Source organism: Taudactylus pleione, unplaced genomic scaffold (genome assembly GCF_031769625.1).
Source record: "Taudactylus pleione unplaced genomic scaffold, aTauple2 ptg000268l, whole genome shotgun sequence".
Classification (NCBI taxonomy): Eukaryota; Metazoa; Chordata; class Amphibia; order Anura; family Myobatrachidae; genus Taudactylus; species Taudactylus pleione.
The window spans coordinates 610,876-682,964 of record NW_028284670.1 but is presented as its reverse complement, the minus strand read 5'-3'; the positions used below and the strand labels follow the sequence as shown (position 1 = coordinate 682,964).

Below are 72,089 nucleotides of genomic sequence, written 5' to 3'. Positions count from 1 at the left end.
TGCCCCGTGTCCCCTCCAGCCTCCTGCCCCATGTTCCTACCAGCTTCCACCCCTCTGTGTCCCCTCCAGTCCCCTGTCATTCCAGCCTCCAGTCCTCTGTGTACCCTCCAGCCCCCCATCATTCCAGCCTCCAACTGCTTGTCATTCCAGCCTTCAGCCCTGTGTCCCCTCCAGCCTCCTGTCCCCTCCAGCCCCTCATCATTCCAGCCTTCAGCCCTCTGTGTCTTGTCCAGCCACATGTCATTCCAGCCTCAAGTCCTGTGTGTACCCTCCAGCCCCCCATCATTCCTGTCTCCAACCACTTGTCTTTCCAACTTTCAGCCCTGTGTCCCCTCCAGCTTCCTGTCCCCTACAGCCCCTCATCATTCCAGCCTTCAGCCCTCTGTGTCCCCTCCAGGCTCCTGTCCCCTCCAGCCCCTCATCATTCCAGCCTTCAACCCTCTGTGTCCCCTCCAGGCACCTATCATTCCAGCTTCCTGTCCCCTCATCATTCCAGCCTTCAGTCCTCTGTGTCCCCTCCAGCCCCCTGTCATTCAGCTTTCAGCCCTCTGTGTCCCCTAGAGCCACCTGTCATTCAGCTTTCAGCCCTCTGTGTCCCCTCCAGCCACCTGTCATTCCAGCCTCCAGCCCCGTGTCCCTTCCAGCCCCACAACATTCAGGCCTCGTGTCTCCCCTCCAGGCCCTGTCATCCTGTCTCCCTTCCAGGCTCCTGTCATTCCAGCCTCCAGCCCCATGTCCCTTCCAGCCCCACAACATTCTGGCCTCCTGTCTCCCCTCCAGGCCCTGTCATCCTGTCTCCCCTCCAGGCCCTGTCATCCTGTCTCCCCTCCAAGCTTCTGTTATTCCAGCCTCCAGCCCTGTGTCCCTTCCAGCCTCACAACATTCCGGCCTCCTGTCTCCCCTCCAGGCCCAGTCATCCTGTCTCCCTTCCAGGCTCCTGTCATTCGAGCCTCCAGCCCCATGTCCCTTCCAGCCCCACAACATTCCGGCCTCCTGTGTCCCCTTCAGGCCCTGTCATCCTGTCTCCCCTCCAGGCCCTGTCATCGTGTCTCCCCTCCAGTCTCCTGTCATTCCAGCCTCCAGCCCTGTGTCCCTTCCAGCCCCACAACAATCCGGACTCCTGTCTCCCCTCCAGGCCCAGTCATCTTGTCTCCCCTCCAGGTACTGTCATCCTGTCTCCCCTCCAGGGTCCTGTCATTCCATCTTCCAGCCCCGTGTCCCTTCCAGCCCCACAACATTCCGGCCTCCTGTCTCCCCTCCAGGCCCTGTCATCCTGTCTCCCCTCCAGGGTCTTGTCATTCCAGCCTCCAGCCCCGAGTAACCTCAACAACCAACCAGCTCCCCGGCCCTCTCCAACTTACCTTCATTTCAGCAGCTGGTCTGCTCCTTTTTCTTTGAGTTCAGCATCCTGCTGCTCCAACCACGGCAGCCAGTGTGCTCTGCCTGCTCCTCAGGCTCTTCCTCTTCCTGAGCACTTCTCCCTGTAGAGAGCCGTCTGGATATAGGGGGCCTGGGGTGCCCTGGAGGGGGTTCCCTTTTATTGTGGGGGTCCCTAGCTCCCCAGGAAACCCTGGCCTGGGCTGACTAGCAGCCAAGGATGATGCTTTGGCTGGGGGGGCTTGGTATAAGGGCTTCCCTGGCTGTGGCATTACCCGCACCCATACAGAGGGTCTGGTACTGATTCTGGTAAATTCAGGGAGACTCTATGTTTTTGACTCACCTATGACTCACTGGAAAATACCCCCCCCCCACTCCCAGATGATAATTCTAATGATTGCCTCAAGCTTAACTATGATGTAAAAAATTAATGGTTTGAAACTCAATTACAAGGTATGAATGCACTCCATCTACACTATACAAGTATATATATATGTATATATATTAGGGGTGTGCACCGGCCACTTTTCGTGTTTTGTGTTTTGGTTTTGGATCTGGATCTTTCTTCGTGTTTTGGATCTGGATTGGTTTTGCCAAAACCACCCTTCCGTGTTTTGGGTTCTCGGTTTTGTGTTTTGGATCTGGATTTTTTTTTAAAAGGCTTAAAAACAGCTAAAATCACAGAATTTGAGGGTTTTTCTGCTCCTTTGCTATTATTAACCTCAATAACCTTAATTTCCACTCATTTCCAGTCTATTCTGAACACTGAACACCTCACAATAGTGTTTTTATGTCCAAAAGGTTGCACCGAGGTAGCCGGATGACTATGCAAAGCGACACGAGTGGGCGGCACAAACACGTGACCCATCTAGGAGTGACACTGCAGTGGCAGACAGGATGGCAGTTTGAAAAACTAGGCCCCAAACTGTACATAATGCAAAGAAAAAAAAGAGGTGCAAGATGGAATTGTCCTTGGGCCCTCCCACCCACCGTGCAAGATGGAATTGTCCTTGGGCCCTCCCACCCACCCTTATGTTGTATAAACAGGACATGCACACTTTAACAAACCAATCATTTCAGCACCAGGGTCTGCCACACGACTGTGGCTGAAATGATTGGTTCGTTTGGGCCCCCACAAAACAAGCTTGCAATTAATCTGTCCCTGCACAAACTGGCTCTACGGAGGCAAGATGTCGTCCTCATCCTCCTCATCCACCGATTCCTCACCCTCTTCAGTGTTGTGTACATCCTCATCCTCACAGAGTATTAACTCGTCCCCACTGGAATCCACCACCACAGGTCCCTCTGTATGTTCTGGAGGCTGGTCTCCCTGGAAGAGTTGATAATTCATTTTGATGAACATCATCTTCTCCACATTTTGTGGAAGCAACCTCCTACGCCTTTCACTGACAAGGTTCCCGGCTGCACTAAACACTCTTTCGGAGTACACACTGGAGGGGGGGCAACTCAGGTAAAATAGAGCCAGTTTGTACAGGGGCCTCTAAATTGCCTCTTTTTCCTGCCAGTACAGGTATGGACTGTCTGACATGCCTACTTGGATGCTGTCACCGATGTAATCCTCCACCATTCTGTCAATGGTGACAGTATCATATGCAGTGACAGTAGACATGTCAGAACTTGTTGCCAGGTCCTTCAGTCCGGACCAGATGTCCAAACTTGGTCCTGCCTGCCCTGCATCACCACCAGCGGGTTGCTTAGGATACCTAAGTTTTTTCCTGGCAGCCCCAGTTGCCGGAGAAAATGAAGAAGGAGCTGTTGACATGTCACATTCCGCTTCAGCTGACAGTGTTTTCACCAGCAGGTCTTTGCACCTCTGCAGGCTTGTGTCGGCCGGAAAGAGAGACACCACATAGGCTTTAAACCTAGGATCAAGCACGGTGGCCAAAATGTAGTGGTCTGATTTCAACAGATTGACCACCCTGGAATCCTGGCAAAGCAAATGAAGGGCTTCACATGCCGAGCGGAATCGCTCCATCTTAGCTCCTCCTTCACTTTCTCCAGCTGCTTCTGCAAAAGCCTGATGAGGGGAATGACCTGACTCAAGCTGGCAGTGTCTGAACTGACTTCACGTGTGGCAAGTTCGAAGGGCTGGAGAACCTTGCACAACACGGAAATCATTCTCCACTGCGCTTGAGTCAGGTGCATACCCCCTCCTTTGCCTATGTCATAGGTGGATGTATAGGCTTGAATGGCCTTTTGCTGCTCCTCCATCCTCTGAAGCATATAGAGGGTTGAGTTCCACCGCGTCACAACCCCTTGCTTCAAGTTATGGCGGGGCAGGTTCAAGAGTCTTTGCTGGCGCTCCAGTCTTCGGCACGCAGTCGCTGAATGGCAAAAGTGGCTAGATTTTTTTGGGCCACCCAAAGCGTCTCCTGCACACCCATGTCACTTTTCAGAAAATTCTGCACCACCAAGTTTATTGTGTGAGCAAAACAAGGGACGTGCTGGAATTTGCCCAGATGTAATGCCCGCACAATATTGGTGGTGTTGTCAGATATCACAAATCCCCAGGAGAGTCTAAGTGGGGTAAGCCACTGGGCGATGATTTCCCTCAGTTTCTCTAAGAGGTTGTCGGCGGTGTGCCTCTTACTGAAACCGGAGATACACAGGGTAGCCTGCCTTGGAACGAGCTGGCATTTCTGAGATGCTGCTACTGGTGATGCTGCTGCTGTTGCTGCATAAGGTGATACATCTACCCAGTGGGCTGTCACAGTCATATAGTCCTTAGTCTGCTCTGTTCCACTTGTCCACATGTCCGTGGTTAAGTGGACATTGGGTACAATGGCATTTTTCAGGACACTGAGGACACTTTTTCTGACGTTTCTGTACAGTCTCGGTATCGCCTGCCTAGTGAAGTGGAATCTAGATGGGATTTGGAACCGGGGACACACTACCTCCATCAATTGTCTAAATCCCACTGCACTAATGGTGGATACCGGACGCGTGTCTAACACCAACATAGCAGTCAAGGCCTCAGTTATACGTTTTGCTTCAGGATGACTGCTGTCGTACTTCATCCTCCTCGCTAAGGACTGTTGGAGGGTCAATTGTTTAGTAAAAGTAGTGGTGTTCCTACTTCCTCTCTGAGATGATGAACGACTCCAAGCAGCAGCAACAGCAGCAGCGGCAGCAGGAGGCGTAGCAATGCAGGATCCTCCAAAGGAATCCCGGATAGGAGAGTCAGTCATGCCAGTGACATGGCCTGCAGTACTACTTCCGATCCTGACTAAGGAGGAAATTGACGAGGAGGGAGTTGACGGTGTGGTTTGCAGGCGCTTGGTTACAACAGGACAACGGGATTTAGGTGTCCCTGGACTGCTTACGGTCTTAGCCAAAATTTCTGAACTTGACAGTAACTTTTTATGATTGCGCTGCAGGTGCCGTATAAGGGAGGATGTTCCTAGGTGGTTAACGTCCCTACCCCTACTTATTTCATCTTTACATATGGTACATATGGCAAGACAGTTGTTGTCCGGATTTGGATAGAAATATTGCCAGACCAAAGAGGTGGAATGTTTGGTCTTCTGCCCAGGCATGACCGTGATGGGCTTTTTCATCCCACAGACAACAACTGTCTCCCCTGGAGCCTAATTTAAACAAACCACATCACCATCGGAATCCTCCTCGCCAACTTCCTCCTCAGCGCCAGCTACACCAGTATCCTCATCCTGTTGTACTTCAACAGTGACATCTTCAATTTGCATATCAGCAAGTGGACTGCGGGTGCTCCTTTCAGCACTTGCAGGGGGCGTGCAAATGGTGGAAAGAGCCACCTCTTCCCATCCAGTGCTGGGAAGGTCAGGCATCGCAACCACCACCACACTTGGACTCTCCTTGGGTATTTGTGATAACTTCTTAGAACACACAGTTCTTCACTGTGCTTTTGCCAGCTTAACTCATTTGATTTTTTTAGTGGGAGGAGGGCTTCCATCGTAATGTGAAGCTGAACCACTAGTCATGAACATAGGGAAAGACCTTAGCCATTCCTTGCCACTCCGTGTCGTAAATGGCATATTGGCAAGTTTACGTTTCTCTTCAGATGATTTAAATGTTTTTTTCAAGGTCATTTTCCTGAACTTTGTCATTTGGGATTGTATGTGCCCTCTACTATGACATTGGGTATCGGCCTTGGCAGATGATGTTGATGGCATATTATCTTCTATGTCATAACTAGTGGCAGCAGCTTCAGCACTAGGAGGAAGTGGTTCTTGATCTTTCCCTATTTTATTTTTATCGGATAAAGTTTGGTCCTCCATTTATGTTATATTGATATATACGTGCGGCTAAGGTGCACACAAACACAGAAAATATTTTTTTATTTTTGTTGGAGACTAGTGCACTTTGTGGGTTTCACCACCCTTTAAGAAATGAGCCCGCCGGCCCTTTACTTATGGGACACAGGGGCACACTTGGCGCTGCTCCTTTGTTGATGCACGTGCAGCTACAGCCCACACAATTCACAAACACAGAAAATATTTTTTTATTTTGTTTGGAGTGCCCTTTGGGGGTTACAGCAACCTTTAACGGTCAATCCAGCCAGCCCTTTTTTATGGGACACAGGCGCAAGCTTGGCACTACTTTGTTGATGCACGTACGGCTACTGCGCACACAATTCACAAACACAAAAAATATATATTTTTATTTTGTTTGGAGTGCCCTTTGGGGGTTACAGCACCCTTTAGCAGTCAATCCAGCCGGCACTTTATTTATGGGACACAGGCGCACGCTTGGAACTACTTTGTTGATGCACGTGCGGCTACTGCGCACACAATTCACAAACACAAAAAAATATATTTTTTTATTTTTTTTGGAGTGCCCTTTGGGGTTTACAGCACCCTTTAATGGACAAGCCAGCCAGCCTTTTACTTATGGGACACAGGAGCACGCTTGGCGCTGCTCCTTTGTTGATGCACGTGCAGCCACAGTGCACACAATTCACAAACACAGAAAAAAAATTTTTATTTTGTTTGGAGTGCCCTTTGGGGGTTACAGCACCCTTTAGTGGTCAATCCAGGTGGCCCTTTATTTATGGGACACAGGCGCACGCTTGGCACTACTTTATTGATGCACATGCGGCTACTGCGCACACAATTCACAAACACAAAAAAATAAATATTTTTATTTTAGTTTGGAGTGCCATTTGGGGGTTACAGCACCCTTTAATGGACAAGTCAGCCAGCCTTTTACTTATAGGACACAGGCGCACGCTTGGCGCTGCTCCTTTGTTGATGCACGTGCAGCCACAGTGCACACAATTCACAATCACAGAAAAACATTTTTTATTCTGTTTGGAGTGCCCTTTGGGGGTTACAGCACCCTTTAGCGGTCAATCCAGCCGGCCCTTTATTTATGGGACACAGGCGCACGCTTGGCACTACTTTGTTGATGCACGTGCGGCTACTGCGCACACAATTCACAAACACAAAAAAATATTTTTTTTTATTTTGTTTGGAGTGCCCTTTGGGGGTTACAGCACCCTTTAACGGCCAAGCCAGCGAGCCTTTTACTTATGGGACACAGGCGCACGCTTGGCGCTGCTCCTTTGTTGATGCACGTGCAGCCACAGTGCACACAATTCATAAACACAGAAAACATTTTTTTTTTTGCACTTGGGGGGAGCACCCCTGATGGACAGGGCACCCCCTGGACAACACTACAACACCCGTTTAGGACTGGGACACTGCACAGGACTTTGGAGTGGACACAGCCCCTATGGACAACTGACTGCACAACACAGTCCAGCCAGCCCCTATGGACTTTGAAGTAGTGGACACAGCCCCTATGGACAACAGCAGCACAGCACAGCACAGCACAACACTACTCTGCACTACACTACACTACACAGCCCAGCCAGCCCTAACTCCCACCCTCCCTCTTCACTGTCCACAGCCGAGTGAGAAAATGGCGCCGACGCGGGTACCTTATATAGGATCCAAAACCCACAAGACCCAGAAGGCGGGATGATGACGTTTTGCCTAGATTTCAGATCCGAGTCAGGCGGGAAAAGTCGAGCCTGACTCGGATCGGCCTCGGATTGGAAATCCTAACCCGCTCACCCCTAATATATATATTATATATATATATATATATTATACATAGGAGGAGGGGCCCTAGATTGCACACCCTAAGCACAATGTGAGGTTCTACCTGCTGAGACTTGTAGTGCTGCAAGCAGGAAGAGGAAAATGCAAGTGCACACTCTAACTATGCTAAACCTAATAATAATACTGCAAAAATGCATCAAAGAGGTTCTTAGCATAATAATGGCCATAATTATGGGCCTGCCCACCGCATCCGGGTGACCTCTATCAGGCAGGTTCCTAACACTCCTATGGGACCAATACAGGGCATGGGACCCCCCAGGCCAACCCAGCAGAACTGCCCCATGGCATCACATTAGTGCGAGATTACAAGTGATAGTTAAGGAGACTCCTATGTGGTAAATCTTACATATTTAAATATTACAAAATAGATAAATTGGAAATATTCATATTGATATATCTATCTAGATACACATATAAATATATATATATATATATATATATATATATGTATATATATAGAAAGCAATATAATAACTGGCACTCCACTATAAGGGTAGAGAGCTTGCCTCTGTGCCCTCCTGGGGGTGATGTACACCGTTGTAATAGAAAGCATGAAGGGCGGCACTTGCAGGACTTCCAAGCAATGAATAAAGGAACACTTAGACCTTCATATAGCCAACGTTTCAATCTCCTTTATTAGAGATTTTCCTCAGGGAGGAGATTGAAACGTCGGCTATATGAAGGTCTAAGTGTTCCTCTATTCATTGCTTGGAAGTCCTGCGAGTGCTGCCCTTCAAGCTTTCTATTACAACGGTGTACATCACCCCCGGGAGGGCACCGAGGCAAGCTCTCTACCCTTATAGTGGAGTGCCAGTTATTATATTGTTTTATAAATATATATATATATAGTTGTCGATTTGGCACTCCAAATATAGAAGTATAAGTCACTGCGTGCCCTTGTCAAATAAGGTATGTATAGTCACTAGAATCACACTGAAGCGGTGAGACAGTACACGGCACTGCAGCTTGATGAAAAAAGACAATCCTTTACTTCAACGTTTCGGGGCTTCCCCGCCCCGTCGTCCAGCAGAGGTGCTCCCCCCAAGTGCAAAAAAAATTTTTTTTTCTCTGTTTGTGTGCATGTTAGCCGCACGTGCATCAACAAAGTAGCAGCGACAAGCGTGCACCTGTGTCAGAAGACAAGGGCCGGCTGGTCTGTTGAAGGGTGGTGTAACACCCAAAGTGCCCCAAAATATTAAAACATTTTAAAAGTGTTTATTTTTATGTGGTTAAACATTAATGTGTTGGACAGGAAGGTCAATCCCAGGGCTTATTTTCAATCCCGGGATTCCCGGGATACCTAGGATTGGGTTGGTTTAAAAAAAATGCCCTACAGTGACTTACCGGTGGGGACAGGGGCTTTCAATGGCGGTGGCGTTCTGTAGAGAGGTGGGTGGCCGATCCAGCCGGCATTGGGCTGTGCAGCGTGACCAGTGTTCTCAAGTCATGCAGTGCAGTGTGCCCAGCCAGGGGAAGTGGAAGTCATGCAGCGTCTGATCACTCTGCTGGAGATGATCAGCACTCCCTGGCATCTAAAAAATAAACATTTATGGCCAATCCCAGGATCGAGATTGGAAGCTTCCAATCTATGGATTCAATCCCGACCATTTTTAGGCTGATATCCCGGGTTCCCGATTCCGACCTTGGGAATGGCCTCCCTAGTGTTGGAGGTAATAAGGGTAAAACGTGGAAGGAGCTGGGAAATCTTTATGGTAATATAACTAATGTACTGTAGCAAAAATGTGTCAACATGAAATCCCACTAAACTGATAAATAAGAACACATATCTTTGACTTTTTAACAGACTTTCATAGTGGCTAAATTCTCCTGTAGAAGTTCCAAATACGTTGACACCAGGTGGGCCACAGCCGGTAGCTCGGAATTTTGTCGCAGTGTTTGGGGCTTGTCACGGCCAGGGTTTCTCGGCATGGTGGTCACCGGGTATTACCTGTGAGGTCATTGTGGCGGGGGGTATCTGGCAGCGGTGCTGGTATTTGGCGAAGGGCATTGGCTGTGCGTGGTTCTGTGTGGGCACATTGTCACTAGGCCTGGTGAGGTCTGGCTGTGCTTCCGTTCCATTTGGCATGTGCGCCGCCATCTTGCTTGCAGCCATGTGATTCAAGCTGTCCAATACTGGAGGGTCATGTGTTATTTCCAGCCAGTCACAGCGTGGCACTGAGTATTTAGGAAGGTACAGAGCCTTCCTTCATTTGCCAGTGCAACGTGTTTCTCAGCTGCGGCTGAGAGTACCTGTGCCTTACCTGTCTCTTTGGAAGCGCTACTAGCCTGAACCTTGCCTGCTCCAACCTGCTGGACTTACCCTGCACCCTCCATATACCTTCTTACCTGCCTGAGTACCTGAACCTGCTGTTTCCCTGCACTTTGCCTCCACTCACACCCAGCTGGACTTCATTACCTCTGCCTGCATTCTGTTACAGCTCACCATACCTGCATACTGGACTGTTCCTGCCTGTCACTATCTGAACATTCTCCCATTTACCTCACTACAGCTATCAAGTGCACTTTAGTGCTATACCTGGACTATTTTCATTTGCCATTCCCATGTCTTCTAAGTCACTTATTAAAAACCCCATCTCTTCATTTATATCTGCTTCTGTGTCTGCTCCTATCACCACCCCAGGTCCACAACAAAATCAGAACCTCACAGTTTGCACTAGCCTCATGGATCCGGCCACAGAACAGGAGTCGTCTGGAGTGGATTTATTTTGCTGTATTGCTGGCTGTTTAGAAAACCTGGAAGCTATGCAGCATCAAATGGCTCAGTTCCTACAGGAGATGTCTAAACAACAAGATAATCTGCAAACCTCGTTAATCACCCCTGGGGTATCAGCAACTACACCTCCTCCTGTGCCTGGTAATACAGGGACCAGGGTATCCCCTCATCTACATCTTCCTATGCCAAGCAAATTTGACGGCAATCCTAAGATCTGTCGTGGTTTCTTAAATCAGTGTGATATACACTTTACATTACAGCCTGATAACTTTCCCACCGCTAGAACTAAAGTGGCATACATTGTGTCTTTGTTGACTGGCTCAGCTTTGGATTGGTACTCCCCAATCTGGGAGCATTCAGACTCACTGCTGGTTAAATATACAGACTTTGTATCATCATTCAGGAGGATTTTCGATGAACCTGGACGCACAGTGTCAGCATCGTCCAGCATCATGACCATGAGACAAGGAACCCATCCTGTCAGCCAATATGCCGTACAGTTTAAAATCTTGGCATCAGACCTTAAGTGGAATGAGGAGGCCCTCACCTCAGCCTTTTGGCTTGGCCTTCCTGACTGACTAAAAGATGATCTGATCACCCGTGAGCTTCCCACTAAAATAAATGATATGATCTCACTCAGCAACAAAATTGACCTACGCTTCAGAGAACGTCTGGCTGAAAAACACAGAACTGACTGGCAAAGGTCATTTACACCTCCCTTGCCTACCCGTCCACCCCATCCTCCTCTAGATGAGGAGTCTATGTAGGAGAACCAAACCCATCTCTCCAAAGAGGAACGTCAGAGAAGGATGCTAAAAAACCTCTGTCTATACTGCAGAAATTCGGGTCACCTGGTGGCCTCCTGCTCCCGTAAATCGGGACGCCCGTTCCTAACTGACCCTGGGGACATCAAGTTAGGAGTTATGAGCCCGTCCCCAAATACTAAAGATTTCAAAATTTCCATAGCTTTGGATCTCAAGCCTGACCCTGCCTTCGTCTCTGCTCTATTAGACTCTGGAGCAGCCGGAAACTTCATGACTTCCAGCCTAGTTGATAAACTACAGATTCCTTGTTCATCTCTCAACCACGCAATTTCCCTGACTTCTGTAGATGGACGGCCTCTAGCTAAAGGAGTGGTCACCAAGGAAACTCAACCAGTATTAGTTTGTGTTGGGGCACTTCACGCCGAGTCTTTAAAGTTCTTAGTGATACCTGAGGCTTCCCAAGAAATCATTTTAGGACTACCCTGGTTATGCCAGCATAATCCCAGGATAGACTGGTGTTTAATGTAGATTCTTTCATGGGGAACTGACTGTCAGAAATCCTGTCTTCCCAAGATGCGACCTGGAAGAAAGACAGGTTTGGTAATATCTCCAGCTATTCCCAAGTAGTACCAGATGTTCTCTGATGTTTTTTTCCAAACAACAGGTGAATGTTTTACCTCCCCACAGAGAATGGGACTGTCCAATCGAGCTGCTGCCACCTCATGGTCGTACCTATCCTCTATCCATGCCTGAGACTCAAGCCATGTCTGAATACATCCAGGACAACCTAGTGAAAGGGTTTATTCATCCTTCCACCTCTCCTGCCGAAGCTGGCTTTTTTTTCATTGGCAAGAAAGACGGTGGCCTAAGACCTTGTATAGATTACCAGGGCCTTAATGATATAACAATTAAGAATCGATATCCTCTTCCCCTGATCACAGAGTTGTTTGACAGAGTTAAGGGGTCCATCATATTCTCAAAATTGGATCTGAGAGGGGCTTATAATCTCATCCGTATTCACGCTGGTGATGAATGGAAGACCGCCTTTAATACTAGAGATGGACACTTTGAATACCTTGTGATTCTCTTTGGGTTGTGCAATGCCCCTGCCGTGTTTCAGGGCTTTGTTAATGAGATTTTCCGGGACTTGTTGTACGTCTCGGTTGTTGTTTACCTGGATGATATGTTTATTTTTTTCGTCTTCTGTAGCAAAACATCATGAACATGTGAAAGAAGTATTGTCCCATCTGAGAAAGAACCACCTTTACTGCAAACTGGAGAAATGTGTCTTTGGGGTACCCAGTGTGCCATTCCTTGGTTATGTCATCTCTGGCTCCAGTCTAGAAATGGACCCCAAGAAGGTGCAGGCGATTTTGGATTGGTCCCGTCCTCAAACTTTGAAATCCATCCAGAGATTGCTTGGGTTCGCCAACTACTATAGACGTTTTATTAAAGGATTTTCATCATTATTGGCTCCCATTACCGCGCTGACCCGAAAAGACACTAATCCTGCCTTATGGTCACCCGAGGCAGAGACTGCCTTCCAGGTTTTAAAACAGGCGTTTATTTCTGCTCCAGTCTTACAACAACCAGATCTGGATAGGCCATTTCTATTGGAAGTGGATGCGTCATCAGAGGCCGTGGGTGCAGTTCTTTCTCGGCATTATGAGGATAATCGAATTCATCCCTGTGGGTTTTTCTCCAAGAAATTTTCTCCTCCCGAAAGAAATGATGCTATTGGTGAACAAGAACTTTTGGCAGTGAAGTTGGCATTAAAAGAATGGAGATACCTGCTGGAAGGGGCCAAGTTTCCTTTCACTGTCTTCACGGACCATAGAAATCTCCTCTTCCTCAAGAATCTTCAGTGCGTGAGTCCTCGTTTGGCCCAATGGGCAATATTTTTTCCTCAGTTCCAGTTCACCCTGACCTTCCAGTTTGGAGCCCTTAATCAAAAGGCAGATTCTCTGTCCAGATCTCTCCTCTGTGATGACAAATTAGAGAATCAACAAAATACCCCTGTTTTGGAGTCAAGAGTGTTCACCACCTTACAGTTACAGCCCCCTACTGGGAAGTCATTTGTGGCCCCAGAGTTAAGGAAGCAGCTCCTCACCTGTGCTCAATCCTCTCGCTTTGCAGGTAACTCAGGTACCTGGTAGACCTTGGAATTTTTAAAGAGAGGCTATTGGTGGCCATCCATGAAAGCAGATGTGTCGGAGTTCATCTCTTCATGTTCCACTATCTATTCCATCACGTCCATGGACGCATCTCTCCATGGACTTCGTCACAGATCTGCCAAATTCTCAAGGGTTCACTACCATCTGGGTCGTAGTAGACCGATTCTCTAAAATAGTCCATTACATACCACTAAAGAAATTGCCTCCTGCGCCTGACTTGGCTCACTTGTTCATTCAACATATTTTCCGTCTCCATGGTGTCACAGCTGGATGATTGGCTGAGACAGAATCTGTTTACAATCGGAATCTGCAAGACGCCATTTTGTGACTGATCACCCAGCGCCATTTTAAGTTACAACTCATGAGCTAAGTACATATGGCAATGTGTTAATAATCCTTTCAGTAACCATACCCTGATGTATACAAGCCCATTCTAAGGACAACCTTGCATAAAAAATACCATAACAAACACAGCATTAATAAAACAGCTTCCACATGTGGACAGGTGTAGCTGTGGCAATTGAAATATGGCCCAGACACTTATCGCAATTGAATTTGTCTGAATGAACAATGGTAAGAAATCTGCTTGAAAAGAACTGACACAGGTATCCTAAATAGGCAGAAGATAACTTTTGAATTCACTGTCAGACAGGATGGCACCAGCAGACAGCTGGGGGTCTCCACCCTGTTTGAGAATGAAACTCACTGATCATAACCCTTGCATAGTAGTTTTAAAATAAACATGTGTTGGAAGGGTATGGTATGTGTATATATGTATATATACATATATATATATATATATATACATATATATACTGTATATATATATATATATATATATATATATGTTATCCATCATAGATAGACTTACACACTGCACACTCACATAAAAGGTTCCATAGCTTCAAAGTATAATATTCAAGGTTTAATCATTTATTACTAATGTTGTGAAATAAACACTATTTGATATCTAAGGTTTAGTAGATGATAGGCAAACCATGTTTGGTGTTGTACTGATCTACTCTGTCTCAACAGCTTTCCGGTGTCATCAGTGAGAAGATCACAACATGCGTTCGCAACTTATGGACTGCAGAGAGTTAAAACACTAAAATGTACTTTGTAATGTTAGCAGCTTAGATTTGCATGCAGCGGGAAATAGGAGACAAAAGGCTGTCAGAGGCTGACCTGTGTCCATTTGAATCGACCTGTTAAATGTCCTGTAACAGAAGCACCGTGACGGAGAACCAATGGAATTATGCCAAACTTGCCTATTGTATTGCCTATCCCTGTAAGCAAATATATGTCCTCTCAGAACCCATTCGGGAGTCTTCTTGCTGATGCTGATGACGGAGGTTTCTTGTTGATGCCGGTAACTGGTCCCAGAGCACGAGCGTATGTAATAACTGTACCTTGAGTCTGTATGATTTCTTTGTGCTAAATTTTCTTTAGATCACAGCGTGTAACCTACTGTTTTTATGTTGAATAATAACCTTTGTCCATTGGAAACACATATCAAAATCTGAAGGCATTTATTTACTGTATGACTGCGTACGCAAATAGCGACAATTCTAGAAGGTATAGGCAGGATTTAGAAGGTATAGGCAGGATTGTACCAAAGTTTAATTACGTTATAACAATGGTCGTCCTGCTGAGATAGTCTCTGACCGTGGTGTTCAGTTCACAGTGAAACTTTGGAGAGCCTTATGTTCTGTATTGCAAGTGAAGCTAAATTTTTCTACGACTTATCACCCACAAAGCAATGGTTCCACTGAGAGGGTTAATCAAGACTTTGAGAAATTCCTGAGGATTTTTATGACATCTTCCCAAGACAATTGGTCTGTATTGCTGCCATGGGCAGAATTTGCACATAATGCCTCCTACCACTCTTCCACGAACCAAACTCCATTCCAAGTGGTCTACGGACTTCATCCTCGGGTCCCTGAATTTCAAAGTCTGCCCGTCTTTGATGTTCCAACTGTAGAAGACACTGTATGGAAATTTGCATCAATTTGGTCTCAAGTTCGTACTGACCTGGAGAAGGCGTCCTCCCGTTACAAATTTCAAGCTGATAAGAAGCGTAGGAAAGTATTACGTATGCAAGTTGGAGACCAAGTCTGGTTGTCCATCCGGAACCTACGGCTTAGAGTACCATCTATGAAATTTGCTCCATGCTTCATCGGGCCCTTCTCCATCATAGAAATCATTAACCCTGTGACTTATCGCCTTCTGTTATCCCCTTATCTGAAAATTCCCAATTCCTTTGATGTCTTCCTGCTTAAACTCCTGGTGCTGAACAAATTCCACAGAGTCCTGCCTGCTTCTCCCCATGTCCAGACTGAAAGGGGAGTGGAGTTTGAGGTCTCCCACGTCTTGGATTCTCATCTCCACAGAGGACATTTGCAGTACCTGTTGGATTGGAGGGGCTACGGCCCAGAGGAACGTTGTTGGACCAATGCCCAACATATCCATGCTCCTGCACTCATCAAGAGGTTCCATGCTGCCCATCCAGAGAAGCCTGGTGAGTGTCCTGAGGTCACCCATAAGGGAGGGGTATTGTCACGGCCAGGGTTTCTCAGCATGGTGGTCACCAGGTATTACCTGTGAGGTCATTGTGGCGGGGGGTGTCTGGCAGCAGTGCTGGTGTATGGCAAGGGGCATTGGCTGCACGTGGTTCTGTGCAGGCACATTGTCACTAGGCCTGGTGAGGTCTGGTGGTGCTTCCATTCTGTTTGGCATGGGCACTGCCATCTTGCTTGCGGCCATGTGATTCAAGCTGTCCAATCCTGGTGGCTCATGTGTTCTTTCCAGCCAGTCACAGCACGGCACTGAGTATTTAGGAAGTTCCAGAGCCTTCCTTCCTTTGCCAGTGCAATGTGTTTCTCAGCTGCGGCTGAGAGAGAGTACCTGTGCCTTACCTGCCTCCTTGGAAGTGCTACTAGCCTGAACCTTGCCTGCTCCAACCTGCTTGACTTACCCTGCACCCTTTATTTACCTTTTCACCTGCCTGAGTCCCTGAACCTGCTGTTTCTCTGCACTTTGCCTCCACTCACACCCAGCTGGACTTCATTACCTCTGCCTGCATTCTGTTACAGCTCACCATACCTGTATACTGGACTGTTCCTGCCTGGCACTATCTGGACATTCTCCAATTTACCTCACTTCAGTTATCAAGTGCACTTTAGTGCTATACCTGGACTTTTTTCATTTGCCATTCCCACGTCTTCTAAGTCACTTATTAAAAACCCCACCTTTTCATTTAAATCTGCTTCTGTGTCTGCTCCTATCACCACCCCAGGTCCACAACAAAATCAGAACCTCACAGGGCTCTGGTGGTGACAGTTTCAGAGGTTGGGGTTTTAGTGAAGGGACTGGGGAAGGGGGAATTTTGGAGGCAGGAACTATGGACGTGGGCACTTTGGAGATGTAGGCTTTGTTGGTGGTGGAGGGTAGTGTTTTGGGGGAACCCCGTCAAGTGTGTCTGAAGCATTACTGCCCTGCTAACGGAGCCTTGTGCTGGTTCTAAAAATACTTTGTGACCCCTACTCATTTTGTTCCCAGTATTTTTAGAACCAGCACTGATCCAAGAGCCCAGTGCTGGTTCATTAAATAAAGGGGAACCCTACAAATTGTATCCTCTGTATTTCTTGAACCAGTGTCAGCACAATGAGCCTGGGGCAGCTTATACTTTTCTGGGGATACCACACCAACACTTTTATTTTTTTTTACATTTGCACACAGAAGCTTGCATGGTTCTTGCTGAAACTTGCATTACAAGGTGCAAGTTTACCCAGCGTTTAACTTGCATGCCAGTCAAACTCGCACTTGCAAACTCGCACCCTATTACATCTAGCCCTAGGAGTCTCAAGTAAACACCGACACTTAGACTACTCAGATGACACAGCTTAGCATCCGCTGCCTTCATGGTACTTTCTAACTCTTGGTGTCATCACCAGCTTCTCTCTCCATCTAAACATAGGAGCCTCCTCCTCATATCTCAGACACACATTACTATTGGCAATCCCAGTCTCAGGATTACTTGCTAACGGTACAGCCATCAAAACTCAGCCCGTCGTTTAATCTCTTCCTTCTGAGTCAAGTGCAGTTGAGTACTAGTTTTTTTTTTACCCCCAGGTCCCCAGATCACACTTTCCAAAAATTCAAGTGACATGAACACTCACCCCCTGATCCTCAAGGCAGCACCCATGCTCACACGTCACAAGGGTAATAACAGTCACTGACCATCACAGCAGGGAGCATTTCATTTCATTTTGAGTATAAATTACTTCTGAATCCAGAACTTTGTAGCCATTGATAGGAAGAGGCTATTAGAGCCTAAGGTGGGTTAACCAAGAACTGACACTTATTATTTCAGCTTAAGTTTATTATTCATTTGGTATAACAATAAGTGTTGCTGATAGCTTTGCTGTATCTTAAGGCAGCTTTAGAATATGATATGAACTCTATTAACAAAGTGATTCTCCAAAATGCGTAGAATAAAATAGAATACATGGTACCAAACTTATAGCAAATCAATTAATATATAAACAATTATTACGCTGACACAAGTATTTTTTCAACCTAAAGTCACTGCTTGTGCAATTTACAGCAACACAAAACCACAGATGTGTATACATACAGCTATACTCCGTGCGCTACAAGTCACGTTAAACATAACGCATGAGCACAGTGTGACTTGGTAGTACCAAGCTTCTTTTTGTGCAACTTTTTACCTTCAAATGCATCTTATGCGATGCAAATAGGACACACAAGCAGCTTCTGCTGAATAAAATGATATGCGGCATGCCTATATTCTGTGTGCCACTGCGGGTGTATCTGCATGCCAAATGTTACATTACAGTGCCAGCAGCTGTGACACCGTAACATAGCGTTTAGCATGCAGACACACCTGCAGTGTTACACAGAATATAGGCATGCCGCATATAATTTTATTCAGCAGAAGCTGCTTGTGCATATTATTCACATCAATTTGTGAATAAGATGCAATTGAAGGTAAAACGTCACACAAAAAGACTCTCACAATGCTACCTAGAATGGCGCATGCATTCCCCTGACTGTATGCAGAGATGATGTTGCATACACAGTCGCTGACATTAGAGCAGGTGGCACAAAACCATGGGCATTCGTGGGTGGTGACTGGGAGGTGGAACGCATAAAAAGCTGCCATATGGGCGTGATATGGGAGTGTCAGGCAGGGCCGGCTCCTGGGTTCGGAGCACCCTGTGCCGGCCCTTGAGAAGGCGCCCTAACATCGTGACCAAATTTGGGGGCATGGCCTAATTACCATAGACCACGCCCCCCTGTGTAACGTCATTTTGAGGCGTGCCCGCATGGCACGCCACCAAATAACGTCAGGCTGGGGGTAAAGCCCAGCACTCCATCACTGGCTGGGCTTCCCCCAGCCCTCTCCCGTCACTGAATGGTTGCAGCACGCAACTCCGGGGTTCCGGCACCCCCACACAGCTGCCCGATTTAACCACCCATGGGCCACTTCGGCCCAAGGGTGGAACAGCAGGACAGAACTGTCCCGCTGAAATCGGGATGCTGGGGAGGGGTGCCGCCCCTCTATGGGTGGCGCCCCTGTGCGACCGCACTGGTCAAACACCCCTAGAGCCAGCCCTGGTGCAGGGGACTTGGCTGCGTTCCTAAACACAGGGGAAATAAGGGGAGGGCTGAAATTAGCATTTGCATATTATCGCCACTATGACTCCACCAAAAAGTCACAACCGTGGATGCAATAACGCTCACCTCTGTATCTATATCAGATGTCTCTGCCCTTATTACATGCTCATGAGGGCAATGACCCATAAACTGGACCCCTGCAAACATAACGATGGGTCCTCTATAATAAGCTGGACTCCTCTGAGGCACAATCCTGTGTAAGTACAGTGTATGGTGTGTTACAGTGTGACAGTCTGGCAGCAACAAGTTACACTTATATTAGGCAATACTGGCACTTAGAACCAAAATCTAGCAGTCGCGCTTACACCGAGAAATACCAGGATCCGGTGTCACATCATCAACCCTCTGAGCTCATGTCACAAGTCCTCTCCTGTCATAGAAACAATAGCTGCAAATTACATCATGGTGTCCGGTGTTTATGTAAACAGCTTGGAGAATAGTCCACAAATACTGCAGTCCAAGAATACATTCCCAGGGTAACATGAATTTTGGGGAGTCTGTGAGCAACTTCCCGCACCCCACCCACCTCCTTAGTGAAATTGGCGGGGTCAGGGCATGATGACAAAGATGGCGTAGCCCCCCCAGTCCTTTTTACTCAGAAATTAGGCAAGTAGGATTCCAATCCAAGTAAAGAGGTGAAGGTCGTCAACACATAGTACAAGAGAGGTGCAAAGTTATTTCATTGAGTCAAAAAAGGCGTCATCCACAGCCCACAAATTTATTTTATGTAATGTTTATAGAGTATTTATATCATTTATATAATATTTATAGAGTATTTATATCATTTAGATAATATTTATAGAGTATTTATATCAATTACATAACTTTTATAGTCTTGAGAACATCTGTTGCTAATCTCACTAGTTAACAGGAACCACCCACAGTTTAGGAATAATACCAGATATTAATCACCGCCCCCACCACCATCCCCACCACCATCCCCACCACAACCTCCTCCGCAGTCCCCACCACCATCTCCTCCACAGTCCCCACCTCCGCCATCAGTACCCCAATCACCACCCCCACTACCAAACATCATACCACCGGCAGAAGCCCATCCAGTATCATCAGTGTAAGAACTGCTGCTGCTGGTCAGTTGGGTCACTCGGTAAGTCTGGATTACAAAAATAGAAAGAACACTAGCTGGTTAAAATTCCTCTTTTTTTACAGTATTAACTGAAATACAGAAGCTAATATCTATAAAGGTTGCAAGGTGTGTGGTGCTAGCAGGCACATGAGTCAAGGGGGGCAATGCTTTGTACCCTGCAGCCAAAGCATAATATGGCTTCCAGAATAATTTTTGTTATCCCCTGACAAAGATCCATGCACCAGGATGCCATCACTGCATAGACTTGCTTTGTGGCCCCACCCATGTTGCACTAATGGTTTAGGCTCAAAATGACCATCCATGGTGAGGAATGGGAGCCACCTCTCTATTACTGCAGGAGCCAGGAGAAGGGGGCTTCCCCTGAAGTCTGGATTAAAAAAAAACACTAGCTGGTTAAAATTCCTCCTTTTTTCAATATTAACAATGGAGTTGGGGATTTGGTCAGGATAAATGGTGTCCTCAATGCTGAGAAATACAGACAGGTACTTATCCATCATGCAATACCATCAGCGAGGCATCTCCAAATGTATTCTGCAGCAGGACAATGTAGTGCATACTTGTAACCCAGACATTTATACTTCTATACTTTCCTGGTGTAACCCAGGCACATATACTACTGTTCTCTCCTGGTGTAACCCAGACATTTATACTTCTATTCTTTCTTAGTGTAACCCAGGCACATATACTACTGTTCTCTCTTGGTGTAACCCAGGCCCATATACTACTGTTCTCTCCTGGTGTAACCCAGGCCCATATACTACTGTTCTCTCCTGGTGTAACCCAGGCACATATACTACTGTTCTTTCCTGGTGTAACCCAGACATTTATACTTCTATTCTTTCCTGGTGTAACCCAGGCACATATACTACTGTTCTCTCCTGGTGTAACCCAGGCACATATACTACTGCTCTCTCCTGGTGTAACCCAGGCACATATACTACTGTTCTCTCCTGGTGTAACCCAGGCACATATACTTCTGTTCTCTCCTGGTGTAACCCAGGCACATAAATTACCATTCTCTCCTGGTTAATTATTTTATTAAAAAACTTGCAATATACAATAAATAAATAAAAATATATATATAGAACATAAAACCAGGCCAAACACAATTATGGCCGAAAATAACATATCATAACATAAATCATAGCATAAACCAACAGAATATTACATATATTTTTCATGACTTAATTTGTTAATCCTAACAGCCTACACTAAACAATACATAACTATATACAACATACTTACAAATATAAACATAGCACTATAAAACACCTACATTAATTACAAGTAAAGAGAAAATGAAGGACTTTTAGCCACATGTAAACCGTTCTATACAAAAATGATAAACCAAGTCCAGAATCTACAGGGAGTGAGAAAAATGGACAGCCAAAAGTAGGAAGAAGTCTGCCATCCACTCAAGGGTGCTTCAGGTGGTGCAAAGCTTGGACCCCCCCTATACATATCCATTAGCCTCTTAACCTATTGTAGAATGCTTTCCAACACTTTTGTGCAGGGAAAATCTTTTTGTCTAAGTTAAACTTTACATTGTGCTCCCAAAGTGTGATATCTAACAGCTAAGCTAACTATAAAATAGTGGTCAAATCAAATCTCCTATACCCTTTAAACACCCCATAATCCCACTCAGGGTAACTAAGCTCTGAAAGGTACGGGATGTGTAAGGCTCTTGAAACTCCCCTATAAACTTTTTCATTGAAGGGACACTCAAGAAAAAGCATGGTCTAATGTCTCCTCCTCCCCTGGAGGTTCCTCACATGGACAACCACAATCATTGGCACTTTTAAACTTGAGATTACCCTTCATGTAAAGCTTCCCATGAAAAAAAGTTTCTTATTTGGCCTCTATCAAACCAAAGCTCAAGGAAGGGATGCACCCAAGTGCAAAAGCTCTCTACTCATCGAGGGGGAGCATCTAAAAATAAAATTCCAAGGTTATGTTTTATAAAAGTAGTAGCAAAAAAACACCACAGGGTTAACCATGCTTAGGCCATCCTGTTCCCTCAAAATGTAGGAAAACTCCCTTTTCATTGGATCCATTCTATTCCCCCATAATGATAATGATAGGAAGAATAAATAATTAATCATGTCCACAAAGACTCTAGCAAGAAGCACACATAACTGACATAAAGAAACAAAGGAATGAGGTCAGGTTTGCTCAAGTCAACCTTTTGTCTGTAAGAAAGCTGCCACTTTCTCCAAGACTGTACCTTCTTGGTAGCATCTTCCAGTTTTTTTTCCCAGTTTTTAGTGGCATAATCACCACGGCCAAATATTGTAGCTAGAATTTTGATTTCAAGGCTGGTCTGGGGGAGGTCATTCTGGAGGGCAAACTCATCACCTACCTCCCCATCCAGAAAGCTTCACACTTGTCCTGGTTGTGCATGAAGCCTCAGAGTACTTGCAGATAAGATGTTTTATGCCACGTTCCACTGCCACAGATGACAGTACAATCATGATGTCATCTGCAAAGGCCACCACCCTCAATGGAGAATTAGGGCCCAGCTGCACCCCCTCTACAGTACCACTCTTAATCCTCCTTACTTAGGGTAAGGCTATTGTGAACACATATAGAAAGAGTCTTAAGGGGCATCACTGCTGCACACCCCGAGTTGACCATGAAAGCAGGGTCTACCCCGCCATTGACTAGTTGAAGCTCTTGGCCTGACAATGAATGACTCAAAGACAATCTATCACCTCCACAGGAAGACCATACCTTTCTAGCACCACCCACAAATACTGATGATTCACTTGATCAAAAGCTTTTGACTGATCTAATGACAGCAAATACTTCCCCCTCTTTTCAGCATGACATCATTCCATAGCCTTCCAGATGCCAAGGACAGCGCTAAAGGTGCTGCGGCCCTTCACGGTGCAATGCTAAGGCAGCAAAAGCATCGGCCCAGATATTTCCATCAGCCAATTGAAAAGTACCTTTGCCAGAATCTTTCTGTCTGTAATGAGAAACGGACCCCAATTCTCAATACAAACTGGATCCTTACCTTTTGACAATATTATCAGGGCAGGGGTTCTCATAGAGGGAGGGATCAACCCCTCTCCCAGGCTTTAATTAAAAACCTCTACGAGATGAGAAGCCAAGAGGTCAGAAAACAGTTTAAAGGATTCAGATGTTAATCCATCTGGGCCTGTAGACTTCTTCATAGACAAGCTGTCTATGGCTTTCTTGACTTTCTCCATTGTTACATAATTACCTAAAGAATGAAAAGAGGGATCAAGTCCCTCAAGCTCAGGTGTCTCCCTGAGGAAACACTCCATTCTCTCTCCGATAAGTAGCTGCTTTGAAAACAGGTCAGATTAGTAGGACTCAATGACTCCCATGATACCCTCCTTATCCTCACGAAGAGTACCCCGGTCATCATATAGGTCCTGTACCTCCCTTAGATTGACTGATCTTACTCAACTCTGGTAGGGATCAGGTGAGTATTATTTCTCATAATCCCTCTCAAGAATCAAAGAAGACAGATGACTGCACTGGTATTCCTTCATCGGCTAACCTTTAGTAACCTTGCGGTTCTCACCATTGACTTCAATGGTGAGAGCCGTTGATTGGCTGACCTCTCTCAGCCAATGAACGCTCAGCCCCGGCACTTCTAAGGGAAATGCCGTGGCTAAGCCCATCATTTGGGAGGTACCATCCTTCGAGGGTCGGGACCTTTCGATTTTTATTTTCAGAAGACCGAGGATGCCCACATGGAGAAGAGGACTGGTCCAGGTATTATAGGTGAGTATATGTGAGTGTTTGTGTGTGTAATAAACTTATACTGTCCCGGTGTGTGTCTTGTCTTTATTTTAACATTTCTTTACAGGTGAACTACAGGTACCAGCGGGACCTTAGTGCCCTGCATGCTGGTACTTGTGGTTCTCCAACTACCAGCATGTGGGGGAGGCTTGCTGGGACCTGAAGTTCTACTGGTAAAGACAATGTTTTAACTTATATTTTAACACACATTTTACACAATCAACCCGGCACTCACCGCCCAGGAGTGCCGGGGATAGCCCCAGGCTATCAGCCTAGACCTGGAGTGCCCTGGAAAAGGGGACTTCTTTATTGGTGGAGTCTCCAACTTCCCAGGGATCCCCAGCCTGGGCTGACAAGCAGTTTCCCTGGCTATGGCATTACCCCCCTGCTAGAAAGGGTCTGGCGCCGGTTATGGAAATTACAGGGGAACACTATGCATTTTTTCCCATGTAATTCCAGAACCAGGACCAGCTCAGAGCCTTGTGCTGGTTGTGCTAAGTACAGGGGAACCCTACGCGTTTTTCCCCCTGTGTTTACAGAACCAGGACTGGCTATGAAAAGTCTGGGGCTGGTTGTGCTTTTAAGGGGGATTCCACATAAATTTTTTATTTTAATGAACACTTAATAAACATTTTACACTAAGATACATCAGATGCATCTCACTGATGTATACATGGATCTTTGTCAATCAGACCTGCTCATGCTAAAAATGAAAGCATGAAGCAGGTCTGTTCATTGAGGATTTGAAGTTCAATTTGGAGTGGGATTTGGTGTTTGATTTGTACATGAACATGCAAAATCAAACATCAAATCCCTTCTTTAAATTTTAACAAAATCGAATTTGATTTGAAAATCAAAATAGAATATTAGTAAATTTGAGATTTGCTAAGGGATTTTGCAGTTCAATTTCAATTCGATTTCAGTTGATTTAAGAGAGTCATAAAAATGAATCACAAATTGAACATTAGTAAATTTACCCCCAGATGTTAGACAGTCAATAGGTAGACTGGGGAAAAATATCGACAGGGACAAAATGTCGACACACTGAATGTCAACATGTAAGATGGTCGACAGGGTCAAAAGTTCAACATGGTCCAGGGTGAGCTGGTTTGACATTTTTGTATGACCAGGACTTGAAGAGGACCGACCTGCGCTGTGAAGTAGGTGAGTATTTTTTTTTTAGGGTTAATAATATAGAGTGTAAGCTCCACTGGGGCAGGGAAGGATGTGAATGGACGAATATTCTCTGTACAGCGCTGCAGAATATGTGTGTGCTATATAAATAACTGGTAATAAATAAATAATTGAATAGCCCTAGGAGTCTCAAGTAAACACTGATACTTACACTACTCTGATGACACAGCTTAGCGTCCGCTGCCTTCACGGTACTTTTTAACTCTTGATGTCATCACCGGCTTCTATCTCCATCTACACATAGGAGCCTCCTCCTCATATCTCAGAGACACATGACTATTGGCAATCCCAGTCTCAGGATTACTTGAGTTGAGTTCTAATTTTTTTACCCCCAGGTCCCCAGATCACACTTTCTAAAAATTCAAGTGACATGAACACTCACCCCCTGATCCTCAAGGCAGCACCCATGCTCACACGTCACAAGGGTAATAACAGTCACTGACCATCACAGCAGGGAGCATTTCATTTTGAGAATAAATTACTTCTGAATCCAGAACTTTGTAGCCATTGATAGGAAGAGGCTATTAGCGCCTAAGGTGGGTTAACCAAGAACTGACACTTATTATTTCAGCTTAATTTTATTATTCATTTGGTATAACAATAGGTGTTGCTGATAGCTTTGCTGTATCTTAAGGCAGCTTTAGAATATGATATGAACTCTATTAACAAAGTGATTCTCCAAAATACATAGAATAAAATAGAATACATGGTACCAAACTTATAGCAAACCAATTAATATATAAACATTTATTACGCTGACACAAGTATTTTCTCAACCTAAAGTCACTGCTTGTGCAATTTACAGCAACACAAAACCACAGATGTGTATACATACAGCTACACAGAGCTACAGATGTGTATACATACAGCTATACTCCGTGCGCTACAAGACGCGTTACACATAACGCATGAGCACAGTGTGACTTGGTAGCGCTGAGCTTCTTTTTGTGCAACTTTTTACCTTCAAATGCATCTTATGCGATGCAAATAGGACACACAAGCAGCTTCTGCTGATTAAAATGATATGCGGCATGCCTATATTCTGTGTGCCACTGCGGGTGTATCTGCATGGCAAATGTTACGTTACAGTGCCAGCAGCTGTGACACCGTAACACAGCGTTTAGCATGTAGACACACCCGCAGAGGCACACAGAATATAGGCATGCCGCATATCATTTTAATCAGCAGAAGCTGCTTGTGCATAATATTCACATCGCTTTGTGAATAAGATGCAATTGAAGCTAAAACGTCACATGAAAAGACTCACGGCGCTACCTAGAATGGCGCACGCATTCCCCTGATTGTACGCAGAGATGCTGTAGTATACACAGTCGCTGGCATTAGAACTGGCGGCACAAAACCATGGCCGTTCCTGGGTGGTGACTAGGAGGTGGAACGCATAATAAAGCCGCCATATGGGCGTGATATGGGAGTGTCAGGGGACATGGCTGCGCTCCTAAACACAGGGGAAGCAAGGGGAGGGCTGAAATTAGCATTTGCATATTATCGCCACTACGACTCAGCCAAAAAGTCACAACCGCGGATGCAATAGCGCTCACCTCTGTATCTATATCAGATGTCGATGCCCTTATTACATGCTCATGAGGACAATGACCCATAAACTGGACCCCAGCAAACATAACGATGGGTCCTCTATAATAAGCTGGACTCCTCTGAGACACAAGCCTGTGTAAGTACAGTGTATGGTGTGTTACAGTGTGACAGTCTGGCAGCAACAAGTTACACTTATATTAGGCAATACTGTCTACATATTAAAATTAAAATACTTATTACATTCATCAATATATTGTAAAACTGGCTGCAAGACACAAAGTCTGCCACTTACAGCCAAAATCTAGCAGTCACGCTTACACCGAGAAATACCAGGATCCGGTGTCACATCGTCAGCCCTCTGAGCTCATGTCACAAGTTCTCTCCTGTCATAGAATCAATAGCTGCAAATGACATCATGGTGTCCTGTGTTTATGTAAACAGCTTGGAGAATAGTCCACGAATACTGCAGTCCAAGAATACTTTCCCAGGGTATCATGAATTTTGGGGAGTCCGTGAGCAACTTCCCGCACCCCACCCACCTTCTTAGTGAAATTGGCAGGGCCAGGGCATGATGACACAGATGACGTAGACCCCCCCCCCAGTCCTTGTTACTCGTACATCCCATCTGGATCTCCTGGAGGGCTGTTCCAAAAATTAGGCAAGTAGGATTCCAAGCCAAGTAAAGAGGCTCAGGACATCAACATGTAGTACAAGAGAGGTGCAAAGTCGAAGAGGGGGTGACATCCACAGCCCACAAATTTAGGTGGAGAACTTATTTTATATAATATTTATAGAGTATTTATATATTTTATAGAATATTTATAGTCTTGAGAACATCTGTTGCTAATCATACTGGATAACAGGAACCATGCACGTTTTAGGAATAATACCAGATATTAATCACAGCCACCACCTCCGCAGTCCCCACCACCACCACCTCCGCCATCCCCACCACCACCACCTCCGCAATCCCCACCACCACCACCTCCGCAGTCCCCACCACCACCTCCCCAGTCCCCACCTCCACCTCCCCAGTCCCCATCTCCACCTATATCAGTACCAAAGGCCATACCACCGGCAGTGGCCCATCCAATATCATCAGTGGTAGAACTGCTGCTGCTGGTCAGTTGGGTCACTCGGTAAGTCTGGATTACAAAAATAGAAAGAACACTAGCTGGTTAAAATTCCTCATTTTTTACAGTATTAACTGAAATACAGAAGCTAATATCTATAAAGGTTGCAAGGTGTGTGGTGCTAGCAGGCACATGAGTCAAGGGGGGCAATGCTTTGTACCCTGCAGCCAAAGCATAATATGGCTTCCAGAATAATTTTTGTTATCCCCTGACAAAGATCCATGCACCAGGATGCCATCACTGCATAGACTTGCTTTGTGGCCCCAACCATGTTGCACTAATGGTTTAGGCTCAAAATGACCATCCATGGTGAGGAATGGGAGCCACCTCTCTATTACTGCAGGAGCCAGGAGAAGGGGGCTTCCCCTGAGGCTGCTCTTCTCATCCTGGCCCCTGCAATGACTGAGCAGGGCAACAACATGAGCAATAATCAGAAAAAAAGTAGGATATACACTGCTGCTCCTACCCAAATTATACCCAATGGTATGATAAATAGCAAAGAATTAGGAAACGCATTAGGCACTACTATACACCAAACCAAATATAATACATTTGTTCAATAAATAATGTGCAAATACGTGGCGTTCTCTTGTTCACATGGGGATAATCTAGATGTGAGATGAACAACTCCTCCACAGGTGTCCATGACCAGTAAAGGAAAAAATACATTTATAGTGCAGTAAATCCAAGACCGTGTAGACCTATAATATATATTTATGCTCTGGATAATAACCTCAAATAGACAGAGGGACCATAAGGGCGGCAATAGAATTTAATAGCAATCTAAAGGCAATACAGTATATAAATCTTCAATATATGATTAAACAAAAACAATTAAACAACTGTATGTAGTAAGAATGGAACCATACAGTTGCCACTCCCGTGGAGAAGCTTCTATATAAATCACAATTGGAGCCTCCTTTCTTGCTCCTAACCCAATCACAGGGGCAGATAGTGGTAAGGCCTCTTCCAGGAATTCCAATACAAGTAACTGGTAAGTACTAATGCTACAACTGTGTTTTGAGTACTCAGACTCTTCCTCAGGGCTACTACATAAATTTGAAGATAATTATATTATATTGCCTTTTTATTGCTATTAAATTCATCGAGAGATAACCACACTGCCCATCCATTGATGAAAACTCTCTGGGTGGACTCTCTGAAAGAGGAATTAGTACAGTCTGATGCACAGTGACCTTGGTGATTTAGGATACTGGAGAACACTTGCAGTTGTTGGCCCAGGACTCTCATTGCTCTGACCTAGAACCGGCCTGGAGTACACAACTCACCATGTACAGGAATGCTCCCAGGATTACAGCTTTCAGTGTAGCTGCCAAGTTCATGGGGAACTGGAAGATGACTTGGGAAGACTTGTGCTCTTTCTCTTTCCGTATTGTGGCCACAGGGTGATTCCCACTTACACTGAGTATCTGAGGATCAGAGGACGAGAGAAGCAGTTTCATCAGTGGAACATATAAGAAGGACGTTTTCTTTTCTTTTCTTTTTTTCAATATTTTATTGAAAGTTCTTCATATCTACAACAAAAACAGTACAGTATAGATGAGGACTTTGCATATATATATATATATATATATATATACATATATATATATATATTTATTTATTTATTTATTTTCAGATACAGTAATAAGAAACATACAAATGAACTGTAACAAATCATTACGTATGAAAATATATATATATATATATATATATATATAAAATCTGAAAGAAAAAAAAAAATATATATATATATATATTTTTTTTTTTTTCAGATACAGTAATAAGAAACATACAAAGGAACTGTAACAAATCATTACGTATGAAGATAGTGAACAACATGAAATGCACAATATAAGAAGCCAGATATGAAGAATCTGATAGTATAGACAAATAGAGGGAGACGAGGATCTGAATAGAGGTGGGGAGGGGGTGAGCCAGTCAATGTAAAACGAAATTATTCCATAAAATAAATTAAAATCGGGAATAAAATTAAATGGTTGTCAGTGGTGGTTCGGCTTGAAAATGAGAGGTCCAAGAAGACCAAACTTTAATAAAGTGATAATAGGGTATCATGTATGGTAGAGGATATGCATTCAATCCTGACCAAATATCATTAATGGTAGTAATCAGAGAGGGAGGCGCAGTCAATTTCCAATGAGCTGCTGTCATACATTTAGCCGTATTCAAAATGTGTTTAACTTTTGTTGAGAACGTTTAGAATTCGGGATAGGGCGAGAAAAAATGGTGAATAGAGGAGTGTTTGGAATTTGAATACCAACTACATCCCTGATCAATTTGTGAACATCTAACCAGTACATTTGAACATGAGGGCACGACCACCAGATATGCAACAGGGTTCTCAATCATCCGCACAGTCTCCAACAAAATTCAGAGGAGGTAGGATATATTGAATGTAAATGAGTGGGAACTAAGTACCACCAATAATACAATTTGTAAGAATTTTATTTTATTCGTACTGAGATGGAACTTTTTGCAATTTTGGTTGAAATATCAGACCACTCCTCGGTGGGTCAGAGTCTCACCTACATCACTCTCCCAAGCCACCTCATGGGCCTCTTTCTGGTTATAGGAGAGAAGTATCTGATATATAGACCTCTAGTGGAAGGGTGATGCTGACAGAGCGATTCTATGGGTTTCTTGTCAGTAACTGAAGATGATTTTTTAAGAGCATGATAAAAATGATGGATTTCAAGGAATTGATAAAATACCTTATGAGGAAAGGAAATTGAGATTGAATATCAGTAAATTCTGGGAAAGAGTGCAGGGGGCTACATCTAATGGAAAAAGGATATTAGACTTAGGCGCTGATTCAGAGTCGGACGCTCTGACCAGAGCGCTCGCTCTGAATCAGGGCCCACCTCCATAATTATGGAGCATCCTCCTGGACGCTCGTATAGCTGTGGGTCACCACCCACAGCCTATACGAGCGTGCAGGTTGATGGTCGCGATGGTCTTGACCATCGCGACCATCGCCACTGCGAGCCGGAGCCTGCGGTTGAGTTTCTCAACCGCAAGGCCCGGAGTGATTTTGGCTCTATCAGAGCCAAAATCACTCCCACTGACATCACTAGTGATGTCAGTGGGCTGGCTTCTGATGGTAGGCTTTCCCTTGGGAACGCCCCCGTCTGGGAGGCACGCCCCCGGCATGCCCACCAAAGGGGGTGTGCTGTCAATCAACATCGACAGCACGCCCCCTTTGATCAGACACAACGAGCGAAGGAAAGTCCTTCACTCGTCGCTTCTCGCGCATGCACACGATGGAGCTCCCTCCGTCATGCGCATGCTCAGTGCACACCATCGACCCACTTGCGAGCGGACAGCCGCTCGCGAGTGGGTCTGAATCAGGCCCTTAGTCCACTAGTGAAATGAACGATGCTTCAAACCAGGAGCAAACTCTGGTTTAATCCACAATGGGGCTAAGAGCGAATGGAAAGGGCATAGATTGTATAATCGGGAGCAAAGGTCCCATATACAGAGCGTAAAGTGTACTGTAGGTTGTATTATGATAGTAGATGGGCGATTATGGGGAGAACACCAGAGGAAACTATAGGTGGAGTATATCGAGAGGGCATGAGCTTCAATAGCTGTCCATATTCTTTGGTCTGGTCTGCCATAGAACACAAGGAGTCCGCTGAGTCGCCCTATAATACTTGACTAGGTTGGGGGGCTCCCAAGCTTCCAGAGGTGCAATGCTTCTGCAATAATTGCATCTTTACCCACGGCCATATACCTGCCCAGATAAAATGTAAAACCTCAATTTGGAATTGTAATAGGTATATGAATCAGGGGTGTCTGCCATAAGTATAACAGTTGAGGTAATATAGACGTTTTGATTGCGGCCATGCGACCTGTCCAAGAGATAAAGAGTTTATTCCAGGAGGGAAGATCAGATTTAATGGAGGCAAATAATCTAGGAAAATTGGCTCTGTAAAGGGTAGAATTGGTTTTGGTGAGATAAACTCCCTGGTATTTCAACTTTTTAGTTTGCCGTCGAAAAGGGAACGCGGATTGTAATAAGCAAAGACCAGCAGGGGGAACCTGGAGGTCTAAAATTTCTGTTTTATCCAGATTGATTTTATAAATAGATAACTGAATATAGGTATCAATTTCAGAAAGTAAGTTCGGAAGGAAGGAATGGGGGTCAGTCAGGGTCAAAATCACATAATCTACATATAAAGCAATTTTATGCTCTAAGTCACCAACAGAGATACCAGAAATACTGTAGTTAAGTCTAATCTTGGCGGCTAGGGGTTCCATCACCAACGTGAATAGCAATGGGGAGAGGGGCCACCCCTGGTGGGTACCAGGCCATTAACAAGGACAGAAGCTGAGGGATTACAATAAGGCATGGACAAGCCATCATAATAAGCACCTTTAAATCCCATATTGTTGAGGGTTTGCTGAATGAATGGCCATGCCACTCTGTCGAGAGCCTTTTCCACATTGAGGGCCACCACCAGGGTTGACATGGATCTGCATTTTGCAAGATGAATAAGGTTTATGAATCGTCTCGTGTTATCCGATGCCTGTCTATTGGGAATGAACCCCACTTGATCCGGATGTACCACATGAGGTAAATAGGAGCTAATCTGTTGGCCAGTATTTTAGCGAATAATTTCAAATCTACATTTAAAAGAGAAATTGGTCTACATTTTTTCGTCTCCAAGGGATCATGAGCAGTTTGAGCATCGGGACATGAGGCTCTGTCATTTTTTTATAATAAAAGGCGGAGAATCCGTGTGGGCCAGGAGCAGCTGATCTGTGAAGTTGTTTTACAGCTGTTGTGATTTCTTCATCAGAAATGGAGGCATGGAGTGAGAGAACATGTGACACAGTTATCTTAGGTAGAGAACAGGACGCTAAATATCTATGGATCTCAGCTAAATCCTGGGGAGTATTTGTGGTAGTAGAAGAAAGGTTATATAATGATGTATAGTAATCACGCAACTGATTGGCCATCACCTGAGGATCATGGGTCAGTGAGCCATCCGAACACTTCAAAGAGAATATATACGATTGTGAGTACGCTTTGCTCGGAGTTGTTGGGCCAATAATGTATCAGCTTTGTTAGATTTTTCATAACATTTTTGAGGAGTCCATAGTAGAGCGTTAGCAGCTATTTTAGAGAGTTTGTGAAAGTTGACCCTTAACTGCTAGAATTTTCAAATAGGTGCGTTTTTCAGGGTAACAGTGGTGAAGCTGAGTTAGAGAGGACAGTGTAGACTCTGAGATGCATTTGGTCTCTGCTTTCCTTTGAGCTGAGGTGAGACTGATAAGTAAGCCACATAAGGTGGACTTATGGGCTTCCCATAGAATAGAGGAAGAAATATCAGGGGTGGAGTTATTCCCATAATAATCTTTCAAGGCTGATGTGATTTCGGTAATGTGGGCTATTTTAAGGAGAAGTTATTAATTTAAATGCCATATTCGGGTCGGGGGAGTAGAGCAAGGGATGGAGAGTTCCAACTCTATAGCAAGATGATCCAACCAAGGGATAGGGAGAGTCTGAGCCCCATGGAGCTTTTGAGTAAAGATTTGGTCAACTATAAAATAATCAATATGGGTATGAAGATCATGAGGTGAAGAATTGTGTGTATAGCCTCTAGCTGTAGGATACAATGTTCTCCAGGCATCGTATAGGTCATTGAGTGACATGTGTGATTGGAGGAGTTTGGAGAGTTTAGTGTGGTTAGAACTAGTTGTGCTCTGGTGTGATCTATCTAGTTTGTGATCTAAAGTAGTATTAAAATCACCTCCAATAATAGTAAGACCTTTCGGTAACTGAGAAATGTGGTTAAAACAGGTGGCGAACAAGGAACCCTGCTGCATAGAGGGCGCATAAACTGAGGCAAGTATAATCGGGGCATGGTTATAGGAACTTGATAATATGAGATACCGACCGTGATCATCAACAATTCTATTCTGTATAGTGATTGTGAAGTCTCGTTGGACCACGATTGCAGTGCCTCAACGTTTAGCTGACATATTTGAATAATAGACTTGGGGGTATAATTTACATGCTATGGGAGGGTGAGAGGCTTTTTAAATGCATATCTTGTAGCATAATAATGTCAGGTTCATGGTGATTAAAATACTGGATAGCCACAGCCCTTTAAGTGGGGGAATTCGACCCGTTGGTCTTACCTGGCAAGTGAGAGAGGGAGAGAATAAAGAGATAGAATTAGAAAAGATAGGTTTGCAAACTACAGGGGTAGTAGTGGGAGAGAGACCTTGACCTATGTAAGGGGCAGGTCTAAACAGGAAAGGAAGAATGTCGTATCGACCTTCCTTTCGGCGGGGGGTGTATTGTAGCAATAAGGTTATATTGAGTAGGAGTGTGAGAAACATTCAGAGTAAGTAGGATAGGAGGTTGTGGCCATATGATTAGGGAGCATAACAAATTGTTATGAACTTGTGAAGGCACAGAACCTAGAAAAAAAAAGGACAAAAACTCAAGTGTGATATCTAACAGTCAACATGAACGGGTATATCAGGGTATCTAGCAATATAGCATCCAGGTAAACATCCCTGTAGTAGAGTGGGCAAAATTAGAAGCCTGAGATATCCTGAGAGTGAAAAGAGCCAAAGCTCTAAAATATTTAAAGTCTAAAATTGAAACATAGAATAAACATCACAGGTAGATATACAAAAATATTCAGCAATAATCTTTAAAACAGTATAATCATAAGCACGATGTCATAGATCGGAATGGGATATCAGTCAGGCTTTGAACCACTCAGAAACTGGAGCAGCAGGGCTTTGATATGGAGTGGTGATCTGTTTTTGAATGGCCTCAGGGAGGTCATCGATGATTCCAAAGGTTTTAAGCAGTTTGTAGCCTTATGCAGGGGTTTTAACCATGTAAGATCCACCATTTCTTGTGACTTGGAGTTGGAAAGGAAAACCCCATTTATACCTGATAGAGTGATTGCGTAAAGTCTTAGGCCCTGATTCATAGAGAATAGAGAGAGATATCTCTCTCAACTGATCATCTTGGTGAAACCATAATGCACTGCAGGTGGGGCAGTGCAACATTGTCCAGGTACACAGTTAAGTGCTATCTCTCTCTCTATTCCCAACTCTGAGTCAGGCCCTTAGTAATGTTAAGGAGGTCATGGCATTTAAGAGTGGAAGGAGCAAGGTCCTGAAACGTTTGTAGCCGAGAGCCTGTATACGAGACTGTAGGGATCCCTCGAACTGCCAGCATAATCTGTTCCTTCTCTTTGTAGTAGTGAAAACCTAATATAAAATCATGCGGTGGTTGACTTGTGAAGGGTTCCAGGGGCAACACTCTGTGCACTCTGTCTAGATGAAGCAAGTCTTTGGGTATATCCAGAACCAGGTGAAGGAATAGTCTCCAAGAACTCAGGGAGAGATTCTGTAGAGACACTCTCGGGTATATTCCGGATGCAGATATTGTTCCGATGATTCCAGTTTTCAAGATCCTCAAGGTGATCTCTATATGTCTCAAACTCTGTGTGAAGATCAGCAATTTCCTGTTCCACTACACTTTGATAGTGACAGATCTCATCCATATTTTGCTCCAGGGTGTCTGTACGAGAGCAAATATCAATGAGTTCAGATTTAAATTCCATCAGAAATGATCTTATCTCTAATTGAATAGTCTTAGTTACAATTGCAAAAATATCTTTGGTAGATAGGGTGGTATCTGTAGTAGAGTTATCTTCCAAGTCCGAAACAGATCTGCAATTGGAGAGTGGCATGTGAGAGAGCCTGATTTCTCCCATGCCCGAAGAATACTAGGCTTAGGGGCTGCAGAGTTTTTGCAATTTCTTTGCAACATAGTGAGTCAGTAGATAGTAAATTGGAAACACCTTGTAGGAGAGGTGGTCTTGTATCACCATCACAAATATATAATTGAAGATACTAAATTAGCAAAGTAGAGTTAATAATAGCTAAGCCCAGAGAGTAAGTAGGATCTCTGAATCACATGTGGGTCACAGCTTGGTTTAGTGGTAGGTGACCATTCCAGATGATGAAATTAGGCAGGCATGGAGCTGAATTACAATTAGAAATATTTTTCAGAGGTAGCAGTTCATGGAATGACCACAAGATGGGGCTCAAACCCAGGGCCACTTAAAGTAATACATTAAATCTTTAAGGAAACGTAAAAGAGCTCAAGTTAGGGATAATTAAGTATTTTTGTTGAAAACAGGTAGGCACCCTTAGGGAGGTGAGTGGCAAATCAGGAGTTCTGAGACTGCTTAAAAGCACCAAGGGAACTGTGCAGTGGTTCCCTGTAAACAGATATACAGAGGTAATGTAGCAAAGATGGCCACCGGCCCCTACTCAGCTTTAATGTCTCCAATGGACAAAGCCTTGTTGTGCTGCTTATTGGTGCTCCAGGAGGCAGGAGTGCTTGGTCCCAGATCCCTGCAGACAAGGAAATGAGTTGGTGGGTCTGGACAGGCTAGTCTGTGGCCGAGAATGGGAATCGTGGCACTTGGTGATACGCAGCTGAGGGGCCGACCAGCAGTAGAGCCCACGGCTTCAGGGGGCATGCTAGGCTGCTAGCACAAGGTCCAGCCAGGAATGCCACAGCGTTGGGTCTCAGCAAGCACCAGAGGACGTAACTAGCAGGGGGATGTCCAGTAGTACTGCAGCAGGACCCCAAAACTGCCACTAAAAGGGGTCAGTTGCAAGAGAGCAGGAAGGACACATCTGCTCCCATTGTCAGGCAGGCCATGCCCCTACAAGAAGGACATTTTCTATCTGTAACAGCCTATATGCCAAGATTAGAGAGAGAGAAGCAACACTGAGTATAATTACAGAGCAGGTGTCAGTGTGTAGGCATTGGCTGCTAAGCTGGGTACACACCATACAATATATTGTAAGATATTTTGTCCCAACACCGTTTGGAACAATATACCTTACACATTGTATAGTGTGTACGTCCAATTCACCATTCCTGCCGATCATTCATTGAATTGTCCTAACGGCTATGCTGCACACCAATTGGGACGATTCAGTGAATGACACAGTGTAGTTACATGTAGCATGTAACGTTATATCATGCCGTTGTACTGCAGATCATGCAAGGTGTACGGCATGCACAATGAAACATGATATTACTTGCTGCATTGCTGGGTCGCACCTTTGTAAGGTGTGTACCCTGCTTAAGAGAGAAAAATGGTCTCTAATGTACAGTTTATAGGAAACATGGGTTAGTTATCCAAAAATTACAGAACAAGAACAAGTGAATTAGAGTGGCTTTTGTTAAGCTGTAGGAGAGTGTCAGCTCCTGGGACAGGTGAAGCCAATGTACTGTATTCATCTATTTTACAATTTATTCACAAATTTAATTAACAAACAATAGGGACCGCCATGGAAACCAGGCTTACCCCAAGTTTCGCTAACTTTTAGATGTGGCTCTTTGAGAAGGAGCACATATGGGGTAGGCAGATTCAGGGCATAGCTGGTTCTCTATGGTAGATTATATGATAGATTGGTAGATTAAATGATGATTTGTTTATTATTTGAGTTGGGGATCTTTACTTTGTCACTGATTTCATTAGATCTCTTAAACACAATTCAGGTTATTTGATTTAGAGCACATTAATTACATGTTGCACTATCGGTTAGTGGATGGGTCTTTGGTCATTGAACTTATGTGAAGGAGGTGGACCGAAACCATTATCTAAATTATTATAGTAGTCATCTCAATCCATGGCTTTATAATATACCCAAATAAAAATTTTCTTGGATTAAAACATTGATAACATTAAGAGTTCCATGTGCTAAAAATCTTCTTATCGTGGAGAGAATGCAGATCCAGCTTCCAATCAGCTTCTGGCATTTTTCAAACACAACCTGTACAGTGACAGTTAGGAGCTGACTGGTTAGAACATTTGTTCCCCATCATCTTAATGACACAAAATAATTGAATAATGTTTTGGGGATTTGCAGCCCCCCACACACCTTTTTTTTAATAAGGATCAGCTCTTTTTCCTGTCTTATAAATATATAATTATATGCCTTGAGTCTCTATATTAGATGCTTGTGACTGACTTACATGTATTGGCTTGCAAGCTGCAATGTTGCTATTGCTAATACTAACAACATGGAGGAATGATGGATATGAGAACATCTGCCGGGTGGGACACAAGCTTCATTAAATGCTGCAGTGTATAGAACAGCTCATAGTGGAGGACGACCAATCTACCTCCCTTTTTATTTACTGGTTGTGCTTTGACAATTACAACTGACAACTTGCGACTGAAGGTTGAGGCTTGTCCCGCCTACTGGGTGTCTATCTGCCAGTGCAGCCGCCATAATTAATATTTGGACTTGCGCCAGCCCCATGCTAGGTGCATTAGATCCATCAGATACAGATGTCCTATCTCCGTCCACATGCTAAGATCAACGCATGGAAATTGGATCACCGACCCACAGTGCTGCCACTAAATGCGGCTGTTCCTTGCGATCACAAAGTATCCGCTGCCCAGTTACCACCCAGAAATGCCCATTTCATGTAAAAAAGGTGGTCCATCAGCAGACGGATCAATCTGTTCACAAGAGTGCTCTCCATTAGTTAGTGCAAGTCTGACGTGGTGCGTGCAGTTGGCATTATATTTATTTTTACGCATTATGCTGAAAACTAGACTTTTTGATGCCCTGGGCCATAAAGAGCCTTGCGTCGTCATCCACAATTTTTGAAATAGGGACATGAGGCTCCTACCTGAAAAAGGGGCATGGCCTCATGGGGATGGGGCATGATAAATATGATTTGTCCTGTTCAATGATGCTGGGGTGCTGATCCCTTTGTACTGTAACACAGTCAGGATAGGGGTCCCTCTCCGGGGGTAGATGGACTCCCTCTTTACACACAGCAGCCATAGAAACAGGAGACAAGTCTGGGTATCTCGTGCAAACTGGTTGGCGCCAGTCTTTATTGTGCCACACACAAAAATATAAACAAAAGTCCTAGCCCGGCTGGGCACTAACTATACAGCAGATTCCCCTGCTATAACAATGGTAGGGCCTATTGCCCTCAACATCAACAAAACACGTGCACAGTACTTACAGGGTTTTAACCAAGTGTCTCTGAACAGGCTAGACTGCCAGCTCCCCCAGGTATGAGACACTGCACCAAGAGATTACACAGCTCTTATGAGCCACTTCCAGGTGAAACCACTAATTGGGCTGTTCGCAGGCTAAAAGGCCCAAAACCTGGAGTGGCCTGTGGATGGAGCCCTCCCTCTCCTCACATCCACAACCCCAGGTCCCATTCCGGCTTTTCACAGAAGCTGACATAACAAGTCTGCTTTTCTAACAGACTTCACCTGGGGTTTTTTAAAATACATAAGACAGGAATATAGAAGCCATTCCACACTTCTCCAGTGCTTCTATCACAGTGCAAACTACCAAAGCCACTGTTATCCAGGTATCACTGCCAAATACAGTGTGAATCCAATGGCTGCAGTGATGATATACAATAATTATGGGTGATAGTTTCGAGTCCTGGGTATGACTGTATTTTATAATATGTGCATTAAACAAAAGGAAGATGTGACTGGTGGGGAGGAGGCCAGATGGAGGGGGAGTCAGACAGCGAGGAGAGAGGGAGCGGTGCCCTGTGCCATGGCACATGTTGCACCACCCTGGTTATGGCCCTGGGCTCTAGAATAACATTTGGAATATTTTTCCCCCTAGCACCAGGCCTCTGACCTGGGATATTGTTGGGACAATCTAGGTCCTGGTCCTAGGTGTGAAAGGGTCAACCTGGCTTGTGTGTCCTGGGATCTTGACCAGGGTTATTCCCTGGACCGACCCTAATAAGCTGCAATCTGATAGGGGGGACCCAAGTTATTTGCCCCGGGTTAAGTTTAAAATCTGCTGATTGGCTGTGGATGCCGAGGCCCGCCTCAAGGGAATGACATACAGAACAGACAGGGGTGCTGTGTGTAAAGGGGACGACCCGGGAATAACCAGGATCCAATGTGCAGTGGGATAGGGGTCTGAGATTCTGTGATTTGGCTTGGAACCATGTACACTGACCCATTTGAGAACTGTGAATTGGTCTGAAAGTGGTATTAGAGAAACAGACGTCTCCACATACATATTGACTCTCTGCTCGGTGTGCTCTGAGTGATGGATATGCATCTTAGTAGCAATCCAATATGACAAGAATGCTTTAAAAGGCCAACAATTGTACAAGGGTTGGGTACGGGATCCCGGCGGTCAGGATGCCAGTGGTCAGAATACCAACAGTGGCATCATGACTGTCAGAATACAGATGCCAGTTCAGATGCCGATGACGGAAACCCGACAGCCAGATTCCCGAATGTAAGTGTAGTGGGGTGAGATAGCTGTTAGCTATTGGGGGGGAGAGGGTAAGTTTATTGAGTATGGCGGGAAGACATCTAAGATGAAATTGCAGAAAGACACTCAGTAATGTGGGCCATGTACGTGTCATCAACCCTAGCCCTATGCCAATCCATCTGGCCCTTATCGCTTCACACTGGGGATTAAATGCTGTGCAACATGGTCCCCTTGTGGTTTTCCTCTTTTTCATATCAACTTTCCAATCCTTTACCTCCTACAGTCTACTGCTTCCTGTATGGGTCCTTCAAGGTTCTGAGCTTGGCCCCTTCTTTTTTTGCTCTCTACATCTCCTCACTTGTCATCCACTTTGGTTGGCAGTACAAACTTTATGCTTATGATACTGATCTCTACCTGTCCTCCACTGACCAATCGCAATCACACCCCTCTCACATTTCAGGCAGTCTACCTGCTATGCCTTCTTTGATGTCTCAACTCTTTCCTGAGCTAATTCGTTCAAGACTGAAGTTTATTGTTTTCGAACATTCTTGAGTCTCCACACATCCCCACATCTCCCACACTTTGGTCTTCCAAATCTGCTTCCTGGTGGACATCCTTGACTCATCCATGTTATTCCCTGCTCATTTACGGTCACTCAATGATTCATGCAGGTTCCATCTCCGGAACATCACGTAGACTGGACTCTTTCTCCACCTTAACACTTGTCTGCTCCCTTTTTATATCCCATGTTAACTACTGCAACCACCTCTCTCATCTTCAAACTCTCCTTAGTGTTTCCTGCCGGACTGACCTTTCTTTAGCAACATTCTACTACTGCCTTGCTAGTGGCTCCCTACATCCTTCAGAATTTAAACTCCTCACCCTCACTTCCAATATAATTGTAACTTACCTCAATAGTGTTGTCGGACCGAGAGTCCAGGTATATGGGCAGCCGCGCTGAGAACACGGGTTCCCGATTCTCCATCTGGATTGAGACGTTCAGCTCCTTAGATGTGTTGGCAATTGTAACAAACCCTATGGGTTGCGCGGACAGAGTCTCAATCCTCAGCTGTAGAGTGAAAAAAAAAATTGTTAAAATTTGTGCAACTTATCTGAATTTCTAAACTTCTGTTCTTGATTCATGGGTTATTGCCAGGGCCATAGAGAGCTGGCCCTGGGCCATGGGAAGCGGGCGTGGCCTAACAGTGGGAGGCATGGCCACTCCCCCCTTAGAAAAAATAATAAAAATAACCTTTTTTGCAGCACCATGAAGTGGCACTGAGCACCTGCGAGAGGGACGTTGTGAGCCTCTCAGCCCGGCACAAATCCAGGGGGGGCACGATCAGTGTGAACTCTCCTCCTCATAGGCAGAGAAGATGGCTGCTCCCACTGAACAGCAGCAAGGAGCAGTCTCCTACTGCAGCGTGTGCTGGGCTGCTGACAGGTAGGAAGGAGGAAGGATCAGAATCAGGCCCCATCAGGCCTCTCCAGCAAGCCCGGGCCCGGGTAATTAGTACCCGCTCCCCTCTCAGTGCCCCTGGTTTTTGGTAATTGTTTATTTTAAAGGAAACCACTTTGTGAACCATTATAAAGAAGTTATTTAATGGATTACTAGGCTTACAAAGTGTAGTTGTTTGTCTTCTTCCAATGAATTTATCCTCTTACTCCCCGATGTGCCTCTGCAGCTATGCTGATATACGGCCGCGGCCAGTAGTATTGGGCAGAGAGGAGGTTACAGGTGGGGGCAATTGTACTGATTGTCCCACACCCCTGGGACAATCTGAAAGCTTTTGTTTTGTAGGGGGCATGGCCACGCCAACGCTACCATGGTTTTTAAATTATACCTATATAGGACTGGGCCACCTACTACAGAGGTGGCTTCCCAATTATTACTTTTCATCATTGGTAAGATTTCATAACAGTTTGAGAATACTGTACTTACAGTATGATATTGTATGTATTTTTTTTTAATGCAAATACTGTGTTATCATTAGGAATGTGCACCGACCCCTGTGTTTTGGCTTTGGTTTTGGGTCTGTATCTCCTTCAAGGTTTTGGATCTGAATTTGGTTTTGCAAAGCACCCTCAAGTGTTTTGGTTTTGGTTTTGGTTTTGGATCTGGTTTTTTAAATAAAATATAGACAAAAAGTTTTAAAAACAGCTAAAATCATGTAATTTATGCAATCCAAAACCCGAAATTCGAATTTAATATCCGAATTCCGAACAGCAAAAAGATAAGAACCGCGACCCGTATTTACCCTGATCTCCTCAGGAGATTAGAACCGCGACTTCGATTTACCCGGATTCCCAACATTCAGGTTGATTTGGATTTCTGGAGAACCGAACCGCGCATCTCTAGTTATTATGTTTGTAATTTTTATTATTTTTTTATTGAACATATTATACTATTTTCTGTATAGCGCTCCTTGTTTGGACAGTTATCAGACTGCACACATTTCAGGTAGTCTGCTACTATAAGAATTAACTAGATAATTTATTTCAGAATTTATGTGTTGTATATTTTTGGGGTTAACAGGTGTGACCCCATTTAGGAGCAGCTCACAGTAATATATTATTATTATTATTATTATTATTATTATTATTATTATTATTATTATTAGATAATTCTTTGTTGCTCCTCAATTATATATTATTATTATTATTATTATTATTATTATTATTTTTAAATAATGACGTTACAGGTTGAGTCTACTATATCCAATATTCCATATTTTGGAATATTTGCATACCATAATGAGATATCTTGGGCATGGGACCCAAATATAGATACAGAATGCATTTATGTTTCATATAAACCTTATACACACACAGCCTGCAGGTAATTATATACAATATTTTCAATAATTTTGTGGTTAAAAAATGATTGTTTACATTGAACAATCAAAAACCAAATGTATCACTATCTCAGTCATGCTAAAATAAAATCCGTATTTCGGAATACTTGGCTATGGGAGACTCAACCTGTAATACAATACAATAATTATAAAATAATACATTTCTAAAGTACTGGCAGGTGATTTTGTGCAGAAGTCATATATAAAGATCTTGTGTGTGGAAGTGTGTCCCTGATGACTCTGATCAGGTCTGCTAAGAGTAATACTACATCAACTGTACGATTGTGACTCAGTTTTCCCACGTTCGTAATTGTGAGATTAGGCCCAGTGAGGTAAGACAGGCTGTATGGCACGATGGACTTACATAAGTTTCTCCTCCACCGCAGCATTCGCCACTGGAAACCAGATACAGTGACACCACCTCTATCTTCTTAGGGTCTCTGAGTCTCAGGTTCAGGGCGGGTCCACAGCACTCTGCCTCCCGACGTACAGTGAAGAGAATCTGCCCAGCCTTGGTCTGGAAAACTGAATGGCAGGACAATGAGGGCCACAGTATAGGATCTGGGGCCCCAGAGCCCAGCATCCTGACGGGGTTTGGATACCGACACCTGCCAGTAAGTACCCGAACTCTACTACTACCCCTAACACTCCCTACCTGCAGCCTAAACCTAACCCCCCCGCAGCCTAAACCTAACATCTCCTCTATGCAGCCTAACCCTAACCCACCCCCCCAGTACCTAACCCTGACCCCTAACCCTCCCCCCAAGGCCAATACTTACCATCAGAATGCCAGTGCCAGGATTCTGACTGAAGTCGGCAGTCCGGCACCAGCATTCTGAGTGCAGGCATCCCCTCAGCCGGGATTTTAACTACATCTCATATAATAGATATACTGGTGATGGGGCAACTGAGGTGTCACCCTCCTCATGCCCTCACGCAGGCTGACGCAGATGTTTGTGCATGAGTTGTGTGCACTCTATAAGGTAAGTATCATCATATCTATCAATTGGGTCACTGTCAATATTTTATGCATAAAGAAAGTCAGCATTTATAAACTGGAAACTCTTCTGGCCATTCAGGTCTTGGGCCACTAATGCTGGTGAGCTCTGAGCCATTTATGGCTTCTAGCAGTCTTTACCTATAACATAAATACTCCCATTGTTACATAGTTCTTACCTTTTTTCTTCAGTATAACTTCCTCCACCTATAAATATAGGATCACATGTTAATGCAGATCAGGGATTCATGTATGTGTCAGTAGTAACCATCTCGCTAATGCTGATGATGGGCAGAGAAATGAGGGGTGAGGGTCCCCACCAGGGGTATCTATATCACATTGACCGGTACATCTGCTATTTATTAAATACACAATGATGGAGAATCTATGAATAGGTCCAAAAGGAAAACTTATCTTGACCGCTGAACAATATGGCTCTAACCTATATAGTATACAGTAAGTGTCTGTGACTCTTGTCTTCATCTTATTGACCTCTTTCCACATTCATGCCATCTCTTCAATCAAAGGTCAGTGCTGAGAGATAATGGGGTGCAAATCAGCTGTCTAAGCAGATTTAATCATAAAGATTGAGAGAAGGAAACAGGTACAGTATTACCATTCGGCAGGACTCGGACGGTGACTGCGGGCTCTGCAATGCAGACCTTCCCACTATAGCATGGCATGTTATTATAATATGTAATATGTGTTATACTGTACCTGGTCCACACACAAAGACAAACCTTCCCACCCATCCCCACCCATGCTGACCTTCTATGACCTGATTTATTCCCAATGTGTAAAATACCCTCTCCCAGGTAATGTATAGAGATCTATGATAGGCAGACTACAGTATGGTGTCTTTCACCTCTATAAGGCATTTCAGCCCTGGAGGTACCACAGCGGTGGGCATGGGTAGCTTGTCCTGGTAGGCAGACGTGGAATTATTGTGCCATTGAGGTTGGTTTTGGATGGGTTCAGAGCTATATCGTCCTGAAAATCCAGTAAGAAGCACAGTATATAAATACACTCATAAAGTATGTGCACATTATACAAATAGTCATTTACATACTGGCTATCAGTATTAAGGAGGAACATGGGACAAATGAAGATATGTGCATGGGGCACAGGACTGAACTTGGGATAAGTGAATAAAAGGTTTAGCAAGGAATGAGATGTTTAATGGTTGAGGGAGGCGGTTGGGGGAGGTTGTTTGGGGGAAATATTAGGATAACGGCAGATTACAGCTGAAGTCGTTTCAGATGGCAGCTGGCACAGTGACTGTGGCCAAATGGGCCAGAATGGGCAAAAAACGAGGGTATAGTGGGAGAAATAACACAGACACAAATCTATGTAGCTGAGGGTGCAGGGGCCAAGGCACCTGGTTAGGGAATTCTGGGACCTACGTGACTAGGCCTAATGTGCAGCAGGATAAATGCTTTGTACTAGGACTCTCCTCCTAGCAATATCCCTGTAACTTGTCTTCCAGCCATCCCAGAAGCCACTCCAGGAGTGCCGGGAATAGCCCCAGGCTGTTAGCCTAGGCCTGGGGTGCCCTGGAGAGGTGGACCCCTTTATTGGGGGGGTCCCCAGTTCCCCAGGGATCCCTGGCCTGCCCTGACTAGCAGTCAGGGGTAATGTTTTGGCTGGGGGACCCGGGGAAAGGGTTCCCCTGGCAGTGGCTTTACCCCCCCTGCTAGAAAACATTAGGTTCTAGTTCTGGAATTTACAATGGAAACCTAGGCATGTTTTCCCCTGTATTTCCAGAACCAGGACCGGATCAAAGCCCAGTGCTGGTTTCACTAAATACAGGGGACCCCTACATCTTTTATCCCCTGTATTTTGGCAACCAGGGCTGGTTCTGAATAGCCTGGTGCTGGTTGTGCTTAATACAGTGGACCCTTACATTGTTTGTCCCCTGTATTTAGCACAACCAGTATTGGGTCTCCAAAGCTGGTTATTGTTTTGGGAGGGGCCGCGCCATATTTTTTCTATTTTTTAACAGGTTATAATTTTTTGAAACACAGCAGCATAGACACTGATCCATTCTGTGTATCTGTGTTTATTTCTTGTACACACAGATGCAGGTATCACTGATCTCCCTGATCCGTGCAAGCATCTCTCTGCTATCGCACACGATCTAATGAATATACATATCATTAGATCGTGCACGATAGATCTGGTGTACATTGTGCAGCCTTTTCTGCACATCGTACACTGGAGCTGCCGGGGAGAGTTTAAGGGAGATCGCTAACGATCGCTAACGAGATTGGAAATTGTACCATGTGTACTCATCTTGAGACCGGAGCTACTAGGGCAGCGATGGATAATAATAATATGAAATGCCTTCCTATTTCTCCTTTGAAAGACATAGGGGTCAATCCAGTTAGGTGCAAATTGCGAGTTGCTGTTTTCTCTTCGAAGTCGCACAGCAACTCGCACTGAACCAGTCAGAGTGAATTAAATTTTTCCATTCGCACCTCCCTGAGGGTGAGAGATGGAAAGGAAAATATTTATTTTAAGGTTAAAGTATCGGGACACCGTGTTGAACCTCTTGGACACCCCCCCAATGACTTATTATTCAATTGGAAATTTGCAATTAACTTAATTAGTCCAATAATTACATCATTTGTTGGGGTTAAAAAAAAATGGCCAAATTTAATTACACCCCAAATTTAATTACAATATTTATTTAATTGAAAAATAAATATGTTTTTTACTTTTACAATCTCTCAATTTACAAGTGTACTCAAATTACCCCAAATTCACCTTTTTCCTACTTTTTTTGCATTTTTCGTATAATTCGTTTGAGATTAAATGAAAAAAGTTTATTTTTTATCATTTTTTTGCCTTTCTTAAAAAAAAAAAAAAAACACAAATTAGCCATTTGATACCATTAAAAATCCTTCAGTACTCTCCTAATGTCTACAAACAGCCTTCTATATGGTCCTGCAAACAAAATTATCAATTTTGGAGGGTCCAGGCTGGTCTCCCCACTTTTTCCTGCACTTCTCACACATCGCATTTGGCAGTCAATTCGCAAATTTCCGTTGCGAGTGCCGTGAATAGGCATATTTATTTAGCACCGAAGTGGATTGACCCCATATAGTACATGCACACAAAAGTGTAGAAATTATGGGCCTGATTCAGAGCCGCTCGTAAGCGGACGCTCGTTCATTCCGACCGATGTTCGCACAACTGTGCATGCGTACGGATTTTAATACACATGCGCGAACCAATCAGTGCGGCCAAAAATCGTGTGCTCGCTAAATACCGAATGCCTGCTATTTTGAGTGACAGGAGGAGGCGTTTGTGGGTGGTAACAAGGGAAGGTGCTTGAAAACGGGGAGTTGAGATCCAAACGCAGGCGTGCTTAAAGGTCAAAACGGGCGTTTTATGGGTGTGCATAATTAACAAAGCAGCGTCATCGACCACGTCGCTTGGTTGTTTTATAGTCAGAACTGCTCGCATGATTGTGGTAGGAAAAACCAACCACAAGAAAAGCAAGCAGTTCATACACCGTCCGATGTACTCGATTAATCTAATAAATAGCGGACATGACGTATGAGGCGAGCGGCCAGGGGGTGTTTTTTTCCAAATTACGTTTGCATGTTTTGTTCGCTCGTTCAGACATAAAGGCGTGAACAGACCGCAAAGAGCGAATGGTTAATTTAAATAGCCATCCCCTTTTTCTGGACGAGCGAGTGCAAATAGCGTCCGGCTCGGAATCAGGCCCTATGTCAGAATTCATTCACTATAACTGATAATACATTGGATAAAGCATGTACAGTACATTGGATACAAGAGATTGTAGATACAATAGAATCACTGAAGTGTTATATAAACAAATATCACAGGAACCCAGATCTTACCTGAAGCCATGGCTGTCTGACAGCAGCAGGCACCTGGTTATATTACCCTATGTAATGAGATAACATACATCAGATCATTTAGGTCATTGCAGCTGCTGATTACAGTTATTATCAACCACAAACTACTGTTGTAACTTGTAACCGTAGCTTAATAAGTCACAATATTACTTGTTCATTATGCTGAATATACAGTCTGAATAAACAGTCTCAGTATCTGTCCTTACTGTGTGTGTATGATAGCTGCACAGTACTACTGTATTTGCCTCACTATGGGCCTGATTCAGACCTGCTCGCAAGCGCATAGTGCTCGCAAGCGGGTTGATGGCCGGGCAGTGCGCGTGCGCAACCCCCGGAGCGAGAGAGACATTTTCTCGCTCCAGGGCTCGCTACAAACGGGGTGGCTGTCCATGTTGATTGACAGCTCGCCCCATTTTGTAGGCGTTGAGGGGGGGTGGCTGGCCAAACTGAGGTGTTCCCGGGAACGCCTGCTGTTTGGGGGCGGCCCTACTGACATCACGAGTGATATCAGTAGTGAGCTTCCGGCTCTATTAGAGACGGAAGCTCACTGGGGCTTGCAGCAGATGAGACCCTACCACAAGGGTCTCGTCGCAAGCCCGATGGTCTCGATGGTCGCGACCATCACCTGGCCGCTCGCAAAGCTGTGGGTGGTCATCCACAGCTTAGCGAGCGGCCAGGAGGCCGGACACAAACAAAAAAAAACGCCCTTCAGACCAGCGAGCGGGTTTGAATCAGGGCCTATGGGCCTGATTCAGAGCCGCTCGTAAGCGGCCGCTCGTTCGCACCGAGTGATGTTTGCCCAACTGCGCATGCGTATGGATCATTATACGTATGCGCGAACCAGTCAGTGCGGTCGAAATTCATGTGTTCACAAAATAACGAATGCTTGATAATTTGAGTGACAGAAAGAGGCGTATGTGGGTGGTAACGGGGGAAGGTGCTTGAAAACGGGGAGTGGAGATCCGAACGCAGGCGTGCCAAAAGGTCAAAACGGGCGTTTTATGGGTGTGCATAATTAGAACAGCAGCGTCATTGACCACGTCACTGGGTTATTTTATAGCCAGAACTGCTCGCAAAATTGTTGTAGCAAAAACCAACCCCAAGAATAACGAGCAGTTCATACCCTGGTCGATGTACTCGATTAATCTAATAAATAGCGGACATGATGTAGGATGCGAGCGGCCAGGGGGCGTAGTTATCAAAAAAACGATAGCATGTTTAGTTCGCTCGTTCAGACATAGAGGCGTGAACAGACCGCAAAGAGCGAACGGTTCATTTGAATAGCCACCCCCTTTTCCTGAACGAACGTCCGCAAATTGCGTCCGGCTCTGAATTAGGCCCTATGTACGCTGGCAGGAAGTCTCAGTATAATACCTGTTTTCCACCAAAAACCAGGTCCAAACTGGGTTTTCAGACATTGGCCCTCATTCAGAGCCGTTCGCTATTTGCGGTCGTTCGTTTAAAAACAAGGGGTGGCTATTCAAATGATCCGTACGCACATTGCAGTCTGTTCACACCTCTAAGTCTGAACGAACGAGCAAAACATACGCTCGTTTATTTGTTAAAAACGCCCCCTGGCCGCTCGCATCCTACGTCATGTCCGCTATTTATTAGATTAATCGAGTACATCGACAAGGGTATGAACTGCTCGCTATTCTTGTGGTTGGTGTTTGCTACCACAAATTTGCGAGCAGTTCTGGCTCTAAAATAACCCAGTGACGTGGTCAATGACGCTGCTGTTTTAAATATACACACCCATAAAACGCCCGTTTTGACCTTTAAGCACGCCTGCGTTCGGATCTACACTCCCCATTTTCAAGCACCTTCCCCTGTTACCACCCACATACGCCTCATTCTGTCACTCAAAATAGCAGGCACTCGCTATATAGCATACAAACGATTTTCGGCCGCACTGACTGGTTCGCGCATGCGTACTAAAAAGCATACGCATGCGCAGATGTGCAAACATCGCTCGGAACGAGCGTACTGCCGCTAACGAGCGGCTCTGAATGAGGGCCATGGTTCCAACCCTGGTCAGACACCGTTTACACAGCACCATCGATCTGGGTTATTCTCAGGTCAGCCCTGTTCTCACTGGACCTGGGTCTGCCCTGCTAAACTTGTGAGGTCATAAAGAGTGGGAGGTGACTGCTCCACAGCTACCAAACAGTTCATTTTAGGCGGGACCCAGGTCGGATAACCCAGGTTGCTCAGTCTACACTGCACCATTACCCAGTTCCATCGTGGGTCCAACTCTGGCAGCTACCTGGGTTGGATTGCCGGGTCACTTGACCCAGGTTATTTTTCAGGGACCCTTTTACATTGAGCTGTGACCTGGGTAAAGCCAGCAATAACCCAGGTTTTTTATCTGGTGTAAAAGGGGTATTAGTGTATGTCAGCTCAGTGGTGGAACTACAGAGTGGTGGGCCCAGGTGCAAGAATATGCTTTGGGCCCCCCTATGCAGTGCCCCCACGTAGTGGTCCCCCTATGCAGTTCTCCCAATAGTGGTCCCGCCTATGCAGTGTCCCCTGTAGTGCCCATTATACGGTTCCCCCAGAAGTAGTCCCCATATGCAGTGCCCCCAGTAGTACTCCCCCCTATGTATTGCCCCCAGTAGTACTCCCCCCTATGTATTGCCCCCAGTAGTAGTCCAACCAATGCAGTGCCCCCAGTAGTAGTTCCTCCTATACATTGCCCCAGTAGTTGTCCCCCCTGTGCAGTGCCCCCAGTAGTAGTCCCCCCAGTAGTAGTCCCCCCTATGCAGTGCCTTCAGTAGTAGTCCCCCTATGCAGTGCCCCCATTAGTAATCCCCCCTATACAGTGCCACCAGTAGCGCCCCCCCATACAGTGTCCCCCTGTAGTAGTCCCCCCTATGCAGTGCCTTCAGTAGTAGTCCCCCCTATGCATTGCCCCCAGTAGTAGTCCCCCCTATGCATTGCCCACATTAGTAATCCCCCCTATACAGTGTCCCCCAGTAGTAGTCCCCCCTATGCATTGCCCACATTAGTAATCCCCCCTATACAGTGCTTCCTGTAGCCCCCCCATACAGTGTCCCCTAGTAGTGCCCCCCCTATGCAGTGCTTGCGTCAGTGCCCCTTACACACACACACAAAAACCCACACAACTTACCTGAATCCCCGCTCCTGCCATGACCGCCGCTGTCCGCTCCTCCAGGCCCGCTCTTCTGCACTATGGGAGAGACATCATGATGTCTCTCCCATCACCCACTGCAGGAGGGGGGGAGACGGAAGATGGAGCTCATGAGTGAGCTCCAGTCGGCTCCCTTTATGGATGCAGCAGCCAATGACAGTCTGTCTGACTCTCATTGGCTGCAATAACAAACACGCAGCCGCCGCTGGTGGCGGTGTGTTTGCTACTGTGTAGTGCAGACCGCGCTCACTATGGTCTGCACTACACTTAAATACTGTGGGGCCTGGAGGACACTGGCGGTGGATGCAGTGGCGCTGTTGGATGCAGGTGGCTATGGGCCCCTTCACCATAGCGTGCCCCGGTGCTCTGCCTCTAGTTCTCCGTCATGCGCATGCGCTGTGGGGCAACATCGAGTCGGTTGTGAGCGCTCAGCGCTCACGACCGACTCTGAATGAGCTCCTCAGTATCGTTCCTTACTCTGCCATACTTACCATAGCGACCAATCAGATTATAGCTATTATCTTCTATAAAGTGCTAGTTAAATGTTAAATAGAATCTGATTGGTTGCTATGGGCAACATCTGCACTTTTAAAAACTCCCACTTTAGTATATTTACTCCTAAGTCTTAGGGGTAAATTTACTAAGATTCGAGTCTGATCGAGTTTGTTTTTTTTTTAACTCGATTAGAATCGCCGAAACTCTGGTGATTTCAGGCTCCTGAAACTAACAAATGTACTAAGAAGTGAGTTTAGCTGACATTTGTTGGCCGATGGTGAAGCAGATCGAGATTTCTCGCCCAAGTTGCAAGTTTTAAAGCAGATTACTCACCCAAGATTGTAGTGTCTTCTCTCTGCCTAACTCTCCCAAGCAACCAGCCTGCACACAGGGCTGGATTAAGACTTGGGGAAGCCCCGGGGCAAATAAATTGTGGGGGCCCCACCAATGAAATTCCCAGGGGGAAGAAAGGGGGAAGGGAGAGAGAGAGAGGTGTGGAGGTGTGGTACCCCAGAACCTGGGAGTACCTCATGTTGTGTACCCTTATATATGTGTTGCTGGACATTTGAAAGTATTCATTGGTGACAGTGGACAATGTAGCCAGCTTCAGGAGCTGGCATGCGGCTGGAGAGACTGGACTACCAATGCAATAGAGAAACAGTGCCCAGCGACAGTACTGACAGCCTTGTACTGACAGTTGGGCAGCAGTTGGTGTGTGCAGTTGGATGGCAGTTGGTGTGGGCAGTTGGTGAGGTAGCTGGACAGGAGAAGGGGCTGCGCTGCCTTGATGCTTACCTGAGGGCTGCAGTTGTACTCCGGGATGAGCAGCGGAGGTCTCTGAGGCGGGGAACATCCGATGGGACCAAGAGGTGTCATCCGGGGAGGTCCCTGAGAACAATCAGCCTGAGAGGGGTGTGTCGGACGACCCCTAAGGCAGTGCCTCAGGCGGAGCTGCGGAAATATAGAGAGACCGAGCTTGTAAAGGAGCTGGAGGTTGAGAGTTGATACTGGAGGGGTAAGAAAAGCTGCTGCAATCTCCCAAATAGACACTCAGTGACATTAGCGCCTATTAACAGGAGGCCTACAGTTGTCCACCATTACATATGCACAGCAGTCCCTGCAGAGATCAGCGTGGGGTTTATAGACTGCATTCATAATAGTAAGAGTAACCCCCTGATACCACATATTGGAGGTTAGGTACAACAGGTACCAGCAGTGTTAGGGCGACACTTCAGTGCCAGCACTTGTAATACTCGAACTAAGGTTGCTAAGCAGAGAAGGAACTGACTGTAATACCACAACAGAAATCTTATTGCAGGCACAGGGAAACTAGTCAGGAGAAATTGCAACCGGATACTGTAGCTACATTTCACTCTAATTAAGCCTAAGAAGCTACAGTCCTTTGGTTACTACAGTGATAGTGTTGCACAACACATTGAATCCAGGCAAGATATCAACACCATCGCAGCAGGATAATTTACAGAGGATTACAGTGTTGCATTAATTAGAGACAAGTACTGTAGCTGGAGCAGTATAAGAACATCTGTACAGGACTTGGCAAAGACAGAGTAGATTGCCAGTTAAATAATTACCAAAGAACTGTTCTTCATATCCCGGGCAATGAAGGGCGCACCCTATTAACTATTTCAGCGCTGAACTAGCATTGTATGAGACTTGTAAAGAGCAGTAGTTTGAGGAAAACGTTTTCCTAAAAAGGTGTATAGAAAAGTAATATAAGTTTGCAATTGTATTCTTGATGCAACCTTATCCGTTTACCATACTCACGGGAGGCTGTTTGTATAATTTAGAGATGTTAAGGAAATTGCATAATTAGTCATTTGTTAATTGCCACTAGAGAATACGTACCCATTTATAGTTTGCAGGTTCGAAGTCCAGAGTTCGTTGGTGATCTTCAGGTTCCTGAAAAATAAAATAAACATAAGTGTTCATGTGTGTGTTACTGTCTACTGAAATACATTGTTGATATATGAATATTGCCAAGTGTTTCTTTGTTCTTGAAAAGTAAAATAAACATAAGAAAGGATTCACTTTTACTATCTTTACTGTTATACAATGTTGTATGATTACATTGTGAATAAACTCATAGTTTAGGGTGTCACAGAGGGAGATAGAGAGAGGGACAGGGAGTGAGATATATAGGGGCCTATTCATTGTCACTTAATTTGTACAAAAGCAGAGGAAAATGAAAATTTTCACCTGTGATTGTAGAAATTAAGTTACAGGGCCATTCATCAGGAAGGAAAAACAGGAGATATCGCAGAAATCCCCGTACACTAGTATCACAGATATCCCCATGCACTCGTATCACAGATATCTCCTGCTTACCTTCCTCACTCGGAATGGCCCGCTGTCCCCATACACTAGTATCACAGATATCTCCTGCTTACCTTCCTCTCTCGGAATGGCCCGCTGTCCCCATACACTAGTATCACAGATATCTCCTGCTTACCTTCCTCTCCCGGAATGGCCCGCTGTTCCCATACACTAGTATCACAGATATCTCCTGCTTACCTTCCTCTCCCGGAATGGCCCGCTGTCCCCATACACTAGTATCACAGATATCTCCTGCTTACCTTCCTCACTCGGAATGGCCCGCTGTCCCCATACACTAGTATCACAGATATCTCCTGCTTACCTTCCTCTCTCGGAATGGCCCGCTGTCCCCATACACTAGTATCACAGATATCTCCTGCTTACCTTCCTCTCCCGGAATGGCCCGCTGTCCCCATACACTAGTATCACAGATATCTCCTGCTTACCTTCCTCTCCTGAAATGTCCCTCTGTCCCCATACACTAGTATCACAGATATCTCCTGCTTACCTTCCTCTTGCAGAATGGCCCGCTGTCCCCATACACTAGTATCACAGATATCTCCAGCTTACCTTTCTCTCCCAGAATGGCCGCTGTCCCCATACACTAGTATCACAGATATCTCCTGCTTACCTTCCTCTCCCGGAATGGCCCGCTGTTCCCATACACTAGTATCACAGATATCTCCTGCTTACCTTCCTCTTGCAGAATGGCCCGCTGTCCCCATACACTAGTATCACAGATATCTCCTGCTTACCTTCCTCTCCTGAAATGTCCCGCTGTCCCCATACACTAGTATCACAGATATCTCCTGCTTACCTTCCTCTCCCGGAATGGCTCGCTGTCCCCATACACTAGTATCACAGATATCTCCTGCTTACCTTCCTCTCCCAGAATGGCCCTCTGTCCCCATACACTAGTATCACAGATATCTCCTGCTTACCTTCCTCTTGCAGAATGGCCGCTATCCCCATACACTAGTATCACAGATATCTTCTGCTTAGCTTTCTCTCGTTGAATGGCCCGCTGTCCCCATACACTAGTATCACAGATATCTCCTGCTTTCCTTCCTCTCCCGGAATGTCCCGCTGTCCCCATACACTAGTATCACAGATATCCCCAGCTTACATTCCTCTCCTGAAATGTCCCGCTGTCCCCATACACTAGTATCACAGATATCTCCTGCTTACCTTCCTCTCCCAGAATGGCCCGCTGTCCCCATACACTAGTATCACAGATATCTCCTGCTTACCTTCCTCTCCCGGAATGGCCCGCTGTCCCCATACACTAGTATCACTGATATCTCCTACTTACCTTCCTCTCCCGGAATGGCCGCAGTCCCCATACACTAGTATCACAGATATCTCCTGCTTACCTTCCTCTCCCGGAATGGCCCGCTGTCCCCATACACTAGTATCACAGATATCTCCTGCTTACCTTCCTCTCCCGGAATGGACCGCTGTCCCCATACACTAGTATCACAGATATCTCCTGCTTACCTTCCTCTCCTGAAATGTCCCGCTGTCCCCATACACTAGTATCACAGATATCTCCTGCTTACCTTCCTCTTGCAGAATGGCCCGCTGTCCCCATACACTAGTATCACAGAAATCTCCTGCTTACCTTCCTCTCGCAGAATGGCCTGCTGTCCCCATACACTAGTATCACAGATATATTCTGCTAACCTTCCTCTCCCGGAATGGCCCGTTGTCCCCATACACTAGTATCACAGATATCTCCAGCTTACCTTTCTCTCCCAAAATGGCCGCTGTCCCCATACACTAGTATCACAGATATCTCCTGCTTACCTTCCTCATGCAGAATGGCCCGCTGTCCCCATACACTAGTATCACAGATATCTCCTGCTTACCTTCCTCTTGCAGAATGGCCCGCTGTCCCCATACACGAGTATCACAGATATCTACTGCTTACCTTCCTCTCCTGAAATGTCCCGCTGTCCCCATACACTAGTATCACAGATATCTCCTGCTTACTTTCCTCTCCCGGAATGGCTCGCTGTCCCCATACACTAGTATCACAGATATCTCCTGCTTACCTTCCTCTCCCAGAATGGCCCACTGTCCCCATACACTAGTATCACAGATATCTCCAGCTTACCTTCCTCTTGCAGAATGGCCTGCTATCCCCATACACTAGTATCACAGATATCTTCTGCTTAGCTTTCTCTCGTTGAATGGCCCGCTGTCCCCATACACTAGTATCACAGATATCTCCTGCTTACCTGTCTCTTGCAGAATGGCCCGCTGTCCCCATACACTAGTATCACAGATATCTCCTGCTTACCTTCCTCTCCTGAAATGTCCCGCTGTCCCCATACACTAGTATCACAGATATCTCCTGCTTACCTTCCTCTCCCAGAATGGCCCGCTGTCCCCATACACTAGTATCACAGATATCTCCTGCTTACCTTCCTCTCCCGGAATGGCCCGCTGTCCCCATACACTAGTATCACTGATATCTCCTACTTACCTTCCTCTCCCGGAATGGCCGCAGTCCCCATACACTAGTATCACAGATATCTCCTGCTTACCTTCCTCTCCCGGAATGGCCCGCTGTCCCCATACACTAGTATCACAGATATCTCCTGCTTACCTTCCTCTCCCGGAATGGCCGCTGTCCCCATACACTAGTATCACAGATATCTCCTGCTTACCTTCCTCTCCCGGAATGGCCCGCTGTCCCCATACACTAGTATCACAGATATCTCCTGCTTACCTTCCTCTTGCAGAATGGCCGCTGTCCCCATACACTTGTATCACAGATATCTCCTGCTTACCTTCCTCTCACGGAATGGCCGCTGTCCCCATACACTAGTATCATAGATATCTTCTGCTTACCTTTCTCTCCCGGAATAGCCCGCTGTCCCCATACACTAGTATCACAGATATCTCCTGCTTACCTTCCTCTTGCAGAATGGCCCGCTGTCCCCATACACTAGTATCACAGATATCTCCTGCTTACCTTCCTCTCCTGGAATGGCCCGCTGTCCCCATACACTAGTATCACAGATATCTCCTGCTTACCTTCCTCTCCCGGAATGGCCCGCTGTCCCCATACACTAGTATCACAGATATCTCCTACTTACCTTCCTCTCCCGGAATGGCCGCTGTCCCCATACACTAGTATCACAGATATCTCCTGCTTACCTTCCTCTCCCGGAATGGCCGCTGTCCCCATACACTAGTATCACAGAAATCTCCTGCTTACCTTCCTCTCGCAGAATGGCCCACTGTCCCCATACACTAGTATCACAGATATCTGCTGCTTACCTTTCTCTCCCTGAAATGCCGCTGTCCCCATACACTAGTATCACAGATATCTCCTGCTTACCTTCCTCATGCAGAATGGCCCGCTGTCCCCATACACTAGTATCACAGATATCTCCTGCTTACCTTCCTCTTGCAGAATGGCCCGCTGTCCCCATACACTAGTATCACAGATATATCCTGCTTACCTTCCTCATGCAGAATGGCCGCTGTCCCCATACACTAGTATCACAGATATCTCCTGCTTACCCTCCTCTCCCGGAATGGCCCGCTGTCCCCATACACTAGTATCACAGATATCTCCTACTTATCTTCCTCTCCCGGAATGGCCCGCTGTCCCCATACACTAGTATCACAGATATCTCCTGCTTACCTTCCTCTCCCGGAATGGCCCGCTGTCCCCATACACTAGTATCACAGATATCTCCTGCTTACCTTCCTCTTGCAGAATGGCCGCTGTCCCCATACACTAGTAACACAGATATCTCCTACTTACCTTTCTCTCGTTGAATGGCCCGCTGTCCCCATACACTAGTATCACAGATATCTCCTGCTTACCTTCCTCTTGCAGAATGGCCCGCTGTCCCCATACACTATTATCACAGATATCTCCTGCTTACCTTCCTCTCCCGGAATGGCCCGCTGTCCCCATACACTAGTATCACAGATATCTCCTACTTACCTTTCTCTCATTGAATGGCCCACTGTCTCCATACACTAGTATCACAGATATCTCCTGCTTACCTTCCTCTTGCAGAATGGCCCGCTGTCCCCATACACTATTATCACAGATATCTCCTGCTTACCTTCCTCTCCCGGAATGGCCCGCTGTCCCCATACACTAGTATCACAGATATCTCCTACTTACCTTTCTCTCGTTGAATGGCCGCTGTCCCCATACACTAGTATCACAGATATCTCCTGCTTACCTTCCTCTCCCGGAATGGCCCGCTGTCCCCATACACTAGTATCACAGATATCTCCTGCTTACCTTCCTCTCCAGGAATGGCCCACTGTCCCCATACACTAGTATCACAGATATCTCCTGCTTACCTTCCTCTCCCGGAATGGCCCGCTGTCCCCATACACTAGTATCACAGATATCTCCTGCTTACCTTCTTCTCCCGGAATGGCCCGCTGTCCCCATACACTAGTATCACAGATATCTCCTGCTTACCTTCCTCTCCCGGAATGGCCCGTTGTCCCCATACACTAGTATCACAGATATCTCCTGCTTACCTTTCTCTCCCAGAATGGCCGCTGTCCCCATACACTAGTATCACAGTTACCTCCTGCTTACCTTCCTCATTCAGAATGGCCGCTGTCCCCATACACTAGTATCGCAGATATCTCCTGCTTACCTTCCTCTCCCGGAATGGCCCGCTGTCCCCATACACTAGTATCACAGATATCTCCTGCTTACCTTCCTCTCCCGGAATGGCCGCTGTCCCCATACACTAGTATCACAGATATCTCCTGCTTACCTTCCTCTCCCGGAATGGCCCGCTGTCCCCATACACTAGTATCACAGATATCTCCTACTTACCTTTCTCTCGTTGAATGGCCGCTGTCCCCATACACTAGTATCACAGATATCTCCTACTTGCCTTCCTCTTCCGGAATGGCCGCTGTCCCCATACACTAGTATCACAGATATCTCCTACTTACCTTTCTCTCATTGAATGGCCCGCTGTCCCCATACACTATTTTTGGAGCTTGAGTGCGGGAGCATTCGCCATCTTCGGATGGCGATTGTTCCCGCTTGGGGCTCACAACCCGCTCCTTCCCTAAGAGAAGAGTTGTGAAGAGGCCTTTGTCCATCTCCTTCCGCCGGACGTCGGGGCTCTTGTGCGCATGCGTGACCCCTATTTTCACTTCTCTGAAAGGAGCAGTGAAACACTTTGGGGAGACAGCTGATTTTCGTATCAGCTGTCTCCGCGCTGGAGCAATGATGAATTGCTCCGGCGCTCGCGAGTTAGAATGTTAATTATCAGGTTCCGTTTGTACCCCAATACATACCATCATGAATAGACCCCCTAAGAGAGGGATAGAGAGGGAAAGGGGGGAGGGGAGGGAGACAGGAAGGGGGAGAGAGGGAGACATGGAGAGAGAGGGGGGAGAATGTGAGAGAGACAGAGTGAAATAAAGGAAGAGAGAGGGAGGGGTGAAGAGAGGGGGACAGGAGTAGGGGACAGAGGACCTCATTCAGAGTTGGTCGTAAGCGGCCGCTTGGTCGTACGCCAAACGACCACAAAACTGAAAAAGGAAGCGATCGCACGGCCGTTCGGTCGTAACCAAAGTGACGCCCATACGTGAACAATGCACCTCGTCTAGCTAGCGAGTGATAGCAGCTAGAGATCGTATCAATCGTTGCCAGTCGCTGTCAGTCGCTGTATGTTCATTTTCTTCTGCTGGTTGCGGCCGCTTGTGTTGTGTGCAAATTACACCAAAAATTACCAAAAAAACGCATAGAATAAGCCATCCCCCTGAAATATATTTATTCTCATTATTCGCTAATGCAAACGCAGCTGAATCAATTACATGCCAATTAGCAGTGTTATTAGCTACAACAAATGATTATTAGCTGCTTGCATCGTGTGGCTCAAAATAGAAACATCAGACATAACATCAGTCACATTCGATAGTATCTATTGTACTCTGGGGCTTTAGAGAGCACATACCCAACCTCAAGCTGTACGATCAGCCAGACCTCTAACCTGCTCGCAGAGTGACGTTTTACTACTTCCGGCCTTCTATGTCAGTCGTAGCAGGAAATTTATGTACGCCCCTAAAACGCCCTGAAAACGGTGAGGAATGCCTGCTTTTTCAGACCACCACCCCCGTCACCACCCAGAAACGGCCTTTCATGTCAATCAACTCCCGGAAGCCACTGCCTGCTCGTAAGCCGTACGATCTACAGCATTTAGGATCGCAAGGTCTCGTACGCACATGCGCACAACTAACCGAACGCATGCGTGGTTTGGAAACATCGGATGCGTACGACCGAGCGGCCGCTTACGACCGACTCTGAATGAGGTCCAGAGAGAGAAGTAGAGGGAGAGAGGGAGTGAAATACTTTACATGTGCGCGGCCGCTTTTCGCCCTATTCAAACCCAAAGGACGCGAAAACGCGTCCCGGCGAATCTCAGACAGGCGAAAAGTGCTGTCAGATTTGTGGAAATCAGCCTGACACCCCCCAAAAGATGCACTGACATGGGGGATCACTATGGATACCCCCGAATAGCCCTGCTGAAGGTATTTGGGGTGCTTAAATGCTCTCAATTGCTGCTATTTAGCGTCTTTGCACAAGTGGTGAAGAATAGCATTTAGCAGTTTTTTATGGCAAATATAAGTAGGCTCAGCAAATTTGGGGTACGTAAAAATGGGTGTAAGCATGGTTAAAAATCGATAAAGTGATGATTTAAAAAAATGCACCTTTAGTAAACACCTGCAATCAAAAAAACAGCGTGGGCATACTTGGGGGACCCCCTGGAGTCTATTTCGCTAGTTTTTATCTTTGTCCCCCAACTTTGGTTTTTTATGCCCCCAAAAAGTAATTTTTTGTAACTTTTTTTTGACACAGTTTACCTTTGGGGGACTGTCTCAAGCCTGCAGGGGTGTTCCCACAACTTTGCACCCCAAACCCCCAATTCTGCACTTTTTTCCCCTCCATTCAGAGGCAAATCTTTTCCGCTGGTTACAAGGCGCAGACTTTTTGCACCGGCGAAAAGCCTTTGCAATTGAATATAGGGATAAGTTTCCACCTGGCGAAATGACGTCATTGGCATAAACTTTTCGCCAGAAACGGCTTTTCGCCGGCAATTGAATATGGCCCTAAGTCTCAGTATCTGTACTTACTTTGTGTGTATGACAGCTGCATAATACCACTTGCCTCACTATGGGGGTCATTCAGACCCGGTCGTTAGCGCCGATGCGCTCGGACTGGGACGATGGCCCCCCACAGAGCATGCGCACGACGGTGCCGGCGCCGTCGTGCGCATGCGTGAGACCCGCTACGACTGACAGTACTGGTCGTAGCGGGTCTCGATCCAAAGGGGGCGAGCTGTCGATGTTGATCGACAGCTCGCCCCGTTTGGAAGGCGGGCCGGGGGGTGGCAGACCAAACGGAGGCGTTCCCATGGGAACGCCTACCGTTTGGGAGAGGCCCCGCTGACATCACTAGTGATGTCAGTGGAGAGCTTCCGGCTCAGACAGAGCCAGAAGCTCTCCGGGGCTTACGACAAGTGAGACCCTACCCTAGGGTCTCGTCGTAAGCCTCGATGGTTGCGATAGTCTCTGACCATCGCGACCATCACAGGAGCGGTCGTTAGAGCTGAGGGGGTAAACCCAGAGCCTAACGACCGAAACAGAGGCGGGCGTTCAGGATGCAAGCGGCCGCCCAGTTTCTGAGCGACCGCTTGCATCCTCCGTCCACCTCTGAATGAGGTCCTATGTGTGCTGGCTGTAAGTCTCAGTATCTGTCCTTACTGTGTATGTATGACAGCTGCGTTATACCACTTCCCTCACTATGTATGCTGGCTGTAAGTCTCAGTATCTGTCCTTACTGTGTATGTATGACAGCTGCGTTATACCACTTCCCTCACTATGTATGCTGGCTGTAAGTCTCAGTATCTGTCCTTACTGTGTATGTATGACAGCTGCATTATACCACTTCCCTCACTATGTATGCTGGCTGTAAGTCTCAGTATCTGTCCTTACTGTGTATGTATGACAGCTGCGTTATACCACTTCCCTCACTATGTATGCTGGCTGTAAGTCTCAGTATCTGTCCTTACTGTGTATGTATGACAGCTGCATTAAACCACTTCTCTCACTATGTATGCTGGCTGTAAGTCTCAGTATCTGTCCTTACTGTGTATGTATGACACCTGCGTTATACCACTTCCCTCACTATGTATGCTGGCTGTAAGTCTCAGTATCTGTCCTTACTTTGTATGTATGACAGCTGCATTATACCACTTCCCTCACTATGTATGCTGGCTGTAAGTCTCAGTATCTGTCCTTACTTTGTATGTATGACACCTGCGTTATACCACTTCCCTCACTATGTATGCTTGCTGTAAGTCTCAGTATCTGTCCTTACTGTGTATGTATGACAGCTGCGTTAAACCACTTCTCTCACTATGTATGCTGGCTGTAAGTCTCAGTATCTGTCCTTACTTTGTATGTATGACACCTGCGTTATACCACTTCCCTCACTATGTATGCTGGCTGTAAGTCTCAGTATCTGTCCTTACTGTGTATGTATGACAGCTGCGTTATACCACTTCCCTCACTATGTATGCTGGCTGTAAGTCTCAGTATCTGTCCTTACTGTGTATGTATGACAGCTGCATTAAACCACTTCTCTCACTATGTATGCTGGCTGTAAGTCTCAGTATCTGTCCTTACTGTGTATGTATGACACCTGCGTTATACCACTTCCCTCACTATGTATGCTGGCTGTAAGTCTCAGTATCTGTCCTTACTTTGTATGTATGACAGCTGCATTATACCACTTCCCTCACTATGTATGCTGGCTGTAAGTCTCAGTATCTGTCCTTACTTTGTATGTATGACACCTGCGTTATACCACTTCCCTCACTATGTATGCTTGCTGTAAGTCTCAGTATCTGTCCTTACTGTGTATGTATGACAGCTGCGTTAAACCACTTCTCTCACTATGTATGCTGGCTGTAAGTCTCAGTATCTGTCCTTACTTTGTATGTATGACACCTGCGTTATACCACTTCCCTCACTATGTATGCTGGCTGTAAGTCTCAGTATCTGTCCTTACTGTGTATGTATGACAGCTGCGTTATACCACTTCCCTCACTATGTATGCTGGCTGTAAGTCTCAGTATCTGTCCTTACTGTGTATGTATGACAGCTGCGTTATACCACTTCCCTCACTATGTATGCTGGCTGTAAGTCTCAGTATCTGTCCTTACTGTGTATGTATGACAGCTGCATTATACCACTTCCCTCACTATGTATGCTGGCTGTAAGTCTCAGTATCTGTCCTTACTGTGTATGTATGACAGCTGCGTTATACCACTTCTCTCACTATGTATGCTGGCTGTAAGTCTCAGTATCTGTCCTTACTGTGTATGTATGACAGCTGCATTAAACCACTTCTCTCACTATGTATGCTGGCTGTAAGTCTCAGTATCTGTCCTTACTGTGTATGTATGACAGCTGCGTTATACCACTTCTCTCACTATGTATGCTGGCTGTAAGTCTCAGTATCTGTCCTTACTGTGTATGTATGACAGCTGCATTAAACCACTTCTCTCACTATGTATGCTGGCTGTAAGTCTCAGTATCTGTCCTTACTGTGTATGTATGACACCTGCGTTATACCACTTCCCTCACTATGTATGCTGGCTGTAAGTCTCGGTATCTGTCCTTACTTTGTATGTATGACAGCTGCATTATACCACTTCCCTCACTATGTATGCTGGCTGTAAGTCTCAGTATCTGTCCTTACTTTGTATGTATGACACCTGCGTTATACCACTTCTCTCACTATGTATGCTGGCTGTAAGTCTCAGTATCTGTCCTTACTTTGTATGTATGACACCTGCGTTATACCACTTCCCTCACTATGTATGCTGGCTGTAAGTCTCTATCTGTCCTTACTGTGTATGTATGACAGCTGCGTTATACCACTTCCCTCACTATGTATGCTGGCTGTAAGTCTCAGAATCTGTCCTTACTGTGTATGTATGACAGTTGCGTTATACCACTTCCCTCACTATGTATGCTGGCTGTAAGTCTCAGTATCTGTCCTTACTGTGTATGTATGACACCTGCATTATACCACTTCCCTCACTATGTATGCTGGCTGTAAGTCTCAGTATCTGTCCTTACTTTGTATGTATGACACCTGCGTTATACCACTTCTCTCACTATGTATGCTGGCTGTAAGTCTCAGTATCTGTCCTTACTTTGTATGTATGACACCTGCGTTATACCACTTCCCTCACTATGTATGCTGGCTGTAAGTCTCTATCTGTCCTTACTGTGTATGTATGACAGCTGCGTTATACCACTTCCCTCACTATGTATGCTGGCTGTAAGTCTCAGAATCTGTCCTTACTGTGTATGTATGACAGTTGCGTTATACCACTTCCCTCACTATGTGTGCTGGCTGTAAGTCTCAGTATCTGTCCTTACTGTGTATGTATGACACCTGCATTATACCACTTCCCTCACTATGTATGCTGGCTGTAAGTCTCAGTATCTGTCCTTACTTTGTATGTATGACACCTGCGTTATACCACTTCTCTCACTATGTATGCTGGCTGTAAGTCTCAGTATCTGTCCTTACTTTGTATGTATGACACCTGCGTTATACCACTTCCCTCACTATGTATGCTGGCTGTAAGTCTCTATCTGTCCTTACTGTGTATGTATGACAGCTGCGTTATACCACTTCCCTCACTATGTATGCTGGCTGTAAGTCTCAGAATCTGTCCTTACTGTGTATGTATGACAGTTGCGTTATACCACTTCCCTCACTATGTATGCTGGCTGTAAGTCTCAGTATCTGTCCTTACTGTGTATGTATGACACCTGCATTATACCACTTCCCTCACTATGTATGCTGGCTGTAAGTCTCAGTATCTGTCCTTACTTTGTATGTATGACACCTGCGTTATACCACTTCTCTCACTATGTATGCTGGCTGTAAGTCTCAGTATCTGTCCTTACTTTGTATGTATGACACCTGCGTTATACCACTTCCCTCACTATGTATGCTGGCTGTAAGTCTCTATCTGTCCTTACTGTGTATGTATGACAGCTGCGTTATACCACTTCCCTCACTATGTATGCTGGCTGTAAGTCTCAGAATCTGTCCTTACTGTGTATGTATGACAGTTGCGTTATACCACTTCCCTCACTATGTGTGCTGGCTGTAAGTCTCAGTATCTGTCCTTACTGTGTATGTATGACACCTGCATTATACCACTTCCCTCACTATGTATGCTGGCTGTAAGTCTCAGTATCTGTCCTTACTGTGTATGTATGACAGCTGCATTATACCACTTCCCTCACTATGTGTGCTGGCTGTAAGTCTCAGTATCTGTCCTTACTGTGTATGTATGACAGCTGCATTATACCACTTCCCTCACTATGTGTGCTGGCTGTAAGTCTCAGTATCTGTCCTTACTGTGTATGTATGACAGCTGCATTATACCACTTCCCTCACTATGTATGCTGGCTGTAAGTCTCAGTATCTGTCCTTACTGTGTATTCCTATAGATTGTAAGCTTGCAAGCAGGGCCCTCTTACCTCTATGTCTGTCTGTTATTACCCTGTTTTGTTCTATCAATGTTTCCAATTGTAAAGCGCAACGGAATATGCTGCGCTATATAAGAAACTGTTAATAAATAAATAAAAATAAATAATGTATGACAGCTGCGTTATACCACTTCCCTCACTATGTATGCTGGCTGTAAGTCTCAGTATCTGTCCTTACTGTGTATGTATGACAGTTGCGTTATACCACTTCCCTCACTATGTATGCTGGCTGTAAGTCTCAGTATCTGTCCTTACTGTGTATGTATGACAGCTGCATTATACCACTTCCCTCACTATGTATGCTGGCTGTAAGTCTCTATCTGTCCTTACTGTGTATGTATGACAGCTGCGTTATACCACTTCCCTCACTATGTATGCTGGCTGTAAGTCTCGGTATCTGTCCTTACTGTGTATGTATGACAGCTGCATTATACCACTTCCCTCACTATGTATGCTGGCTGTAAGTCTCTATCTGTCCTTACTGTGTATGTATGACAGCTGCGTTATACCACTTCCCTCACTATGTATGCTGGCTGTAAGTCTCGGTATCTGTCCTTACTGTGTATGTATGACAGCTGCATTATACCACTTCCCTCACTATGTATGCTGGCTGTAAGTCTCTATCTGTCCTTACTGTGTATGTATGACAGCTGCATTATACCACTTCCCTCACTATGTATGCTGGCTGTAAGTCTCTATCTGTCCTTACTGTGTATGTATGACAGCTGCGTTATACCACTTCCCTCACTATGTATGCTGGCTGTAAGTCTCGGTATCTGTCCTTACTGTGTATGTATGACAGCTGCATTATACCACTTCCCTCACTATGTATGCTGGCTGTAAGTCTCTATCTGTCCTTACTGTGTATGTATGACAGCTGCATTATACCACTTCCCTCACTATGTATGCTGGCTGTAAGTCTCTATCTGTCCTTACTGTGTATGTATGACACCTGCGTTATACCACTTCCCTCACTATGTATGCTGGCTGTAAGTCTCAGTATCTGTCCTTACTGTGTATGTATGACAGCTGCGTTATACCACTTCCCTCACTATGTATGCTGGCTGTAAGTCTCAGTATCTGTCCTTACTGTGTATGTATGACAGCTGCATTATACCACTTCCCTCACTATGTATGCTGGCTGTAAGTCTCAGTATCTGTCCTTACTGTGTATGTATGACAGCTGCATTATACCACTTCCCTCACTATGTATGCTGGCTGTAAGTCTCAGTATCTGTCCTTACTGTGTATGTATGACAGCTGCATTATACCACTTCCCTCACTATGTGTGCTGGCTGTAAGTCTCAGTATCTGTCCTTACTGTGTATGTATGACACCTGCGTTATACCACTTCCCTCACTATGTATGCTGGCTGTAAGTCTCAGTATCTGTCCTTACTTTGTATGTATGACAGCTGCATTATACCACTTCCCTCACTATGTATGCTGGCTGTAAGTCTCAGTATCTGTCCTTACTTTGTATGTATGACACCTGCGTTATACCACTTCCCTCACTATGTATGCTGGCTGTAAGTCTCAGTATCTGTCCTTACTTTGTATGTATGACACCTGCATTATACCACTTCCCTCACTATGTATGCTGGCTGTAAGTCTCAGTATCTGTCCTTACTGTGTATTCCTATAGATTGTAAGCTTGCAAGCAGGGCCCTCTTACCTCTATGTCTGTCTGTTATTACCCTGTTTTGTTCTATCAATGTTTCCAATTGTAAAGCGCAACGGAATATGCTGCGCTATATAAGAAACTGTTAATAAATAAATAAAAATAAATAATGTATGACAGCTGCGTTATACCACTTCTCTCACTATGTACGCTGGCTGTACGGATTTAATACAGCAGCGTCATTGACCATGTCACTTGGTTGTTTTATAGTCAGAACTGCTCGCAATATTGTGGTAGGAAAAACCAACCACAAGAATAGCGAGCAGTTCATACGCTGTTCGATGTACTCGATTAATCTAATAAATAGCGGACATGACGTATGATGCGAGCGGCCAGGGGGCGTTTTTATCAAATAAACGATCGCATGTTTTGCTCGCTCGTTCAGACATGGAGGCGGCAACAGACCGCAAAGAGCGAATGGTTAATTTGAATAGCCACCCCCTTTTTCTGAACGAGCGAGCGCTTATTGCGAGCGGCTCTGAATGACCCCCTATGTGTGCTGGCTGTAAGTCTCAGTATCTTTCCTTACTGTGTATGACAGCTGCATAATACCACTTCCCTCACTATGGACCTCATTCAGAGTCGGTCGAATCGGCCGCACGGTCGTATGGGAAAAGGGGCCGGATATTCAAATGATTCCCTCACAAGTTGTGTCCCTAAGTTCGGATCGGTAGTTGGCCGACCAAGGGGAGGAAGCGGTCGGAAGTCAAAAAAATACGCCCCCTTCTCGTACGCATTACACGTCATCTCCGGGCATATAAGGATTAATCGAGACCATCGGGAACCATCGGAACTGGTCGTAGAGCTTAAGGTTGACCATACCCTCTCTTTAGCTCTACGATCATGTCAGTGTAAAAAACTCCCATGTCACATGTGCCATGATGCTTTGTTAATTATGCACTCCCATAATCCGTATGCACTCCCATAAAACGCCGTTCGCATAATGAGGCACGCCTGCGTTCGGATCTACACTCCCCTGGTTTCAAGCACCTTCCCCTGTTACCACCCACAAACGCCTCCATCTGTCACTCAAACTACCGACCTGGCTGTGTTCAAGGAGAGAGAAATTTCTGATCGTAGCGGCTAGTTTGCGCACTTTACGCATGCGCAGTATAGCGAACATCGGTGGCGTACGACCGTGCGGCCCCAACGACCGACTATGAATGATGTCCTATGTGCACTGGCTGTAAGTCTCAGTATCTGTCCTTACTGTGTATGTATGACAGCTGCATAACACCACTTCCCTCACTATGGCCCTGATTCAGAGTCGGTCGCTCTGAATCAGGGCCGGTCTTTTTTTTTTTTAAGAACAGCCTCCTGGACGCTCGCATAGCTGTGGGTGACCACCCACAGCTATAGCGAGCGGCCATGATGATGGTCGCGATGGTCAAGACCATCGCGACCATCGGTCTTTCGACTAGACCCTTGTGGTAGGGTCTCATGGCCGCAAGCCCTAGAGAGCTTTCGGCTCAAACAGAGCCGAAAGCTCTCCCACTGACATCACTGGTGATGTCAGTGGGGCCGCCCCCAGACGGTAGGCGTTCTCATGAGAATGCCTCCGTCTGGACAGCCACCCCCCCGGCCCGCCCACCAAAGTGGGTGTTCTGTCACTCAACATCGACAGCACGGTGTCTCTGTAGCTTCTATATTGTCCCTTCCTTATGGTCTCTGTAGCTGCTATATGGTCCATTCTTTATGGTCTCTGTAGCTGCTATATGGTCCCTTCCTTATGGTCTCTGTAGCCTCTATATGGTCTCTTCCTTATGGTCTCTGTAGCCTCTATATGGTCCCTTCCTTATGGTCTCTGTAGCCTCTATATGGTCCCATCCTTATGGTCTCTGTAGCCGCTATATGGTCCCTTCCTTATGGTTTCTGTAGCCGCCATATGGTCCCTTCCTTATGGTTTCTGTAGCCGCTATATGGTCCCTTCCTTATGGTCTCTGTAGCCACTATATGGTCCCTTCCTTATGGTCTCTGTAGCTGCTATATGGTCCCTTCCTTATGGTCTCTGTAGCCGCTATATGGTCCCTTCCTTATGGTCTCTGTAGCCGCTATATGGTCCCTTCCTTATGGTCTCTGTAGCCGCTATATGGTCCCTTCCTTATGGTCTCTGTAGCTGCTATATGGTCCCTTCCTTATGGTCTCTGTAGCTGCTATATGGTTCCGCTTTAGTTGCCCCTTTTTTTGTTGTCCATGATGATTTCCCTAATATTTCATGCCCTTCTCTCAGATCACTTATTGTAGAAAAGTGGCGCAGTCACGTCTCGCGAGTACCGCAAATAGCCATTTCTAATAGATCTCGCAGGTGGGCAGATTGCCACGTTGTATGCGAGTTATGCAGTGCAAGTTTGTGATTTGTAAACTGGCATCTTATTGAATTGACCCCATAGGCTCACACATGAGTCAGTGATACATTATAACAGAGAGTTCCTGTAAGGTGACAGTGGTGACACTTGTTGCTACATTGTTGTTACACTGAGTGAAGGATGATGAGAGAGGATGAAGAAGAGACAGTGAGATATAGATAAATACCTGCAGGCTGCGATGACAGAAGGATCTCCTGCTCCTGACTCCCAGCTCCGAGTCTATGGGGAGAATGTAAGGAATACTGAGATTATTCTGTGTCTCCTCTGTAACCACTCCCTGGGTGACCAACGCCCTCCTCTCTTAATCATCTCCTGCCCAATATAACTCCCCCCACTCCTCACTGTCTGTCCCCCCTCCTTCTATATACAAGGAAGTGTTATTTATCATACTGCATGTTGTACTAGTTCCAGGGCCCAGTTACATCACAGCCCAGCCTGGAACCTTTCCAGAAACCTCTGCCAAGGGCTCCAAATTAAAGTGGAAGTACATGAAAGCAGCGAGTCCTTATAGAGCTGCAGGTGCTGCTACAGTGTATCCCAGTGACAAAGAGGACACAGGTAACAGACAAATCAGCAGAGCTGCCAGCACTGGGGGCAATCCCTGGGGGCGCCCTCCTCTGGTGACACAGGAATGATAATAATGTTGGGGTGCGGTTATGCCAATTATCCCTGTGTGACTATGACGTGAAATGTAACCTTGCCAGTCTCTGTGTTTCGTGGGTCAGGGAACTAAATTGTACTACCATTGGTAAGAACAGGTGGTAAGAATTACATTTTTCAGCCAAACATAGAGAATAGGGGAAGTGGTACTGGGCAGTCATCAATGATTGAGGATAAGAACAGATACTGGGCCTAATTCAGACCCGCTCGCGAGCGCTGAGCGCTCACAAGCGGGTCGATGGTGCCCTAATGCACATGCGCATGACGGAGGTAGCTCCGTCGTGCGCATGCGCAAGACCCGCACATGGGATTCGCACCAAAGGGGGCGTGCTGTCGATGGTGACTGACAGCACGCCCCCTTTGGTGGGTGTGCCGGGGGCGTTGCTGCCCAGACGGAGGCGTTCCCATTGGAATACCTACCGTCTGGGGCCGGCCACACTGACATCACAAGTGATGTCAGTGGGAGTACTCTTGGCTCTGATAGAGCCAAAAGCACCCCTGGGCTTGCGGCAGCAAGACCCTACCACAGGGTCTCATCGCAAGCCCGATGGTCGCGATGGTCTTGACCATCGCGACCATCTTTTTGGCCGCTCGCATAAGCTGTGGGTGGTCACCCACAGCTATGTGAGCGGCCAGGAGGCCGCTCCATTTTTAGGTAGGAGGACCCTGATTCAGAGCGAGCGCTCTGGTCAGAGCATCTGGCTCTGAATCAGGCCCTCTGAGAATTACAGCCAGCATAGAGAAGAAGGGAAGCGGTACTGGACAGATATCCATACACAGATGATAATGAGAACAGATACTGAGAATTACAACCAGCAGAGAAAAGTACAGCTGCTAATTCACAGATTTGTATGCTCACTGGAATACACATGTGCAGCCTATGTAACTGATGGTCTGAGCAGTTGTGTGGCACATCCATCCCACTCAGTACCCTTACCCATCCCACTCAGTACCCACATCCATCGCACTCAGTACCCACACCCATCACACTCAGTACCCACCCCATCCCACTCAGTACCCACACCCATCCCACTCAGTGCCCACCCAATCCCACTCAGTACCCACACCCATCACACTCAGTACCCACCCCATCCCACTCAGTACCCACACCCTACCCACTCAGTGCCCACCCCATCCCACTCAGTACCCACATCCATCGCACTCAGTACCCACACCCATCTCACTCAGTACCCACACCCATCCCACTCAGCGCCCACCCCATCCCACTCAGTACCCACCCCATCCCACTCAGTACTCACACCCATCCCACTCAGTGCCTGATTCAGACCCGCTTGCCAGCGAATAGTGCTCGAAAGCGGGTCGATGGTGGGCCAATGTGCACGCGTGGCATGCACACTGCACGTGCACGAACCCCGGAGCGAGAGCAAAAAGCACTCGCTCCAGTGTTCGCAACAAACGGGGTGGCTGTCGATGTTGATCGGCAGCTCGCCCCGTTTTGTAGGCAGGGAGGGGGGGTGGCTGGGAAAATGGAGGCGTTCCTGCAGGAACGCCTGCCATTTGTGGGCGGCCCTATTTGTGGGCGGCCCTACTGACATCACGAGTGATGTCAGTAGGTGGGCTTCCTGCTCTATTAGTAGGCAGTCCACTGGGACTTGCAGCCACAAGACCCTACCGTAAGGGTCTCGTCGCAAGCCCGATGGTCGCGATGGTCTTGACCATCGTGACCATCACCTGGCCACTCGCATAAGCTGTGGGTCGTCACCCACAGCTATGCGAGCAGAAAGGAGGCCGCAAATTAAAAAACAAACGCCCCGCCCTGATTCAGAGCGAGCACTCGCTTTTTGCGAGTGTCTCTGAATCAGGCCCTCAGTACCCACACCCATCCCACTCAGTGCCCACACCCATCCCACTCAGTGCCCACACCCATCCCACTCAGTACCCACACCTATCCCACTCAGTACCCACACCCATCCCACTCAGTGCCCACACCCATCCCACTCAGTACCCACACCTATCGCACTCAGGGCCTGATTCAGACCCGTTTGCGAGCGCTGAGCACTCGCAAGCGGGTTGATGTTGGCCCAGTGTGCATGCGCACGACGGAGCCGGCTCTGTCGTGCTCATGCGTTAGACCCGGATAGCGACGGGCAACCCGTCACTCCGAGTCT

General features: G+C 45.9%; 1 protein-coding gene across 1 annotated transcript; it reads right to left on the bottom strand.

Moving 5' to 3' along the window:
* Nucleotides 1-23,062: 23,062 nt before the first annotated feature.
* On the bottom strand, nt 23,063-69,554 carry LOC148513808 (phospholipid scramblase 2-like). The gene is made up of 11 exons (XM_088481246.1): nt 69,467-69,554; nt 53,195-53,248; nt 52,124-52,279; nt 47,665-47,711; nt 44,661-44,785; nt 43,975-44,002; nt 43,163-43,323; nt 40,854-41,012; nt 28,927-29,067; nt 27,526-27,649; nt 23,063-23,208 (listed from the first exon to the last, which is right to left on the bottom strand). Exons 4-11 carry the CDS (start codon nt 47,672-47,674, stop codon nt 23,063-23,065), a joined length of 894 nt encoding a protein of 297 aa, XP_088337372.1. The 5' UTR covers nt 47,675-47,711; nt 52,124-52,279; nt 53,195-53,248; nt 69,467-69,554.
* Nucleotides 69,555-72,089: the final 2,535 nt, after the last annotated feature.

Excerpts from the sequence above, each read along its gene's own strand:
- LOC148513808 (XM_088481246.1), bottom strand. Across the intron at positions 44,003-44,660 it reads GGCTGAAATGCCTTATAGAG|GTGGAGGAAGTTATACTGAA; the intron begins GTGAAAGACACC and ends CTATATTTATAG. Across the intron at positions 27,650-28,926 it reads TGGGAGCATTCCTGTACATG|ACTTACCGAGTGACCCAACT; the intron begins GTGAGTTGTGTA and ends TTTGTAATCCAG.